At 35.4% G+C, this 71242-nt stretch overlaps 5 protein-coding genes, 1 non-coding gene and 1 pseudogene across 10 annotated transcripts in view; 2 read left to right on the top strand and 5 right to left on the bottom strand.

Annotated features, from left to right (window-relative positions):
- LOC142612552 (uncharacterized) overlaps positions 1-2070 on the bottom strand; it is a 3407-nt gene extending 1337 nt beyond the window's left edge. Inside the window, exons 1-3 of the mRNA XM_075784636.1 lie at positions 1359-2070; positions 952-1093; positions 1-107 (exon numbers count right to left, since the gene is read on the bottom strand). The exon at positions 1-107 is cut by the window's left edge and continues 50 nt beyond it. Of these exons, the coding sequence (XP_075640751.1) occupies positions 1-107; positions 952-1093; positions 1359-1905 (796 nt within the window). The 5' untranslated portion in view covers positions 1906-2070. The remainder of the gene's footprint in view (positions 108-951; positions 1094-1358) is intronic.
- Positions 2071-3723: 1653 nt separating this feature from the next.
- LOC142611679 (rRNA 2'-O-methyltransferase fibrillarin 1-like) lies at positions 3724-7945 on the bottom strand. The gene is made up of 6 exons (XM_075783780.1): positions 7619-7945; positions 6715-6810; positions 6487-6564; positions 6228-6404; positions 4270-4338; positions 3724-3900 (listed from the first exon to the last, which is right to left on the bottom strand). Exons 1-6 carry the CDS (start codon positions 7943-7945, stop codon positions 3724-3726), a joined length of 924 nt encoding a protein of 307 aa, XP_075639895.1.
- LOC142614335 (small nucleolar RNA snoR60) lies at positions 5772-5836 on the bottom strand. The gene has a single exon (XR_012840412.1). It is a non-coding gene; the product is annotated as a small nucleolar RNA snoR60 (small nucleolar RNA).
- A 12036-nt stretch (positions 7946-19981) lies between the features above and the next one.
- On the top strand, positions 19982-23644 carry LOC142612623 (uncharacterized). Its single transcript, XM_075784737.1, has 4 exons — positions 19982-20355; positions 22329-22434; positions 22671-22719; positions 23114-23644. Exons 1-3 carry the CDS (start codon positions 20156-20158, stop codon positions 22683-22685), a joined length of 321 nt encoding a protein of 106 aa, XP_075640852.1. The 5' UTR covers positions 19982-20155; the 3' UTR covers positions 22686-22719; positions 23114-23644.
- A 900-nt stretch (positions 23645-24544) lies between these two features.
- On the bottom strand, positions 24545-29453 carry LOC142611798 (protein NPGR1). Of its 3 annotated transcripts, XR_012840127.1 has the most exons (7): positions 29025-29453; positions 28345-28620; positions 27968-28226; positions 26388-27619; positions 25627-25774; positions 24983-25390; positions 24545-24912 (listed from the first exon to the last, which is right to left on the bottom strand). XR_012840127.1 is itself a non-coding variant. In XM_075783942.1 (6 exons), the coding sequence occupies exons 2-6, from the start codon at positions 28534-28536 to the stop codon at positions 25080-25082; spliced, it is 2142 nt and encodes a 713-aa protein (XP_075640057.1). In that variant the 5' UTR covers positions 28537-28620; positions 29025-29453; the 3' UTR covers positions 24545-25079. The 3 variants fall into 3 exon arrangements, 2 of the variants coding, with proteins under 2 accessions (XP_075640057.1, XP_075640058.1); XM_075783942.1 differs by having other exon boundaries at positions 24545-25390; XM_075783943.1 differs by lacking the exon at positions 29025-29453 and adding an exon at positions 28768-28799 and having other exon boundaries at positions 24545-25390.
- Positions 29454-48542: 19089 nt separating this feature from the next.
- LOC142614037 (WD repeat-containing protein ATCSA-1) lies at positions 48543-55912 on the top strand. 3 transcript variants are annotated; one of them, XM_075786561.1, is made up of 9 exons: positions 48543-48966; positions 49764-50024; positions 50138-50297; positions 51389-51567; positions 52424-52667; positions 54308-54462; positions 54565-54654; positions 55444-55512; positions 55627-55912. In XM_075786561.1, the coding sequence occupies exons 1-9, from the start codon at positions 48817-48819 to the stop codon at positions 55666-55668; spliced, it is 1350 nt and encodes a 449-aa protein (XP_075642676.1). In that variant the 5' UTR covers positions 48543-48816; the 3' UTR covers positions 55669-55912. The 3 variants fall into 3 exon arrangements, 2 of the variants coding, with proteins under 2 accessions (XP_075642676.1, XP_075642675.1); XM_075786560.1 differs by having other exon boundaries at positions 55444-55515; XR_012840348.1 differs by lacking the exon at positions 55627-55912 and having other exon boundaries at positions 54308-54481; positions 55444-55488.
- Positions 55913-56520: 608 nt separating this feature from the next.
- Positions 56521-56607, bottom strand: LOC142614320 (U2 spliceosomal RNA; annotated as a pseudogene).
- Between the last annotated feature and the right edge of the window lie 14635 nt (positions 56608-71242).

Genomic DNA, 71242 nt, shown 5'->3' with positions numbered 1-71242 from the left:
TGTGCTTCTCGAACTGAACTATAATCTTACAATTAAGACCCGAAACTATGCTTTTAGTTTCCTCTGCTTCCTTACCTAGATCATTGTCCTCTGAAACATTAAGATCCCTACATAAACCAAGTTAAAGTATAAACAAGAAGGAAGATGCATAATCATCTAATTCCATTACATTGCTGACACCAAAAAATATGTTTTATTGGCAATGACAATGAAAACTTACCACACAGAATGAAGTTATATAAAAGCCACATACAAATATAAGAACATAGATATACAAAAACAACAAAGTCATATTTACAACTTTTGGAACGTAACCCCCAACACAGGCACTTTAATCTTCTATATTTTCTTTAATCCCTTTTTTTTTTCTTATAAGCAAGAGAAATATTATTAGGAAGGGTCAAAGGTGTATTCAACATGAAACCCTTTTAGTTTTCAATGTCACCTTTTCCTTAATATGCCTAAAATTCCAACCTGAACTATATCATGTCCATTGTTCTTTTTCACTAACAAATCTTTCCCACCAAATTATGAAAATTTAAATTAAAGAAACTTGGAAGCATCACTTGGGTTTCCGCTAATACTTTGAAGTTCTAACCTTTCAGTAATCTTAGCAACATCACCAATTAATTTTACACAAATTAGTAAAATTTGAATGAAAAAAACTTGAAAAGCATCACTCGGGTCTCGGCTTATATTTTTAAGTTCTAACCTTTCAGTAATCTTACTAACATCTCCAACTAATTTTTACACAAATTAGGAAAATTCAAATGAAAGAAACTTGGAAAGCAACACTCGGGTCTCGGCTAATACTTTGAAGTTCTAACATTTCAGTAATTTTAGCACTATCACAAACTAATTTTATACGACTTCAAGAGGACAATAACAACATAACAAAAGGCTTATGAACTAGTACAAATAAGCATTTATAAGCCGCATAAACAATGATACCTTATATTTCCAAGTCTAGAAAAAATGGAATGTGTAACCAACATGGAAGGCTTCGACGAAACCAATGGCTCCGCAAACCACCGCGATGGAACACCTCTCATTATAATCGTATCCGGCTCTTGCTTCCCACCCCTTGAATACCCTGCCAACCAAAAAAAATACATATAAATATTTTTTTTACAAGTAAAGGGGTTTTTGCCAATTATGCTCTTTTTGCAAACATATTAGTTGTGTTGCCTCATTTGGAACTCGAGTCTACAATGTGAAGAACTCAAAAGTCTTTAAAACTCGAGTTCCATTGCTTTTCTCCATGGAATATGTATCGTTTTAGGCCACAAATATGCTTGCAAAAACAGCATAACGGTAAAAAAAAAAAAATCCAGTAAAGTAAAATTCTAAAGACAAACCGCGATTTCGAAAAGCGTAAAAATCCTCCCAAGCTTTCTTCATAGCTTCGAAATCATCAGAAGCCGGAACGGCGACGTTTAGCTTGTACTTAACACCTTCAAGGTTCAAGTCCAAGCCGTCCATTTTTTCCAGCAAGTATTTTCTCCAATCCAAGTACTTCTCCTCCAAAACTTTTACATCTTCTTCTTCTACTTCTTCTTCTTCGTTGTTTATTCTGGTCTTGCTGAGAAACCCTAGGTCTCGAATTGCGAGAGAACCTTGAGCAACTGGATCATCGCGCTTCCGCTTCTTGAGGTCTCCGAGCCGTTGGATCTGGAGGTCGTCTTCGGGAACGGTGATTGGGACGGTGAGAGAGGACTTGAAGAAGTCAAGTAGAGCTAGCTTTAGCTTCCACTCGTTGATTGGCTTGCTCATTGCCATGGCGGCTGTTGCTGGGTTTGGGTAGATTGTGAAGTTGAGCTTCACGCGCGGCACGAGAGTGAGCCCCTTCTCTAATTCTAGGGGTTTTGTTGGAGGAAAAGAATCTAAGGACTCTGTTTCGCTCATTGCTCTATTTTCTGTGTCTTTGCTACTTTCACACTCTCTTTTTTTGTCTCTGTAAATTAGGGTTTTTGCTTAGTGATGATATTGGGGTTTTGGAAATTGGAGCAGAAGGGAGAGATGGAGAAGAGGAAAGAAAAGACGCCGTGTTGTGGACTCGTGGTTTTACTCTAGAGGTAAAACGCCACGTCGTTCTGCATGCTTAGCTCCCAAATCCAATGTGGTTGATTTAAAAAAAAAAAAAATACACTCCATTTGTTTTGATATTTTATGTTTTTTTTTAAACAAGTCATTTTAAAAATATATATTTTTTGAAAAAATTTATCATTTTTCTATATTTGATAGTGAAACCTCAAAATGAAATAGAATTGTTTTTATTAATTTTTATATTGACTTTAAACTTCTTTTATTTAGTTTGGCCTAAAATAAATCTATTTTTCAAAAAAATTTAACAAAAAAAATCTATTAAAAAATAAGTTATATTTTCAATTGGATTTTTCATTGATCAAATATAATTTTCCTTTAACTTTGTTTTATACTATCAAATACAGGAAAAAAAAATGAAAGATTATATTAATTAGAGATTTTTTATCAACACAAACGAAGCATAATATGCTGCTACAGCTCAATCCCGATCTCATTAAACTAATATTTTAAGCATGGAGAGGTATTGTTCCACTTATAAGGGTGGGTGGTGGCTGATGCTTGATACTATTTGCCACACAAGAAGATATTTCATGCCACCGACACAACAAAGATTACCTTTTTAAAAATATAATTTTATAAAGAATTTTAATAGAATTTTAAACTTGATATTTTTCAAGAAAAGCAGTGTCTATTTTTCACATGAATTTTTAATATGAAGATTTTGCTTATATGAATTTCAGATGGGATAACTTTTACTGATATTTAAAAAAAAAAAACTATTTTGAATTAATCTAATTAATATAAAAGACTGGGAGCACAGGACATCATCAAATAAGTCCCCAAAATATCGTTTATGGTCACACTTCTTGTGAACCCTAACTATCCACAACTATTATCTTTTCCCATCCATGTGTTTTTCCCCTGATAAAGAATTATTACTCTAAGATAAACCATATACAGGCTACAATAAATCAATCATCATAAGGAGGCAATGGCCCTTTAGGGGCCATGACCAACCTAGGCCAAACAGAGAGATGGGACACAATGCATAATATAATATGACCCCATTTTTAGATGCTTACAGAAACTATAATAAACCCCCCTTCCTTTTCTATTTTCCATCCTAAAAGAGAGAATCTAAGTAGCCATGTTTTCAACGTTCTTTTTAACCAAATCAAACTACCATTCTATCAACCACTTCATATGCTACAACGTTTGGTTGGAATTAGCAAAAAGACAGGTGATGGATAATACTAATTTATAGACTATATACACTTATTGAGAAATGAAACCAACGCTAGAAAAATCCCATACTACAGAAGAGTAAGATACAGCTAAATCGACTTTTAGTTAGGAAAAAATAACTAGCAAATCTTGAAGATCTATATAGGCACATTTCAAAATCTAATCATCAAAGACCAATCCACACATTAAATTGTAAATTCTCCTTGAGATAAAGGATTAAAGCTCAAAACAATTAAAAGGGTTTAACATAAAACGAGTTCCAATTCAAAATAGTAACCGAGAAAGCAAATCCCAAAAATACTAGAGGCTTGTAAAACCTAACCAAAAAAAAAAAAAGGATTGAGTTATAACAAAAATCTAAACTGTATCTTTCATTGTAAGAATGGAAGACAATCAAGAACTTATAACAAGGCAATAGGAGGCACCACATCCTTAGGAAGTAGTTTTTGATCTTTTTGGGGCATGGTATTGACCAATAAAACAAGCATGGTAACGCTCATAAGGTTCAAGAGTAATGCTCTCAAATGGCTTGAGCTGATTCTCCTTTAGCTTATCCTTTTCCATAGCAAAAACGGTCTCAGCAGGTACTGTGGAATCTATGCAATTGGCCTGAAATATACAAGATCTTTTTAACATGAAAAATAGTAGCACATTAAAATTGAATATGCAAAGTATATGATTTTTGGCTATGCGAGTGGGGCTCCAGCTGATTAGGTTACCACAAGATTTGCAAAGTTTAGTGTAAGTAGATTTTCAATAACACCAAACACTAGGAAAATGAAAAACAACTTATCGAAAGATAGTTTAAGCTGAAACAAAGGGAGACTTCAAACAATAAAATTAGAGGGGGGGAAACTGTTATTGTTCCTGCTAATCATTACACAAGTAAGAACTTCAATAAAATTTTCAGTTCTAATGTTAGAGAATAATGATATATGTTTGGAAAGAAACATTAAGCAATTAAACATATGTACAAACCTTGATAGAAATAACGAACCAACCTCCAGCTTTCAAGAAATAAGAAGCATTCAGTGCTAAAATCCTTGTCTGCAAAATCATGGACAAAGCAAACAAAATTCAGATAAATCAAAGAATATTGTAGCCAAAACCCATTCCTACAAAGAAATTGGCCCATTTAAGCCCCCTTCCTGTCTCCTATAAGCGCGCGTCCCTCTTACAAATGGGCAGTCAAGAAGAGTCCAATCACATTTGATTTCTGAGAGCAAGGGTATATTCTTGTGTTCTTGTCACACCAATTCCTCACTTGCAAAACCTAACATCTCATGAATGGCATTGAAAAATTGACAAAACTGACCAAACAAAATGCACACCAATGACCAGGAATTTCAATAACTTGCCCATATGGGGCAGGTAAGAGCTTATGAGTTGAGTTTATAGGAAAAAAGAAAGCAAGAAAAAGGGGGGCGGGGGGGTAAGAATCAGGTCAAGAAACACAACCGATCAAAAGGTTTTACATTGGAATACCATGTACAGGAAGAAGCAACAAGTTTAATAAATTCCATTCTCAATAGCTGAGATCCTCCGTAAATCAAGGACCGAATGTTCCAGCCAATGACTGTACATGAACATTTGAGTAATGGCAGTGAGATGATCATGAGTCACGATGAAACAAACTTTATACCAACAAAAATTGAAGATATACCTAGGGCAACCCAAAATTTCAAAATTTTTAAGAGTGAGAAAAGAACTACAGAAGTAATATGTTAAAAAATAAATAAATAAAAAGAAAAAAGGTAACGCAATGTCACAACAGTAAATCCTAATAATTTGTCAAATGTCTACAGTTGCTTGATACAACATTGAAATTATATAATCTAACCAACTCAAAAAGCTACAATTAACCAGTAAAAACTCTGTAACACCATAATAACAGTGGTCATCAATGAATATACTCATTATTCATGTCTTAAAATGATTCACAAAATAAAAACAGCACTCACAAAAAGAGAAAAGAACAAACATATCACAACTAATTTCTAAACAATCCTCTCAGCTTTTCACCATGTCAAATGAGAAGAAAAGAATAAATTAACAATTTTTTAAGATCCTGGAAATCGACACCAAGAATGTGGAAAAAAAATACTCACTTTTATTTTTTCTTAATAATTACACAGGCAGTAGGTGGATTTTGAACTTATAATCTGATCCTCCACCTTGCTCTTATTAGAGAAGAAGGTAAGATTTAAGCTAGGAGTTTGTAGGCAAAGCAAGTTTACTTTAGATAAGACTTAGTGTAGTTCCTTAAGTGTATTACATTAATCCCAATTAAATTCAAATATATAGATTGATTAAATATAATTGTCACTAAAAAAGATAGCATTGTTTGTCTTTTATTGGTCAATGCAACCATATATTTGAATTTACTTAGAAAATTCATTGTACAGCACCTAAGTAATTGTACCAAGTAAAAAATGACTTTATAAGAGTAAGAACATTAAAGTGACAAATGGCTTTATAAGAGCATCAGAAAGTTGGGCTCCCGCATTATGTCTTGAAGGGGAACCCAATTATTCATCACATGCACCATGATCTAAACAAGATACAAATTTAGAAAAATTTAATGTACAGTCAGCTTAGATTTCTTGAATACTTATTTAATTTAACTGGGAATGAAGAAAATAAAGTATTACTAATATACCAGTTATGATTTGATCTTCAAAGCCTCATTCAAAAGTTAGTAGTATTGAGTAAAATCCTTCTTCAGAAACAAACTTATACAATTTTACAAATGATAAGGCATATTTTTCTCAAAAGACACCAAAAGGGCAGGATCAAATGAAGAAACTAAAGTAGTAGTCAATGATAGCAGTAAGGACCTGAGGCAGAAACAAGGAGAAAAACATTGACTACAAGAAAGACTCTTGTAACACTGCAAACCTTCTATAACACATTTAAGTTTGAAGTATGAAGAAGACCTGATCGGGCTGAGCAACATCAGAAAATATCACATCCACCATGCCAACCAGCATTCGGTACTTAGAAGGATGTCTAGCATCTTCAATGATTGGGATAACATTTGTGCGCTTCTTTGCCATGTTAACCAAATCTCTACCACTTCTATGAGAAAACTCGACTGCATAAACCACTCCAGTCTACAAGCAAAGAGCATAAATCTTTAAGTAACTCCAATTAAAACAAGCATGTAAAGGCTATGCTTTCATATAGACTACTCACAGGGCCAACAATGTCAGACACATGAGAGACACTGGTTCCAGAAGCAGCCCCAAGGTAGAGAACCTTAGCACTGGGTTTCTTCATTTTACATATTAGAATACAAACATAGAAAAGAGTTTGATTATGGACAGATTTTAAAATCTTAAATTATAATGTAAAAATAAATAAATAAATAAATGTATGAAGACAAAAATGAAATGAAATTAAGAAATTAAGGCCAAAACTCACCATCCCTATGTCATCAACACCACCAAGAATGGCGGCAGACAGCTTTGAACGGAATGGGTTCCAAACCCTGTATTCAACTTTTGTTCCATCTTCATTCTGGATATATTTATATTTAATAAAAAATTATCATCTTTGTACTCAGGGACGGAGGCATTCATTGACCAAGGGGGCAGTGGCCCCCCCTAATTTAAAAAAAAAAAATTTATATATATGTATATGCATTAATTTTAGCAATTTTGTTCTATAAAATTACATTTTACCCTATTAACAATATTATTGAATCTTTTTAGAGTAACGTTAAAAATACAAACTTATTTACAATATTTTTATAAACTGTTGAGGTACAAATTCTTATTAGTTCGCATCTAGGTTTATTACTTGCATAACTTTTTTACTTATCAATAATCATTCACTATATCATCAATATACTTCTAGCACTTTTCTCATTTTAAAGGCCATTAAAATTTTATAGATCTAAAATCTAAAACAACATATACTAGCCCAAAAACATTTGTGCAACAACAAAAATCACCAATAGCAAAGCTAAAAAAAATTAAGTCTAATTAACTAATTTTACTCAAATAAATAATTGCCCTTTAAAAAGTTTTAAATAGAATAATTTTGTCTTTACCTAGCAAATGCACACATTAAAAATTAAAAAAAAAAACCTCCACAACTAAAAAGCTGCCAAACTAGAGGTCAAAGTCGCCCCCTTAATTTAAAATCCTGGCTCCGTCCCTGTTTGTACTCAAAAAATAAATTAATGCTCGGCAAGAAATCATTGTGCTTCTTTGTATACAGAAAACACTTTCAATTAGCAAACAAAGCCTAGTAGTAACAACACCTAAATAGATAATTAGCAAAAGACTTAAGAAGAGTAAACAAAGAATAATAAAAAATAAACCTGCGAATTAACTCTTTTCTCGTTGTAGACAGATTGACCAGGAACCATGTTCTTAGTAAGAAGAACATCGTCTCCTTTAACCTTCATGTAAAAAACTCCTTCATGTCTATGAGCCAAAATCACAGCCTTATTTCCACCTTGAACTCCAGCTCTACGTCCGCCTCTTCCACCTCCTCTTCCACCACCCCCACGGCCTCTTCCTCCACCACCACCACCTCGGCCACCTCTTCCTCCACGACCTCCACCTCCACCTCTACCTCTTACTCCTCTCCCTCCATCACTCCGGCCCCTAAAACCACCACCACCACGACTAAGAGGAGGCCTCATCGCTAAGAAGCAGAGAGAGAAAGTGAAACACTTGCTCTGGCTGGCTAGGGTTTTTTTTTTTTTTTTTTTTGAGAAGATGGCTGGCTAGGGTTTATCCAGACTTGTAGAGCAAGTAGGTGGGGCACTGTTTTTTACGTTGGGTTAGGGGTCTATTGTATTAATATCATGGTTCCGGTTTGGTTTTTAACATTTTTCGTACTAAAAGTACCATTGTATAAATTTTTAACTTTTTTAAAATACCCATATTTTTTAATTAAATAATTTTAAATTAAAAAATACAAACCGATTAAAAAAATAATTTATTGTTCTTAAATTTTAAGTTTTTTCCTTTATTTTCTCTATTCAACCTAAAACTCAAGATACTATCTTTATTTTAATTTTAAAGTATTTAACGTTACCTTATCATTTTCTTTAAAAAAAAAATACACACACTTATTTATTTATTACTTTTAAATATTATAACACTAAACTAAAAAAATAAATAAATAAATAAAGTATTATTACACGTGTGAATGCTTGTAATGAGTTTAATATATACTAGAAGGTCCCTCTGCAGCCAAGCCATCCACAAAGATCTCTAGGGCCAAGACTGATAAAAGAAGCAAAGAGAGGGAAACGGGCATTATGATGGTATATTTTTCGAAAAATGGTATCACTTTTTGGAAAAAGAATTTTTTGAAAAAAAAAAATTTGAAGGATTTTTGAAAGGAAGGGTAGTTTTTTTCTTTTTTTTTTTTTTGAAAATGTGAAAAAAAAAAAAAAAAAAACCTTTCGAGAAGGATTTTTTTTTTTAAATGTACTATGACAGTACTTTTTTTTTAAAAGAGCATATTTTTTGGATACATAAGGAATTTTGAGAAAAGATTTTTGAAAGAAAATGGGCATTATAACAATATTTTTGAAAAATGGAGGATTTTTTTTAAAGGGATTTTTGAAAAAATGCCATACTTTTGGAAAACTGTAAGAGTTTTAGGATTTTTGAGAAGATTCTTTAAAAGAATTTGGAAATTATAATGGTATTTGAAAAATAGGAATTTTTTTGAAAAAGACTTTTGAGTTTTTTGAAAAGATTGGTTTTGAAACATGGACATTACCATTACAAATGTAAATAAAATAAAATTTAAAAAAAAAAAACGTTTTTGGTAACAGGTGCTGGGTAGCCCCTAATAATGAGTATCCACCTTTTTTTTTTTTTCTTTTTTTCTTTTTTCCCCCTTTATCTCTCATTTCACTCTCATTTCCCTAAACATTTTAGGGTTTTTTTTTTCTTGACTCTCTCATTTCATTCTTTGCCGTAATGAGTATTCTATTGAAGCTTTGTCAAGTGTGCCGGCTAGCGACGGCACCACTAGCGGTGTGCTAGCCAACACAGGTACCATTACTGGTGGTGCGCCAACCAACAACGGCACTGCTACATGTGCACCGCCCTCCACCACCTATATACTGAGTGGTACTTCCACCACCAGGTGACCCAATGGGATCTAAAACACCTCCCTTTGGTGATGGTAACTCCCATGGTACAGGATTTGAAGGTAGATTTTGGACACCAACACAAGTACAAATACTAGGATACGGCAATTTTTGAAAAATAAGGGCACGACACGTCTAAGGTACAGCAATTAATTAATTAATTTATATTGATATTTATATTTATGTATATTTAAATATTTTTAAACATAATTTATGTTAATTTTAGGCTTTAAATTAAATAAGAATAGCAAAAAACTAAAATAATACAATAATAATAATTATATGTATACTTCTATTTTATTTTATTTTTCCCTGAATAAGATACACTTAGATAGAAAATAAATAATTTTAAAAAAAAGATTAAGGCTAAAGCCTATAACACATGGCTTGTGTTGAAGGACAAAGTTTTGAAGAGTTCAAAACATTTGTTCAAAATTTTCAACTTTGTTATTCACTATTTCATAGCATAGGGCAAAAAAAAACAATGTATAAAAACTTATTACTTTCACTTTACTTCAAGTTTCATATCTCTCTTTCTCAAAATCTCTTCATTCTGATTTTTGTGTGGGTCATAGAGTAATACTACGAAGATCACTGAGTAATACAAAGAAGAAAAAGAAGTCTCTTATCTCTCTCTTTCTTAAACTGTTTTCATCCCGATTTTTGTGTGGGTCACAAAGTAATAGTGTTGACGAAAATTGTTAACAATAAGTGTTAGATTATGTTTAACAAACGTCGTCAAATTATGTTTAACAAACGTCATCGAATTATGTTTAACAATTCATCAAACATAATTTCACCCATAGGCCTTTTTAGCGTATGAATTTTATTGATGTGAGTAGTGTCCATTCAAGATAATGTATCTCTTAATTACAATACCTTGTTTCAAGGGAAGACCCTTTGATTCCAACCACGTCGTCTTTATATATAAGTTTATCTATTTTTATGTTTGAGAGGATATGTGTTTTTATTTATTTGTGGTTGCACCTAATAATTTGTTTAGGTTGCCTACGTACCCTTGGTGGGGTTGGCGGGGATCAAGCCACTTCATAATTCTTAATTTGAGGTTTTAGATTTAAAGTCCTCAAATTGATTTTGCCCAATTTAAATGATAGATATTTAAGTCAAATACTTTGCGTCAACTTAATTTTGCTCTGGGTGAGATAATTAATTTTAATCTCAAGGATAAGTCATGGACCATGTTTTTATGGAAATTGAACCAAGGATTCTATCTTTGAGAAGTTAAATGTCCAAGCAATTTCCCTTTCTTTCATTTGCTTCTTTGTAGGAATTTTAATGACATTTTGATTGAGGTTCCCAAATTTAATTAAGGGAAGGAAAACTCCTTTGAAGGAATTTTATTTTATATGAACATTGGGAATTAGAAAATTTCCTTAAATCAATTTGTATGGACATTTTATTTTAGGAATCATTAATTCCAATCTTGATTAAGGAATTACGAATCCCAAAGAATTGGTCATGTTGAAATTTGAAGGAATTAGAATTCTCATTTTATTTAAGAGAGTCAAGAACTCTATTAATTTAGATGAGTTAAGGACTCCATTAAAATATGGTAGAGTCAAGGACTCCATTAACTTGGTAGAATCAAGGGCTTCAATTAATTTGGTAGAGTCAAAGACTCCATTAGTGGGGTAGAGTCAAGGACTCTAATTAATTTGGTAGAGTCAAAGGACTCCATTAGTGAGGTAGAGTCAAGAACTCCATTGACGGGTTAGAGTCAATGACTCCATTAATTTAGTAGAGTTAAGGATTCCATTAATTTAGTAGATTCAAGGACTCCATTGATGGGGTAGAGTCAAGGACTCCAGTTGAGAAAACACTGAACCAAAGCTTGAAAGAATTTTTATTTGGTAATGTACAAATAGGATTTACGAGTCAGTGACTCGTATTTAAAGCTTCATGCATGGAATTAGGAACTCCCCATGAAACCCGATCTTATTTGCATTAGCAAACAAAAAATTCATATTTGAGAATAAGAGAGAGAATGAGAGAGAGAGAGATTTAGAGGAGAAAGGGATTGATGTGAAATCTCATATACAAACCTGTGCTGCGTATTCTTCCTCTGCTTGATATTGCTCTCTGTTTGTGCCTCTCTTTTTCCTTTTCTCAATGTCTTTGTCATGTGTAGTTGCTCTCTTTTTCGTGTATCTGCCTCTTTTTTCTTTTTTTTTTCTTTTCCTCCCCCTCCTCTTTTTTGTAACTTGTGCGTGCCTCTCTCTATTTATAAAGAGACTCCAAAGAAGCTGTTCCCTTATTTTTCTCTCAACTAATCAGATAATGGAGCAGTTTTCGTCCGTTTTTCCTCCACAACTCCAAATTTCATGTTGAGCCGTGACCCACTTTTCAGCCTTTTTTTCTCTTTTATTTGTTCCGTTGCTTTTTAAGCTCCTTCTGTTTAGTTTGTGACAGCCCACTTTCACCAAATCGTGTTCCTTACTTTTTGGTGGTGACACTTCCTTATTCACTTTTCAATTTTTTCATTATTATATTTACTTCTGCCGTGTCCATCTTTTCACACTTTATCTCTTTTTTTTTTTTTAGGGACAATGGAAGCGTTACTTTTTGTTAATGCTATGCCCACCTTCCCTTATTTTTCTCACTCTAGTCCTTTCTTATAGGTAATAGAAGACTAGTAGCTCTTCACTTCACGTCAACTCCTTCTTATTTATATATGGATTTTGCTAATGAATTAATCATTTTTGAAAATATTTTCTCGAGAATTGAAAAAGTATTGACAGATTTTTCAATTCCGAGAAAATATTTCCAATATATATATATCACCTTTTTGTAGACTACCACACGTTTGGTCTCATCCTATTATCTAGTCCACTAGCCGTGACATGGCACTTTAGTCCACAAGCCATGAACTGACATTTAATGACTCATTTTTTAGTTTCAACAAATTGGATGAAAAAGAAGGTTGCAGAGTAATACGACAAAGAAGACTCAAAATTCAGATTTTTTTTTTTAGCTATCCCATGTTCAGGATGTGCCTAGCGTGTTGCGACTGTGTTGCGATTGTGTTCGGGACGGACTCGAAATAAATTTTTTTTTATTTTTTATCTTTTGGTACATGCTGGGTACATTTTTTCGGGGTGTCTTACTAGGAGTCCAAATCTTCTGTCTCACTTTTCCTGCTCCATTCTATACTCCACCAATAAAAACTTGCCACGTGTTCACCTAAGTAATTAAATACTACTATTAATTAATAACGGTAGCATTAATAAGTCAATAATGATAGTATTTAATTACTTAGGTGAACACGTGGCAAGTTTTTATTGGTGGAGTATAGAGTGGAGCAGGAAAAGAAAGACAGAAGATTTGGACTCATCTTACCAGTGCTCGTGTTCGACATGTGTCATATACGGGTAACGGGTACGTGGCCAAAATAGCCATGTTCGTGCAACATAGCCTATAGCTTCCATTAACAATGAAGTTTGTGTACCTATATTCTCAATCTCGTCCCTCCAAAAGGCAAATCATCCAAAGAAGAATGAATGCTTGGTTGAGAGAGTCGATTTTATGTTAGAATTCTCTACAGAAAGTTTTGACGACTTAGTCTCCAACCTCTCACACACTTCAAGTATTTTTGTTGTACTCACATTCAACTTCTCTAAACTTTTAAGTACCTGAGTAGTCCTTTTATCTAGCCTTTCTGAACTTCTATACATCACAAATGCCATTATGATTGTATAAAATAAGCCAACGACTTTTGTTTCAAACTTTCTTTCATCGAATTTTTAGTAAAAAAAATATTCAAACTTGCAAAGAAACCAATACCAAATTACACATCTATAATATATTGGCGAAAATACACTTTTGATCCCTACATTTTGGGCCGATTCCCATTTTGGTCCCAATTTTGATTTTGCTACTATTCTAGTCCCTAAAATCGGAAAATCAATTCTATTTTGGTCCTTGTTGTTAACCAACTAACAGAAAATGCCTACGTGGCAGACGGAATGCTATGCTTGCTAACGTGGCGTCGACGTGGCAATTAAAATATTATTAAAAAAATTATTTGGCATTTTAAAATGCCACATCAGATTTAAATTAATAAAAAATTAAAAATAAAAGGCCAGATCAGAAAATTTAAAAAAAAAATAAAAAATAAACATTAATCCAATTAATTTTTCCTTTTTTTTTCGTAAGAACATTTCTTCTTTCCCAAAACATGATCTTCATGTTCTTCTAGAGAAAACAAACTAGCAATCCCAAAAATTTTCTTAGGAAACAAACACAAAAAATCCAAAAAATTCAACTAAAAAACAAAATCATAAATCTCAAAGCCACCATTTTCTCAACTCCAGCAAAACCATCAAATCCCAAAGCCCTTAAGTACCAAATCAATCCAAAAATACAACACAACCAACCCAAAAAAAAAAAATCTCAAACCCAGAAAAACCCAACAAACCCACCTCAGAACCCAGAAAGTTGAACCAAGAAACCCACCTCAGAACTCAGCAAACCCACCAAGTCAAACCAAGCAATCCAACAAGTCGAACTAAGAAACCCACCTCAGGGTTTTCCACAATCCCTAAATCGAAGAGAGAGCAAGAGAGAGAAGATGGTTATGACGCAGAAGCTTCACGAAGTGTTCAAAGGAACGGTGGAGAGAATCATAGGTCCTTGCACCTTCTCCGCCTTCAAAGAGAAAGGCGTTCTCAGCATCTCCTAGTTCGTCATCGCCGGTGATAACCTCGTCTCCAAATAACCCCTAATTGATATCCAGCAAACCCACTGAGAGAGAGCGCTTTAGACTAGAGAGATTCAATCTGAAACCCACATAAACAAATCAGACCACCAATCACCACCACTGCCGCTGATCAGTCACCACCACCCACCACCGGACCGACGAGAGAGAGCTTCAATCTAAAACCCACCCACCACAGGATCGACTACCACTTCACAACCACTACCACCGATCTCAGCCCATCTTTTACTTTAAACCCAGATCCCAAAAAGAAAGCCGAAAGAGAGAGACAGAGATTTCGATCCGAGAGAGAGAGCTTTAGACGAGAGCTTTGTTTAGAGAAATTGTGTAAATTTTTTGTTTATTTTATTTATTTTTCAATTAAAATTAAAATTGAACCCATAAAAAAAATTAATTTAGGAATCTGGCGTTAATAAAAAAATTAATTTTTTATTAATTTTGTTTTAATTTTTTATTAATTTAAATCTGATGTGGCATTTTAAAATGCCAAATAATTTTTTTAATAATATTTTAATTGCCACGTCGACGCCACGTCAGCAAGCATAGCATTCCGTCTGCCACGTAGGCATTTTCTGATAGTTGGTTAACGGCAAGGACCAAAATAGAATTGATTTTCCAATTTTAGGGACTAGAATAGTAGCAAAATCAAAATTGAGACCAAAATGGGAATCGGCCCAAAATGTAGGGACCAAAAGTGTATTTTCGCCTAATATATTTGGTACAATACATTCAAACATAGCCTATAGCTTCTATCAACAATGAAGTTTGTGTACCTATATATTCTCAGTCTTGCCCCTCCAAAAGGCAAATCATCCAAAAAAGGATGATTGCTTGGCTGAGAGAATCGATTTTATGTTAGAAATCTCTGGGGAAAGTTTTGACCACTTAGTCTCCAACCTCTCACACACTTCAAGTATTTTTGCTATCCTCACATCCAACCTCTCTGAACTTTCAAGTATCCGAGTAGTCCTTTTATCTAGCCTTTCTAAACTTCTATACGTCACAAATGCCACAATGATTGTATAAAATAAGCCAACGACTTTCGTTTCAAACTTTCTTTCATCGAATTTTTTTAAAAAAATATTCAAACCTGCAAAGAAACCAATACCAAATTACCAATCTATAATAATCTATAATATATTAGGTACAATATCAGTGTTCAAATGGAGAAATGGAACGTATAAGACAGTATCTTTACCTATGATTGTTAACATATATAGTGTTGTGGGCTTTAGGCCCAACTAGTTTACTTGTTTAACACTCTTACTTGTATAGCACTCTTACTTGTACTACACTCATATTTACTTGTACTGCACTCATATGCCTCCTATATAAAGGCACTCATGTATATTCTTTCAGTGAGAAATACAATACTATTCAATTCAGTATTTCTAAAAATGATGATGATTATTTGGATGGAAACAAGAAAATCAAAGAGATAACTTTGGATTTGATTCAGGAAATACTGACCTCAATAGATTACTCTGCTTAAATGATTTTCTGCTGCTATATTTCAAAATAGTACCAATTTTTAAATACAAAATAGAGCAATGTTCAAAAGCAAAAATAACGCAACTCCATTCTATAATGCAAGAATAACATACCCATCATGTACCAGAAATTTTTTTAAAAACAATTATTTGGGTATGTCCTGGACACGGACGCGACACGCTAGGTACGTCCTGGACACGAGATAGCTAAAATAATATGGATTTTGAGTCTTCTTCGTTGAATTACTTTGTGACCTTCTTCTTCTTCCTATTACTCTGTGACCCACATAAAAATCAGGATGAAAAGAGTTTGAAAAAGAGAGAGATAAGAGACTTCTTCTTCTTTGTATTACTCAATGATCTTCATAGTATTACTCTATGATCCACACAAAAATCAGAATGAAGAGATTTTGAAAAAGAGAGATATGAGAGTTTTGAGAAAGTGAAATAAAGAAGTTTTTAAACATTGTTTTGTTCGCCCCATGCTGTGAAGTTGTGTTGAAAATTTTGAACAAATGTTTTGACTCTTCAATACTTTGTCCTCCAACACAGGCCACGTATTATAGGCTTTAGCCTAATTTTTTTTTTCTATAGCCTTAATCTTTTTCTTTTTTTTTTATTTTATTTATTTTCCATCTAACATTAACTATAGGTGTATCTAATTCAGGAAAAAAAAATAATATTAACAAAAATATATGTATAATTATTACTACTCACTAGGTTTGTCCACGGGTCGGGTTTGTGCCCAACCCGGAACCGACCCGTCGGAATCGGGTGGAGAAAAAACGCACCCGCCGCCGACCCGCCGGAGTAATCGGGTCGGGCGGTTCAGATCATCAACGGGTGGCGGGCGGGTCGGTCGGAATCATAGATCTGAGAAGACGACGAGTAATCGGTGAAAAAACACACAGATCCGGCAAAGAAACCCAGATTCCGGTGAAATTTTCCAGATACCGGCGATATTTGTCTTAGATCTGGTGAGATTTCGCAAGATCCGGCGAAAATCTCACCGGATTTGATGAGATTTCGCCAGATCCAGTCAAAATCTCACTAGATCTAAGGAAATATATCGCCGGAATCTGGGTTTTTCGCCGGATTCTGGAAAAAATTCGCCGGATTCTGGAAAAAACCTGTCGGATTCTGGAAATTTCGCCGGGATCTGGAAATCTCTCGGTCGGTTCGGTTTTTTTGGGTTTTAGGGGAGGAAAACCGAAACCGACCCGCCGGAAATCGGTTTCTGGTGGTGAAGACCCGCCGCCGACCCGCCGGAGCAGTCGGGTCGGCCGGATTCGGGTCGGATCTGGTCGGTTCTTCGAGTGGATCGGGTTACCGGATCCTTTTGGACAGCCCTACTAGTCACTAACCCGTGCAATGCACGAGATAGTTAAATAAAAATAAAAAGTATTTATTTTGCTTAAAGGTTTATGACTTAACTAAAAAAAAATGCATAACTTGAAAATGAATAAAAATAAGTAATTTTTTGTTCAATATAATGGTTTAGAAAAAAAAAATTTCTTTCATATCATTGGTTCCACATAACACATCCCGGCGTGAGATATTCTATAGTGATGATTTCATATAATACTCAACTCCAATTAAATCTACTATTCACCACCAATATAATCTATGTTATCTTGATAGTAGATCTACAAATTGCATTCTCATATCCTTAGAGTTTGCCACATCATTATTATTATCTATATATAATATAAAACCGAAATTTTTGACTTTTTGAGAGACTTACGTTAGAATTAGGATTAAAAAAATAATTATAATTTTTTTAATTAGACCTCACATTAGAATTTTTGTTAAAGGAGTCACTTTAGGTTTCAAAAAAAGAAATGCTCACGTGAAAAAAAAAAAAAAAAAAAACTTTAGGATTAAGAAAAATAGAGAGAGAAACTCCCATTAGGACTCTCTTACTATTTAGTTTAAAAAATTAATTTTTTTTTTATGAATTAAAATAATAATGTGAAAAATTGTGAGAATTTCAAAATTTTTGATATATATATTAAAGCAACAATTCAAGGGTTTAAGGGTTTTTATTTCGGCTTTTTAATAAGCCCATTACCAAGCCTATCGGAATCCACATCGGTTGAAAAGGCCTACTACAAACCCAACCCTTATAATTCCTAAACTCTCCTTTAGCATTCAGATTTTTTTTTTTGACAGTGAAGATAGAAATATATTGATTAAGAAAACAAAACAAAGAGAAAATCTGAGCAGATACAAACACAACCGCCACACGGTCCAAAACACCGAGAAAAAATAAACTAAGTATAACTTCTGTAACGTGTTAAACAGGAAAATAAATACAGAACGAGCACACTCAGAATGCTCAAACCCGTGGGGGAGTTTTATGTATTTATCTCCTTCTTATTATTTTGGGGTCTAGAATTAATTTTTAAATGCTCATAATTATTGCTTTTTAATGCATTTTTTATATATGTCAAACGGTTCGAACTTCATTTAAAAATAATAATAAAAAATGGAGCTTACAAATTCCTAGTAAAGTGAAAAACTTTGTTTGCCGTGCTTGTAAAAATATTTTACCAACTCTCTCTAATCTAAAGAAGCATGGTATTGTGGGGATGACACGTGTGAGGAATGTACATATGATTTTGAATCCTCTGGTCACGTTCTATGGGGCTGTAGGTGTGCTAAGGAAATTTGGAAATTGACTCCTTTTTCCGGTGATGAAAGCAGCCTTATTTTCTTGGAATTCATGAACTTCTTGTGGTTTTTAATTCTTTCCAGAGAAATAGATGATGAAACCACAGTTTTAAAAACCGGACCGGTCCGGCTGGTCCGGCCGGTTCAACCGGAAAAACCGGTGTAGTCCGGTCCGGTTAAAAGCATCAAGCCCAGTCAAAAACTAGAAAATCAGTCAAAAACCGAAATTTTTTAAAAAAGCGGTTTGATGGCCGGTTTGGTTTTTAAAACCATGGATGAAACTCTTACTTTAAAGGTGACAATTGCTTCGATGATGTAGTCAAATCAAAATAATAAGAGGCATGTGGTAAGGTGAAGTCCAACCAAGTAGTGATAATGTAGATTACATTCTTGAGTATCAAATAGCTAATAAGATTCCTGTTATTGCTGAAGACGTTAGCTGTCAATCTTGTTTTCCACCTGCAAATCCTGTATACAAAATAAATGTGGATGGAGCTATATGAAAGACTCAACACCAAGCTGGGATTGGGGTTATAGTTCAAGACAGTCAAGGCATGGTGATAGGTGCAATGGTTATAGTTCAAGACAGTCAAGACAGTCAATCTTGTTTTTACTGCCTTTTGGACCCATGGAGGTTGAAGCCAAAGCTATTGAAAAAGGTTTGTTGTTTGCTCGTGACATTGGTGTTCGAGAAATTATCCTTGCGGTTGTAAAATGTAGTATATAAACCTACTTTAAAATCTTGAAGTCTCACAACTTTATCATTGATATTATTTTATTGAGTAAAATATCGATCAACACCCTTAAGATAAGGCTAATACTAGTCAGGTCTAAAGTATTATAAAACTGACCAACTTAATCTATAAACCGTTACTTACTAATCATTTTTCCCCTTTCTCTCATCATAATTAAAAACCAAGTTGGTAAGTTTTGAAATGTCTTAGATCTAACTAGCATTAGTCCAAACCTCAAAAGGTGTAAATTTTATTTTACCTTATTTTATTATATATTTTCTAATTTGATTTAATTATATTATAAAACTTTTATTAGAAATTGTACTCTATATTTAAACCCTACATTGAAATTTTGGCACATCATATCTTCTTTATATATTACAATATTTTGTTTCATATAGAAATATACAAACACAATCCTAACAAATGTCTATTATTAACTATTACCATTATTATCAATTTTATATTTAGACAAAAAAAAATCATATTACATTAAACTTTCTATTGTATTTGCATGAGACACCAACCAGTGATATAAATTTGGTATTTGGTAGAGAAGAATCTACCTTACACCCAACATCCAGATTCTTGAAAATATAATACCCGACAATTTGAATACCTAGAAGGTAAATATTTATATATTTATTTTGACTTGGAATAAAATCACTAAAAACAACCCCTTTAAAGATTAATTATTATTATATTTTACTCTAAAAAAATGCAATCATGATTTTTATTTTTTTTTCAAATTCACTTTACTTTTTTTTTTTAAATCTCTTTAGAACCGCGTCATTTGAGATACCGCTAAAGACATTATAATGTAGCCTGTAGAAAGACGAGATTAGCCCTCAGTTATAACGTGGCTGGCAGTGATTTGCACTTCAATCAACAAACAAGCCTATAATATAAAGTTTTATTACGACCAAACCAAACCGTGTGTCTTTTTTTTTTTATGAAACAAACCGTGTGTCGTAAAATAGAAGAGAATTATCAACAACAGAAAAAAAATTAGCGAAGTCAAAAGACTCGAAAACAAATTGCATAACAAAACTGGTGAAATAGTGGTAATTGGGTTGGAGGAGAAAGAAAGAGAAAAGACATTAGAGACATGGGTTGCTTTGCTTGCTTCGATGGAGGCAATAAGAAGCAACCGAGAAGTGAAGGCTTCGTCGGAGTCAACAACAATCAACAACAGAGAAAGGAAGGCTTCACCGGAGGAGGCAGCAACAAGAAACAACAGAGAAAGGAAGCTGAAAGATTGGCCTCTGAAGAAGCTCGAGCTAAAGCCGCCCAAGCTGCCCAGAAAAGGTAATCAATTTCTTCTTCGTGCTTTTGATGAAACAATCAAGAAAAAAAAAAAAAAAAATTGTACCCTTTTGCTTCTTTATTTGATTTGTTTAATTATTTTATCTCATCATGGTCATCACCATTCAATTACTATCTACGGTTTCAGAAATTAATTACACATGTTTGTTCCTCTTTTCTTCGACGCAAAGTTATTTATGATGAGACACGCGTGTTGCATCCTAACGTGTCGGGGGCACTGATGCACTGGACACAAGCTAAACTTGTAATAAAATGTGTGAGAGTGGTTAGGCAATAAGTGTAGGGACTCAAAGTTTTTTATGATTAGACACGCGTGTCTGCATCCTAATGTGTTGTGTGCACTGATGCCTGGACGCAAGCTAAACCTGTAATAAAATGTGTGAGAGTGGTGTCACGACTTGACACCTTAGCAAGTTATGAAAAATATTGTGCAAGTTTCATTTTTGTTTGCTAGTTACCCCATTATATAGAAATCGTCACATAGGATGACAAAATGAAAACAAAGAAATACAGAGTAATGGTTGTTTTCTTTTGGTTTTTGGATTAGTAAGTTACAAATGTGTTGAATGAGTCTCAAAACCATTGATAACCCCAAAGATAAAATATAAATTACAGTTTTATGGGGTGAGGCAAATTATACAATTTAATATCTGATTACTGTTATTTATATATTTATTATCATTCCCCAAATATAGCCCCAACCAAATCTAGTTTATGAATTCATAGCTATTTACTTATCAGCATAATCAAACAGGAACTCTATATGACACATATCCTAAATGTATACTGTAGCAAATATTGAGAGACTCTTAACTGTAATCACTGCAATAAAATTTATATTTTCTGGCAAAATTACATGAATTTGAATGCATATATGTTATTTCTTAAAGGACCCAAATATTTTGAAAATCTTGGCATTGTTTGTCGTACGACTTATACCCACTAGCCTTGGTGATGGTCAAATGGTGTCGATGTATTCAATTTTACATCACCCTGAAGCACATTTGAAAGCCACCAAGTAGATAAGTTTATTTGTTTATTAGTATAATCACAGCTTCATTGTATATCTAAACTCTAAATGGTGGTTAGACTTCAATAGGTGTATGTTTTAGGAAATTAAATCTTGAAATTATATGACTCACAATTTTCAAAGTTCACAAATTTGATGCAACTAGCAAGAGTCATGTGAAATCTCAAACCTGGTCAATGATCTGCTTCTGCTACATGGTTGATGTTCACCCTTGAAATATCAATATCTAGCCCCATAACCTTTGGCATCTTTACTGCCTTCTTCCTTTTGACTAACTAGGGTTTGGAGAGTTCTACAGCCATTGATTGATAAGTCTTTATGGTATCTAATTGATACTTCATAAATGAAAATATTTTATCTTATTTAATACTTGAACATTTGGTATATGTCATATGTGATGTAGTGCACAACCTTCCACAACAGACCATGTTACGAGAATGTACATTCTACATGTGAAAAGGCTAAGATGATCAAAGTATTCCAATTCGACTAATCCATTCTCTTCACTTTTTTCAAACACATTCATTCAATTATAATTATTGGTATAAGCAATTCTTTAGAATCACAGAATACATACCAGCAGGGTTCTGAGTACTTGGAACTAAGATTATAACATTATGCTCCTTGTTATTATTGTAATTATAAATTTTCGTATTAATGAGTGCTAGAATTATTGTTAACATGTGGAAAGGACATGCGTACAAATTGAACTAAATACATGCATGTCTGTACAAGGTGAGGCATATTATATCAGGTAGCATTTGGTAGGGCCTAGCACTTAGATAGGTAGCTTTTGGCTTATATATCTTACTCAGAAAGTAGCATGGCAAACAAATTCAGGTTCTCTTTTAAGTGAATTCAGATTGTTATTGAATGTTTTCTTTAATATATCAATTAAAATTTTATGTGGTGGTCGTATTTTCAGGCAAGAGCAATTTGAAAAGTCTGCAGCAGGAAGAGCTGCACGCGCACAGATGCAGGGAATGGCAAAGCAATCTGCAAATTCTAACAAAGGCGAACCAGTTCTAAAGGTTTTACTTTTTAAGATGCTGATTTTTCCTGCTTGTTTGTTCTAACATATGTTGCTCATCTAATACCTTCCCGTTATGGGGTTCCAGTCCATTTGATGAGAATATCCAGGCCTTTTTATATTGCTATTGTTCTGTACTGAACCTTTGTTGATTCTTTAGATCAGTGTGCAGTTTATTTGAAATCACAAATAATATACAAGTTTGACCTTCTGTTGGTTTGTTGTTGTTGGATGCAGTGGCAAATGACTTGAGGTGAAGCTTTTTGTCTTCAAGTAAACTGTCCATGTAAGTTGGTGAATATGCTGTCTAGTAAATCTAGTTAACCTTTCATTTCAAATTATTCCAAGATGACATGGACCTCTCATGAAGTTCAATGAAGTTTCGTTTTCTTGTACATGCATTGTTCCTGTTGAATAAAGTTGCTTTTTGTGACATGTTATTATACTGAGCTAACGCATATCAGATACTATTTCTTTTTAGTATACAGGTGCAAGCAGCTTTCTGAAATTTCATTGAGCTTTGCGATAATCGCATGGAAATTAATAATTTCAATTACCTATAAAAAAAAAAATTTTAATCAATCAGTTTCTTGTATGCACAGTGGGAAGAGATTAAATTTTGCTTTCTAGTTCAAGACATTAGTTCCCTTCAATTACAGCATTTGTTTTCTCCTTTGCAGTGTTTATGATCAGATTCAACTGTATCCTATCTATTGCCAGTTTCTTTCTTGGGGAGCTGACAGTGACACTCAATGACTCCAGAGCAAATGATTATTGGGAAAGTTTACATTTGTTTTAATAATGATGTAAAAAGCACCATAATAAGCTTAATGCAATTTTATGTTTGTGTTTTCTCTGTAAGATTTCACCTAGGTTTTTATGGTCCGTTTGGATTGAGGGAGAAAGAGGGGGAGTAGTATAGAGTAGAGTAGATTTAGCACAAAATTAGCTTATTTTTAGCCAACTCTACTCTACTCTACTCCCCTCCACTCCCCCTCCTTCCTCCCTCCATCCAAACAAGCTATTAGTGTTTTTATCCCCCTTCATGTTATCTTTGTGCAGGAAGTTCTTAGCCAATTTAGTTTGTGTACTTCCTTCAGCTGTATGTTATTGAAAATTGCTGAAGTAGAAGAGTCGTGGTGTGCTTGGTGACATGGTCCATTATATATATGGTTGAAGTAATTTTTTATTTCAAATAATTTTATGTTCAAGGAGAGTTTTGTACATAATTATGTCAATTTGCAGTAAGGTACACTATTTGCTTAACAAGGTTGTATTTCAAACTACATAATATAGTTAGGCTCCGGAATGATTGAAAGGAGTTAGCCTTTTAATGTCCAGAACAGTAGAGTCAATTTTACAATTAAGATTTTATTTTTTAGATTTGACAATATATAAAGAATCACGTCATTTAATTGTGTTTGTAACATTTATTAATCTATACCAGAAATGCTTCTTATCTTTACTCTTTTTAGGTGGCAATACCAGTTTGATGGCTCCATCAAATCGCTATACAGCTTTTATATTCTAAGATTTGCGAATTTCAACTTCTCAAAAAAGTTTTTTTTTATTTTTAAATAATGATCTAATGGGCGGCTAATATTGTTCCCCTTCTATAAATAAAAAATATCACATAAGATTTATAAATTAAATTTTAGGAGCATAATGAATTAATGATGATATTACAAAAAAGTAATAGATTATTACTATTAAAAATTTATAAACTAAAGAACAATACTTTACTTTAGTAACATTTATTATGCTAAATAGTTTTGAAATACAATACACTTTTATCTCTCTGTCCCCTTTTTTTTTCTTTCATTTGTCACGTTTACATACTCTGCTTTTAATTCTTTTTACAGCTGCTTGGACTAGGAAGCAACACAAAGCTATCTATTTGGAATACCATAGTTCCAGAGTGCTTAACCCATAGCCCCAACACTGAAGCTCTCTTCTTCATGGATTAAAGAAAAAAAATTCAAAACTTTTGATTGATCATTTCAACGGCCAAACACCTAAACCAATACTTTCACCCTTATTTTGGGAGAATAATAAGTTGCTACTTGATCTTTTGTAATTAAGTAGAAGTGGAAGATGGAATGAGAGAGATAAGCAAGAATTCAGCTAAATATTCCACTACTTAGTTTACCATGTGTGAATTGCTAGATTAGTAATACAGAGACAAATAGGCATTGGCCCTGAAGAATATAAGCCCCCCCTCCACCCTAAAATAAACCATCAATCCATGATTCCATAGGAAACCCTGCCCTAAATACACTTTGATTACAATTAGCCTGAGTTTCTATGCATTTTGATCAAGGAAATCGATTACTAAACAATGGTGAGTGGAACAAGCAATAACCATTGAGATGCACTCCATTTTTTGGCTAATCAATCCAGCCGAACTTACTGGTCATTGAATACGGGCAATTAGGGTGTTTGGCAGTGCATATTTGTTTAATGGTAAGATAAAAATTGACTTTAAGCAAATAAGTTGAATTTAATTGTTTAAAGTTAACTTATTTACTTAAAGTCACTTTTTGTTTCACCTTTAATCAAATAAACTAGTAATGAATAAATTAGCCATAACGTAACATAACAGACCTATTCTAAGGGTCTTCTGCCTAAAATATTGGAAAACCAATCTCAGGCAAAGCTTTGAACGGGAGCTGAAAGCTTTAGCTCATAAGCAGCTTGAAAATAGTCTGCTGCTTGTTGTAAAGAGCCTTCCATTTTCGAGACCAATCCAAGGTTCAACCATGCTTGGTGGTTGGTGGGTTCTAATCGTACAGCATTCATTAATAAGCTTCTTGCAATTGGGAGTTGTTGGCTTCCAAGTTTCATCAATACTTCCGCTATAGAAACAATACTAGGAACATGATCCGGTTCTATTGACAGTGAGACAGAGAAGGAAACTAATGCTTCCTTGTACAATGATTGAGCTTCACACAACATGCCTGCAAAATTTTGGAGGAGAATATTTTAATTTTATAAATATGCACTTCTGAAGATTCACTATAGAACTAGGACCCTACATTCTTACGACTACATACCTAAGAATATTCATCATATCAAATAAGTATGCATTGTTTGTGTGTATGTGTGTACATTTGGATGAATAGAAGCAAACATGTAACATAATCAGTTAGTGCACAAAGCCACAAATTACTGCACGAAGAGACTTGATTCCTACCTGTTGTATGCCAACACCTGGGGGAATAAAATTCAATTGACTTGGCTTTGTCCACACAAATTTCTGCATCAGGCCATGAACCAAGTTTGGTATAAACAGAAGCCAAATCCTGCCAGGCTGTCATTTCCAATTTTCTTTCTGCTAATTCCTGCAAAGGGCAATAAATTCTTCAGGAAGAACACTTTTTTTTTTCACTCAAGACATGAAGGGTTGAATTAATTATAATTGGAACATGCATATATCTTATAACATTTATTTAAATCGCTTAGATATATGAGGTTCAGTTGCATGCCTTGAAGACAGGTTCATAAAAGAGAGTTTGGAGCAGTTTCAGGGAATATGTCATCCAATGGCCCATTATATTCAAGTGTTTGTGTCTGTGTACGTGCAATGGATCCACAAGCGTGCGTGTGTGTGTGTATTAAATCCACAAGTGAGATGGAAACTCAAGGACTTCAGATAGAGCTTTCTATTTGATCTAAAGAGCAGATGCTACCTGCCTACCCGCAAGAGGGGTGGGTGGAGGGGGGGGGGGAATCAAAATTGAAATTATTTGAGATCATAAGATTGAAAATAAATAAACAATAATAATAAAAAGAAAATTACATAGCTGTTTCACAAACACAGCTCAGTATAAAGTATAAACATCCCTAGTTGTAATCATATCATTGGAAGCCATTCTTCTTGAAGCTACTCCAAACAAACGCATCCTATATTTACTTGATTTGATTAAATGTAGCAGTATAAGGTTTAACACATACCTTGGAAACCACGTACTTTGCTTGATCAAAGTTCTTAGCTTGAAGCTCTCTTTGACCTTGAATCATAGCTAGCAAGATTCTGAAGGTTTCTATTGCTTGCTTGGGCTGTTCCTGAGCAATCTGAAGTACAGCTTTCAATCTAAGAAGTTCTAACTGATCCATCGTCCCAGCCTCATCCAAAGCAAAATCAACCATGGTTTCAGCATCATTGAACCGTTGCTCTGCAGAAAGCACAAGAGCTAAAAGCTTCCAACCTTTTCCTGAGCTGCCAGCCACCATATCAGAGTACATCATTGTGTTGTCAAAAGCTCTATCCAGATTTCTTTGCAATGCATTTTCTAGCCCAAGGCTAAACATCACTTCTGGATCCTCCTTCCCATTAAGAGCAGCATGGTTTAGAGAGCTCAGAGAATCTTGCTGATAGAGAATTCGATCAGAATCTAAGGCAGAAACTCTCGCAGCATTCCCATAGCAAGCACCAAGGAATTTATGGGCTTGACTTATGAAATGCTCATTCTGATCAGCAGCCAAATCAATAACTTTACGAGCAAAGTTTATGCCTCGGTGAGCATGGTTTGGATCTTGGGAACACAATTTTGCTCCCAGCAGAAAAGAAGGAAAATGGGGTTTTTTATTTTCTTCAGAACAACCTGCAATCTTCCTTAAAAGGTTCAAAGCTGTTTCATTTTGTCCCACAGCACTATAACAAAGAGCAAGAAAGTACCACCTCTCAGCTCGATTATAGATGCCTGGCAGGACCTGCTCCACATGATCAGCTAATAACTCCATCTGGCCAGTAATTGAGAGTGCATAGGTTAGATGGTCCATAATTTCTGGATCCCATTTTATTTCCCGAAATGCTACTTTTCTCATGAGTATTAACAACAAAAGGATTGCTTCTTCTGTGTTATTTTTAGGGGTTGTTGGACCCCATACTTGTAACTGAGGGGGAAGGCTTGCTTCAACCCCACTGTAAAGTAAAGTGGCAGCTAAGTTCTTTTGTACACCAGCCAACCTCTGGGGGTCCAAGTTCCATGGCTTAATTAGAGCCCGGCGATATGCATTGATAGCTTCATCAAGAAAACCTGCCTTGGTCCACAGGTAGGGGAGCAACTCCAATGCTTTGTGAAACATGTCTTGCAACTTGCAGTCTTCAGCAATGCCCTCGGACATTCCATTAGGTAGTGCTGATTCAACTGTATCTAGAATTATTTTGCACTCCTTTGCAGCCTCTGATGAATGAGATAGTATCAGAACCACAAGAACATTAATCATAAATTCCCAAAAAAAAAAAAAAAAAAATCCATACTCAAGTCAGGCAATTCCGTTTATTGGACGATTGATGCTCTAGCAAAAATTGGATTTTACATTAAAATCCATACCATCTGATAAACCAATCACATTATCACCCTAGTCATATTATTTAAACAACATACTCAACAGAAGTACTAATGCATTGTTAACATTATATGAAACCTTAATATTCCTCAAAATTGAATACTACTTTATTAGAAAACTTCTAGCCAATTATCATATGAATAGATAAATTAAGCTGTTACAAGAAAGAAAAAGATGCATACCTACATATAGCCCAAGCTCCTCCATTGATTTTGCTTTAAGCAAGATTGCTTCAAGAAGTAAGCTCACGGAATGCATTGACATCATGCCCGGAGCTGCATTATCAGCTTTAGTGCGTGTTCGCCGTGGCCGAGTTCTTCCAACAATAGCCCTGGTCATCCTTGGGGTTAAACCTCTTATGTCAATGCCTTGAAATACCTGAAGGGCAGCATCATAATTCCCTCTTTGGTACTCAAGCCTCCCTAACAAAGCTCTAGCTTCCTGATCAAACCCATTCATTCAATGAAAATCTCAATATTACTACAGCTAAAAGAGCAATAAAACTCAATAAGCCAAGTTTAATTAGTATCAAAGAGAGAAAAAGTTAAGCTAAGCCCACCTCATAGTTTAAGGAGAGAGCTTCTTTTAGTGTGGATTCAACTTCATCCACTTGGGCATCTTCAAATTTCGAGTCCCAGTCAACAGTCCTAGAAGAAAGGCCACTCGCCGAGAAATCCCTTGTCGCCAGTGACTCCGGCGACTGTGGTGGCTCTTCGAACTTGAATTGTTCACCTGAGCAAGCACACAACATCTTCTCCAGCAAAAAGAAACAAAACGTTGATCTTTCTTTGTGAAAAATGATCACTTCTCAGTGAATTCTTTCATCTGGGCACACCTAAAAAAAGTAGATTACAAATGACTTTGTCAAAACCCAGTTCAATATTATGTGCAAAAAACATGTCACAATCAAGTAATCAACTACTACTACAAACCCAACAACCCAAAAAATATAAATAAATAAAAAAGGTTCTTTTTTACATACCATTTGAAAAAAAGTGATACAAGTTACAACTTTGTTATCAAACAGTGGAGCAAAGTAGCATATAGCAATCCGAAAAACAAAAAGAGCCCAAAAATCAAAGCATTACAACAAAAACCATTAAACATCTGAAAGAACAAAAATAAAAAGAGAGAGTTTTTGGAAGAAAAAAACAAGAACGAGAAGAAGACTAAACAATGACATTGAACAAGGGGCGAGAGAAACGAAGAGAAGCAAGACTTTTTGGTTTTGTTATTTACCCAAAAACAGTAATCCTCGTCCTCGAAGCCATGAAAGCTACTTCTCTGCACAAAATTTTGTTTTCTCTCTGGTTTTTTGGGCTTTTATGTTAACATTACAGCATTTTAATCTTTCTTTCTTTCTTTCTTTTTTGGTTCAAAAACGAATCTAGTGGTGGGAAAGCAAAATCTCAAAGGGTCTCTCTCATTTTGAAATGGGGTTTTGTTGTTTTCCGATTCTCTCTCTCTCTCTTTTTTTAATTTTTTCTGATGTGTTGTGAGTTGTGACTTTATTTGTACACAAAGTTAGGCTTTTGCAATGTGGGTATGGGCCTCTGAAAGTGGGGGCAAAGCGCAAAGGTGGTTACAGAATCCAGAGTCAGTGACGCCTTGAGATTCTCTGAGCCTCTTTGCGCTGTTTTGGTTCAAATTTTGTTGGGTGTGTACTTCTTTTTATTAAGCAGCCTGGAAGTGATTTGGAAACACACTTTTATAACTTGATAAGTCATAATTTGTTATTACCAATTACAGCAGCTAGTACTAAGTAATACAAAAAAAATAAAAGTAATAACTGCCAACAACCCTTTCATTGGGGATATTGAAAAGCCAAACTGTTCACTATGAAAATTATAGATGGGCTAAGCTGTTTATAAAGTACAAACAACTCATATGCATTTCTTTTAACAAACAAGGCAATCTAGTAAAATAATTAGTTAGCTGCAATAGTAAAGGAGTGCAGATTTCTTCTTTTTCTTTTTTAAGTGGGATTTGAACTATGGTTTCTTTTATAAAATAAGAGAACCTTATGTCATTGAATTAAAAGAATTTTGACGTTAGAAAATAAGAGCACTTCATGTCATCAAATTAAAAGAATCTTGATGTTTAAGTTCAATTGATCAAACACAAATATAGTATTTATTTGTAATTTAAGAACAATCTCATGAGTCATGAGTATCAGATACTTTCAAGGTTCAAATATTCCCAATTTAGTCTCTTCTCTTTTTTTTCAGGGGCTATTGATTAAAGTAATTTGTCATTGTTTTCCCCTTTAATTAATCATAATTCCAAGAATATAATGTCATCCATTCTGGAAGCAAGTGCTATTTGTTGACAGTCCTCAAAATGCTAATTATTGGTGGATAGTCAGGGACATAATAAATATAAGTAATACTTTGGCCATTCGAATTCTATAATAGGGTTAGGAACATCTAATCAAGTTGAATAACGAGCCAAAGGTCTCCATCTACTGAATAGGATCCTGTAATCATACTACACTCTAGTCTGAAATCAAAGTAGAATTATTATCTTGGAATCTAGATTCTAATGAAAACAATGAAGATGAAGCCGAAATAATCCACATTATTCATTCTAATTTTCAAACTTGGGGCACCACCTGGCTCGAACAAGACGATCCCACTAAACAAGAAAAAAGTATGTACAGAACTTTAGATAATGAGCCAGCACATGCTGGTCCAACAGAATGGAATTTAAAATCGCGTTAGATTCCATGAATTAGTTTTACGCAAGCCCGAAAGAACAAAGATACAGGTGGGAGGAACTTACGCAGCAAATTATGATAAAACAGTGCATCATGGTAACATCATTATTTTTCATTACGGATAAACCCTTTTTGACACACTTCGTAGACTTTTTCCACGTACTTTTTTGTCCACTCCTGCATCATGCACGCACAGCGCTCAAAAATTGACTAAATGGGAAAAAATGCAAATAGGAGGAGAATGACAACGAGATTAGCGGATTATTACTCTTAACTCGGAATCAATTTTCTCACGTTCAGATAAGGGTGCTCTTTTTTCTTATATTTATGATGAGGTTTACATACTAAATTCATGATAGACAGATGAGATTCATCATGATTATGAAAATATGAGTATTATTTCTTCATAATTTAGGGGTGGGTTTAGATAGAGAGGTTGGCGTCTGCGTTTGAGATTTTCACGTTTCAGACCTTTTTATTTTTTTTTCTGCGCAGATTTCAACCAGAGACATGATGCACTGTTCACCACTGTGCATAAACAGTAATTGCACAGTGGTGTACTGTTCATGCACTTTTCATTTTTTTTTATTATTAAAAATGGGACACGTGACACTATTAACACATTTAAAAATTATTTTGCTACAGTATTTTCAGTTGTATCCAAACGGACCCTAGAACTACTTATAAATTTTTTCAACATTTACTATTAATTCTATCATGAATTCATCAAACTCTGAGAGCACATAATGTATCCTTAAAATATAAGTGTTGTAAGTGCACAATTGCACCTGGACCCAAGAACAGTTATGGGCTCAGGCCCAATGAGCCTTAAACAATACGATTTGTAGAGTGTGGGCTTGAAACCTAGGTTAGAAATGGATGGGGCTTAAATGACAAACCAAAGACTGCCAGTACTTGGAAACAACAAGGAATATTGTAAATAGGCTTCCTCAGACGTAAGCCGAGAGCTGTTCTTATATTATATCTCTCTCTTTGTCTTTTTTCTTTTTAGGTTACAAAAAGTTCTGTCCCCTTTTCTGTCTTAAATTGCTCTTTAAATACTACTCTTTTGAATGCTCTGTACACGTGTTGCCTCATCTCCCCCTTAAACTAGATATTTCTTTTCTCAGTGCCTTTGAATAGTGACCAGAAGTTTCTCTTCCACTGTTCAGGTGTCACTTCTCCATAAATGCGGCAAGGGTAGTAGGTGCAGGGTCTTTAATGTGGAGGCAGCAGCCTTTATCTTTGACATTTCTTCAACACCGGTGCTTCTGGGACGTTCTAGGGTTCACCCCTTTTATCCATTGGCCTTAACTGTGTCATCCCCTAACCTTTATTATGAAATCCCGAGTTCTTAGGTGCTCGTCCGAGGGTAAGTTCACCCTCGGCTGGATCCTCGTATCCTCGGCGTATGGGCCGACCCATAGCACTAACAACTTCAAAACCGATGAGGTCGGCCTCACCTAACACGGCCCAAAAGGCCCACGTTCCCATCAGGATCTTTTTGCCCCCCACAATAGCCCCTCAAAACTCTAATTTTCAACGTCCGAGGAGAAAAATAGGGTTTTGATCCGACGAGAACCTACTCCAATCATTTTGTGAGTAATGGCACGTGTGGAAATCGTTTCACGTCCCAGAAGATGCCATTTGGCGGTTTTATTTTGAACAACGCGCGTATTCAATACTGACAGTTACACTTTGTCCCTCACGTTCAACGGTGAGATGGACATCCAACGGCCCACATCACCCCCACGAAATTTTAGGCGGGACAAACATAATTTCAAGGCCGCCTTTTCGCACGTCGTGACGCTTCGGGAACCTGCGCCTTCATTTAAGTCTTCAGGGATCAATCCCATCAAAACAACAACAATTATCTTTACCGCAAAACCGTGGAAACTCTACCTTCAACTTTGTAAGTTCTTGCTCTCTCTCTATTCTTAACCCTTTCTCCTCGGATACGGTCCTCGCGTCTTCGTAAACACCCTCCCCTTTAGAGTTTAACCTTTCGTTCTTTTCTAATGGGTAAGTTTAAGTGTCTAGTTGATTCCGCCGCTGGGATGGAAGGCTTTAGAGCCAAATACCATATTCCCAGCGACGTAGGATTAGAATATTGCCCGGCAACAGCTGTGGCCGGTTCTAAGAAGGAGGGAGAGGTTATCATTCCTATGATAGCCTTCATAGAGGGTGGGATGACCCTTCCAATGAAACCCGTAATGAGGGAGTACCTTCGCAACCACCGGTTGTGTCCCGATCAATGCCTCCCAAACGTTTTTAGAGTTCTAGGTAGCGTAGATGCTCTAAACGAGCAAATGGGTTTAAACCTCACATGGCACGATGTCGTGTTTCTATATGAGTCCCATAAACTTTCTAAGGTAGGTTATTATATTAAATTTCGGTCCAGCACCGTTAGACTAATCTCCTGTCTGCCCAAGTCAAACAAAGGCATGAAGGACGACTACTTGATCGTGTCGAATCTGACAACGGCCTCCACTGCACCCGTATGGGGAGATCCAGGTGCGATGCCGTAGGATTAATCTTCCCACAATACAACTTCTCACACACACAGAAAAGCGTATTCATACTTGCTTAAATTTGTTAAACATCTATGTAAATCTGACCAAGTTTGTTTGTATTGATGTCTTTTTTGCAGATAAGCAACACGTGCGTCCTCGTCTGAGTCACTGTAACGTCGCAGATCTAAACCGGGTACTTCGCTCCGAGGTGTTCGTTAGTGAAGACCTACAACTCCGGGCTGCTCACCTTATTCTTGGGTACACCCCCCTTTCCAAAGACTTCCAGGAGATAGAGAACGCCATAATTGCGGGCGACCGAAGACGAAAGAGGATAAACGTAGCTCGGCCCCACTTTTTGGACGACCGTGACCTCCCGTACGCTCCTAACACCATTTTGTACAACCGGCCGATAACAGCGGGTCCCTCGCCGTGCACCTTCAAGGAGCAAGCTGTTCGTTCCAGAAGAGCGGGTGTCTTCTTCACACACACTTGACGACGAGATAGACCAATTCCATCTCGAAGACACCGAGAGACCTCGCGGAAACCGGTTGTGGTACTTTCCAACGAGGAGGAAGAAGCCACCGAGGCTTCCGGAATCGCAGTGGTTTGTAGTTGCCCTTCCCGAGTTCGAATTTGAAGAAGACTTTGGAAGAATGGAGGGCCTCCTCACCAATGGCGTGCTAAGGTTCCAAAAGAAGAAAACGGGGACGTCCCAAGTTCCCCCTTTACCTCCTCCTCCTCCTCCGCTAGAGCCAAACTCAGCCACCGAGGATCCCAAGAAGAAGAGGAAGGGGGATAATGAGGGGACAATTAATAAAGACCCCAAGAAACCACGCCAACAACTCTGGCCCAAGCCAGAAGCCTGGACAAGGGCAAGGGTAGAGCCCGGTCACTGAACCCGGGAAATCGGGATGGTCAGAAGGCGCCGAGCACCGACCACCTGGTCCCCCGATCTAAGACTGGACGGCGCTCCCATCTCCTGCCAGTCCAGTATAAGGGCAGTTCAACAAGGCCATGCCCACCACCTGGCCGAGGTCTTGGAACGCCCTCTTCTGCTGCCCAAAGACATGGAGACTTTGGAAAAGATGGGCCAGCCACAACTATTTCTCTCACTGAAAAGAGACTTAGCGCTGGTAAGTTTTTCTCCTTTTTAGGTAGATTCCACTTCTGATAACATTTATAGATAAGTTTATTTTTGATTATTCCTAACTCCATCATACTTTGTTACAGGCTATTCAGGAGGTCTTTGTAGCTGAAAAGTTTATTGAAGACGCTCGGAAAGTAGCCAGAACTGAGCTCGAAATTAGGATGGAGACTGAGAAGTCCTTGGGTACAGCCCTTGCCGAGAACGAGAAGCTGACCTCGGAGGTAGCAGATCTGAGGAGAGAGAAAAATGGGGTCGAGTCAAACTTGAAGACCATGAAGACCCAGATAGAAGGACAGCGCAAGCTCCTTCATGAAAGAGATGAAGAACTCTCCCAAGCCCAAAAGGAGTGCTCGGATCTGAAGAAGCAACTGGCTCTGATGAAGGAAGAAGCCAGCTCCTTCAAACTCTCTTTAAGCGGTGCAGGCAAGTTTTGATGAAGGGGTAGCAGGCCACGAGGAGCAACTCGCAGGAGGAGTTCGCGGCTCGTGCCGTGAATACCTGTCAAAAAGTATGGGGGAAGCTTTAAACGTAGCGGGTGAGTTCCCCAATCTTCGGATTTGAGGAAGTCCGAGAACGTTTGGCTTCCCTAGAAATACAAGAGATTGAAGAGGCTCCTCCGTTACTCCCACCCCCGAGTTAACTCTTCCCCGCCGTACCTCCAATGGTCCCACGGCAAATTCCTCGATCCTACGTAACCTTCGGGTTCCAATAAAGAAAGGAAGGAGGAGTGGATGCGAGAAGGACTTGAACCGGACAGTGGAACCCAACGTCCTTCCAACGAGACAGCGGATAAAGGAAAGCAAGGGTTATGACTCCTTTTGAGCCGGAGTCGAGAAAGACCGAGGGTACTAGTACTCCTCTCAGAAGATCCTCCTCCAACAGCCTTAGGACTTAGCTTAGGGCTTCTCTTTTTCCATTCTTTTTTTGTTTTTGAATTATATATTGTAATGCATATTCAACTGATTAATGAAGAACGATTTCGTTTTACTTTTCACTTGGATTGTGTCTCCGTTTACTTTATTCTTTTTGTACTTATTATAAAAGTTTCCCATTAAGTCATATCAAAAGTTTCTTCAGTATAGAAATCTAACTCCAAGGATTGCACAATCATAACTTCCACATAATCATGCGTATATTATTAAAGATTTAATACAAGGTGACATGGTTAATTCATTTGAATAATGCCTCGATTAAGAAGAAGAGAGGGCCTCATAAGAAGAAGAGAGGGCCTCATATAACGATTAAACCCTTGTAATGCATAGCTCTGTTTCTAGTAAGATGTAAGAGCCGAGGACCATTCCTTACACAATCAGAAGTTAACTTTACGATTTGAGTTAATAAACAGTAACGTATTAACATCCAGACACAATCAGAAGTTAACTTTAATCAAAGCTGTAGTCCGAAGATAAATATTAAGCAATCTTTCGTTTAATTCTTAAAGATTGTAACTGTAAATGTTAATTTTCCCAAAGTAGGAGGTCCGAGGACCCGACATAACTAAGGTTCTGTTTAACAAATGATAAGACATCAATTTCCACAAGGTTTGTGGTCCGAGGACTGCACTTAACCAAGTTTCTGTTTGATTCTTTAGAAATTATCACCTCAAATGTTAATTTTCCCAAAGTAGGAGGTCCGAAGACCCGGCATAACTAAGGTTCTGTTTAACAAATGACAAGACATCAATTTCCACAAGGTTTGTGATCCGAGGACTGCACTTAACCAAGTTTCTGTTTGATTCTTTAGAAATTATCACTTCAAATGTTAATTTTCCCAAAGTAGGAGGTCCGAAGACCCGGCATAACTAAGGTTCTGTTTAACAAATGACAAGACATCAATTTTCACAAGGTTTGTGATCCGAGAACTGCACTTAACCAAGTTTCTGTTTGATTCTTAAAAATTATCACTTCAAATGTTAATTTTCCCAAAGTAGGAGGTCCAAGACAGGCATAACTAAGGTTCTGCTTTTAACAAATGACAAGACATCAATTTCCACAAGGTTTGTGATCCGAGGATCACTTAACCAAGTTTGTTTGATTCTTAAAAATTATCACTTCAAATGTTAATTTTCCCAAAGTAGGAGGTCCGAAGACAGGCCGGATAACTAAGGTTCTGTTTAACAAATGACAAGACATCAATTTCCACAAGGTTTGTGATCCGAGGAATCACTTAACCAAGTTTCGTTCGATTCTTAAAAATTATCACTTGCGAGCATCGAGCTACTCATAACTTTGAAAAACAACCGAGAAAAGCTCATTTTATTAATAATAATACCTTCTAAGATTATTTACATTCCATGGCCGTGGTACAATCCGTTCGTCTAGATCGGCTAGCCTATATGACCCTATGCCTGCGATCTGAAACAATGCGATAGGGCCCTCCCGCTAGGTCTCTCACTTACCCCAAGCCGGGTTCTTAGAAGTGCCTACAACTTTCCTTAACACAAGATCACCAATGCAAGTGGTCTTATCTTCGCATGGGCATCATATCCTCATTTTAGCTTCTGCCGATAATCAGCCATGGACCATAGCCGCTCACGCCGTTCCTCAAGTAAATCAAGATCTTTCTCTAGAAGTCCCTCGTTATTCTCTCGGGCTAAAAGAACTTGTCTTTAGAGTAGGAAAACCAGATTCCAAAGGTATCACCGCCTCGGCTCCATAAGTCATGCAAGAATGGCGTTTCTCCAGTGAATCTGCGCGGTGTGGTCCGATACGTCCACAGGACATGAGGGAGCTCCTCTACCCATCTACCTTTCGCATCGTCCAACCTCTTCTTGAGCCCATTAACTATGACCTTGTTAGCGGCCTCGGCCTGTCCATTTCCCTGAGGATAAACAGGGGTGGAATATCTCTGTTTATGATACCCATGTCACCACAATACTTCCTAAAAGCCTTACTATCGAACTGGACACCATTGTCAGAGATGAGTGTGTGTGGTACACCAAATCTAGTAACGATGTTTTTCCATATGAATTTCTTCGAATCGACATCTCGGATATTGGCTAAGGGCTCAGCTTCAACCCATTTAGTGAAGTAGTCTGTTCCCACCAGCAGCCATCTTTTGTTGCCAATGCCTTCGGAAATGGCCCTACAATGTCCAAGCCCCACCGTGCGAAAGACCAAGGGCCATGAGAGGGTTAAGAACCCCTCCGTGTTGGTGGATATTAGGGGCGAACCTCGACATTGATCGCATTTTCTAGCATAGTCTGAGCTTCCTCTCGCATATTAGGCCACCAATAACCCCGCGTCAGGCTCTATGGGCTAAAGACCTTCCCCCGTGTGGCTCCCACAAATTCCTCATGCAATTCCTCCAGATGTCTCTATTCGGGTGCACACATAACAAATACGGTCCCGAGAAGGATCGTTTGTACAGCTTCGGTCTCTGACAAACCGAAACGCGGCGCCTTTCGACGTATCTTTCTGCTTCAACCTTGGCCTCGGGGAGAATGTCATTTTTAAGAAAAGATATGATCGAATCCATCCAACTAGGACAGGCCTTATTAGATGGATGCGAGGTGCGTTAGCGTTACAAGGGAAGGTTCTACCAAATCCTCGAACGAGGATAACCCTTGGTAACCCTTCAGCAGGACGTTGCCAAAGTGGCCAAGGAGCCGCATGAGTGTTTCCACTCCTAGAAACGTGAGCTAAGGAAAAGGAGTCGAATTCAACCGCCTGGCGTTTGACCCTGGGCCAAATATTCTTGCATTCTCGGGGTCTCTAGCCTCCATGGTTCCCATGACTCCTGGCCGACCACTAACTGAGAGTCCGAGAACACGTGGATTTCCTTGCCACCCATCTTATGTACCATTTGCATGCCTACCAAGACTGCTTCATACTCGGCCTCGTTATTAGTAGCCGAGAAGGCCAATCTCAAAGATTTTTCGAAGACAATTCCTTTAGGGGACATTAGAACAAGTCCAACACCAGACCCTCTTTGATTAGCAGCCCCATCCACATGAACTCTCCAAACCGAGGGCGATACGTCTGTGATCACACCAACTGATTTCTCACCCATGTGTGCTTCTTTTGAAGTTTCTTCTATCAATGGTTCAGTAAACTCTGCCACCAAATCTGCGAGGACCTGTCCCTTTACCGATGTGCGAGGCCTGTATTTAACATCAAAGGCTCCCAAAATGGTTCCCCATTTTGCCACCCTGCCAGAGTAATCAACACTACGCAACACAGCCTTGAGAGGCAACTGGGTCAAAACAACCACAGTATGAGACTGGAAATAGTGAGGAAGTTTGCGCGTGGCGTGGACTACTGCCAGAAGCGCTTTTTCCAAGGGTAAATAGCGCACCTCGGCCTCATTCAAGGACTTACTAACGTAGTAAATTGGTCTCTGCACTCCATTTTCATTCCTTATAAGGACTAAACTCACCGCATGAATAGCCACGGCCAAATAAGCGAATAAAACCTCGTCCACCTCAGGGCGAGATAAAATGGGTGGCCGAGAAAGATATTGCTTAAGCTGTTGGAAGGCTAACTCGCAATCCTCAGTCCATTGAAACCCTTTCCACTTGTTCAACAACTGAAAGAAAGGACGGCACCGATCAGCTGACCGAGAAATGAATCTATTCAACGCAGCAATCATTCCGGTTAATTCTTCGACTCTTTTTGGGTTCCGAGGCGGTGCAAATTCGAATAGCCTTAACCTGCATTGGGTTTACCTCTATGCCCCTATGAGTGATCATATATCCCAAGAACTTTCCAGATCCCACGCCAAAAGAACACTTTGAGGCGTTAAGGCGCAACTTATACTTCCTTAGCATCTGGAAGGTGTCGGCCAAATCTGTCATGTGTGCAGGTACTCTCTTCACCCACCATATCATCCACATATACTTCTATGGTTTTCCCCAAGTAGTTGTTCAAACATTCGGGTCATCATTCTTTGGTAAGTAGCCCCAGCATTTTTTAACCCAAATGGCATGACCTTATAATGATAGTTCCCGGTTGGAGTAATGAACGCAGTTTTCTCCTGATCCTCTAACGCCAAGGGAATTTGATGGTAACCCTGGAAGGCGTCCAAGAAACTCATCCGAGGATGTCCAACGGTAGCATCTACCAGTCTGATCAATCCTCATTGGGAACGAATCTTTAGGACAGGCCTTGTTCGAATCAGGAAGTCCACACATACTCTCCACTTGCCGTTCTTCTTTCTTCTTAACAACAACGGTATGGGCCAACCATTCGTGGTAGAAAACCTCTTTGATAGCCCCCGCCCTTTGAGTTTAAGAACCTCTTCCTTCACAGCCTCGAATGTTCTCGGGAAGATCGCCGAGGTGGCTGCCTCCTCGGAACAATGGCAGGATTGACGCGAAACAATGACAAATAAAGTTCGGATCTACGCCCGGAGCCTCATAGGGGTCCCACGCAAAGACATCTAAATTATCTTTCAGAAATTCCAACAACTCCATCTTCTCTTGGTGTGGCAAAAGTATGCCAATTTGGAAAAACCTCTCCTCCGATCATCTCGTTATTATAAACTTCTCTAACTCCTCACAAATAGCCTCGTCTCCCGCCATCGCCCTGTGCCTCCGGGCTGTTAATTGCTATGACTCCGGATGGGCAAGGTTGATGACTCAATTTCGACCGACGAAGCACCGCAATGGATATGCACCGCCCAGCCACTACCTCGGCCGCCGAGGATTTCCTCAACGTGCTCCCCCGAGGGAATTTCACCTTAACATGTAAGGTAGAGGAGAGAGCTTCCTAAGGCGTGTAACCATGGCCTGGCGAGGATGGCTGTATATGGAGAGTACGCGCGTCAACCACAATGAAATCTACCTCAACCGTTTCAATGCCAGGATTGAACGGTAAACGGATTTGTCCCTTTGGCATAACGGCCCTTCCTTCGAAGCTTATAAGTGGGGAGTCATAAGGGGTTAAATCTTCCAACTCCAATCTTAGCCCTTTAAATAGATCGGGGTACATGATACCCGCACCGCCGCCCGGTCTATCATCACCCTCCTCACATCATAGTTCCCTATTCCTGAGGGTAACCAGCAAGAGCATCGTCATCGGGGCCTGGATAGTCCCTACCCATCCTCCTGAGAAACCCAAGACGGGTAAAGTGCTCTTTAATCTCTTCGGCTTTGCTACCCACGTCCCTCGGCCTGCGGATGGGAAACCGCCATAACCCTAGTGGGACCCGAGCCGGTCCTACAAAGGTGCGAAGATAACATTAATTGTTCCCGCTGGCCGAGATGAACCGTTCCTCTGATTGTTTGAACCAACTTGATTCCGACTGCCTGGCCGACACAAGTGCTGCTTAACTTTCCCTCACCGACGAGCTGCCTAGATGGTTCCACAGTGGTCCGACGTTCTCGGTAGTGTGGCCCACATCCCGATGGTACCGACGAAAAGGTTTTGATTTCTTCTAGCAGGTCCCCTGCCATCTCCGGCCATCTGAAGAAGGGTTCTTTACGAACTTTTTCTAATAACCGATGCACCGGTTCTCGAACACACGTATTTATAGCCCTGGGTGCCTTCAGCCGGATTGTCCGAAGTAATCCCTCCTCGGCTTGTTGTGATATCCGTCCGACCCGAAATCCCTTCTCTCCGGGATAACCTTCTCCTTTCCTTTCCCCTCGCCGGTCTTCCTCTACCCTCTTATATTCATCGATACGATCCATAAGACGGCGTCAGCTGCAGTACGGGCTTTTCGTCAAAGACTTTCTCGGGTCGTGATCAGGTAGGGAGGCCCACCCTTAAAGGTATTAAGCGCCACCTCATCAAAGTCGCCGTCTATTTCATTGAACATCTCCCAAGATTTCGGTCGGAGTATGCTTTCAGTTGTCTCCCCTTCCTTCATGGCCATGGATAGCAACGAGTCCAATGGCCGAGGACTCGCTACACGTAATGAACCGCGAAGCAAATGCCCTAGTTAGCTCCCCAAATGAGCCTACGGATCCTGATTTGAGACCGTTAAACCATCTCATAGCCACAGGTCCCAAGCTAGAGGGGAAGACTTTACACATCAAAGTCTCGTTGTGAGAGTGCACTGCCATCCTCTGGTTAAAGTGACTCACGTGCTCCACCGGGTCAGTCCGGCCATTATAGATGGTAAACGTGGGCTGGGTGAACCTTCTAGGAAGCCTCCCCCTCTCAATCCTCCGTGAAAACGGAGATTTAGAGAGTTGGTGCAACGCCGTACTCATGGTATCGTTACCTAAGCCCCTAGAACGAAACTTCTTACGTCTGCGTGTTGGTTGATCGTCTTCTTCACCGGAGGATGTTGCGCTGGTGGGGGAACACGACCTTGAACTGTACCCAACTCCCCTATCCTTCTCTGAGGAAGAACTAGATGAGGAGGGGGAAACTTTACGTTTAGCACGGCGTAACTTCCTCTTCAAACGATTGATTTCCTTCTGCATGGATTTAGAATCCTCATCGTGGGTAGTGCTACCCCCTCCATGAGTATGGCTAGCCCCTGGGTATTCTGTATGGACGCTTCCCTCACGATCCCTACGTTGTTCAAGACGTTCGAAATGATCTTCCGGTTGTGATCCTTGTGACTCTGCATGGTGAGAGCCTAAGCCTGCCATAATATCCCTACCCCTTCTAGACTAGATCCCCACAGACGGCGCCAATTGTAAGTGCACATACCGCACACGGACCCAAGACAGGCTTATGGGCTCGTGCCCACCGAGTCTTAAACAATACGATTTGTAGAGTGTGGGCTTGAAACCTAGGTTAGAAATGGATGGGGCTTAAATGACAAACCAAAGACCGCGCACTTGGAAACAACAAGGAATATTGTAAATAGGCTTCCTCGGACGTAAGCGAGAGGTTCTTATATTATATCTCTCTCTTTGTCTTTTTTCTTTTTAGGTTACAAAAAGTTCTGTCCCCTTTTCTGTCTTAAATTGCTCTTTAAATACTACTCTTTTGAATGCTCTGTACAAGTGTTGCCTCATCTCCCCCTTAAACTAGATATTTCTTTTCTCAGTGCCTTTGAATAGTGACCAGAAGTTTCTCTTCCACTGTTCAGGTGTCACTTCTCCATAAATGCGGCCAGGGTGGTAGGTGCAGGGTCTTTAATGTGGAGGTAGCAGCCTTTATCTTTGACATTTCTTCAACACCGGTGCTTCTGGGACGTTCTAGGGTTCACCCCTTTTATCCATTGGCCTTAACTGTGTCATCCCCTAACCTTTATTATGAAATCCCGAGTTCTTAGGTGCTCGTCCGAGGGTAAGTTCACCCTCGGCTGGATCCTCGTATCCTCGGCGTATGGGCCGACCCATAGCACTAACAACTTCCAAACCAGGGTCAGGTCGGCCTCCCTTAACACGGCCCAAAAGGCCCACGTTCCCATCAGGATCTTTTTGCCCCCCACAAGTGTCAAACATCAAATAAATATCACTAAAGTAGGTAATTTGACTTTCATTTTAAACAATTAATGCTTTACACTATATGTTAGTGCAAATTAAACCTTCAATTTTCTCACATTGGTGAGGGGAATGGGAAGGTCCCCTAACTTTTGAATATCAATATTCTAAATCTCATCCTGTTTCGATTAGAACTACTAGAATTTTCCTTTATGATACCTAAACCAGTGCAAAGAAGAGACTATTGTCATTTTTGTGCTTAAGAGGTAGAGCTCATTATTGCATTTACCATCTACAAAAAAACAAAGTTTTCCTTTAATTTTATAGACAATATTTGACTACAAACTTAATTGTAATCCGAGGCTACAACTTCCATTAATTAAATTAACATGATGACATATTTTAAAAATGTAATCGCTGAACTGAATGTTCTTTACGTTCTTAACACACATGTCAAATTTCATATCAATGAAATATTATTTACTATTCATTCTAACTTATTTTTTATACATAATTTTAGACTACAAAAACTTGAAATTTTGATTGATGCACATAGCAATTAATTTTTGATTTTCAGGAAATTTTGCAAGCATGCAGATATAAAAAATGTAATTTAATGGTGAATTTTTCAAAATTTACATCCAATTAATAAAAAGATGTTGGGTGGAGTTGTAGCATTATGCTATAACCAAGTTTGTTGCCCAACTTTATCATAATTTTATTGCTTATATTGATTTTTATATTTTAAGCATGTAAAAAAAATTATTATTTAAATTATTTATGCTTAATTAGATTTTATATGTTTTCTAACTTTTTAAAACTATCACTGTATTCTAATCATTTAATCTCTAATTTATTTAACAAAAAATCTTAATCCGAAATATTTGAAGGATCTCAATTATGTTTTAAAAGATTGTTCACAGTTTATAAAATTGACTTGATGAAAAAAATAATGTTTTGAGCTATGTAAAGACAAACTTGATAATATTTTTAATATGTATGCTAAAATTTTTTACAGATCATTTAACTTGGCCCCTAAGGAAAAAACAAACGACTTCATTAGGTTAGAGGTGGCAGGATAATATGCACGTAACGTTATTAAATCCACTAACAAAAGGCTTGATTTGTCACAAACCAAAGTTTAATAAGCTAATCATTCAATTGAAACTGTCAACCAAAATGACACTCATTTCATAATTCAAGGGTTGTATTTGTAAAGGCCCAACAAAACCCTCTTAGTGGATCTGTTTTTTTTTTTAATAATCTTCTTAGAGTTCTTGTACTAGACATGTTAGAGGTTTCTTAGTGTGGATAGAAGATATTCCTCTACACCTTCACTCTACACTTTCAGGCTTTCAGCCGATTACGGCTAAAATTTTCTTTAATGAAATTTCATGATGTTCTTTCTCAACAAAAAAAAAAAAAAATTGTTGTTAGTGCTTAATAGTCTTGTATGAAAATGGAGTTATTGGGGGACCAGGCACAAGATATTGGAGGTGAAAAGTTTGATTTTTAATTAGGAGAGAATCCTTTTTAATTTTTTTAAAGAAAAAAGTTTGAGAAGGGAATTAGTCTTGTTAGTTATGTTTGGTGTGATCTTAATAACTCTTCAACTTGGTGAAACATCAATGCCTAACAGATCTTAGTCATATCATAACCTTTGGGGGAAAGGGGAAGAGGAAAAAAAAAATTTCAATACATGTATGCGCTAGACATAAGTGTCTATTGTTGCAACTTAATCTATAAGCTAAGCTAGTTTATTATCATAATTTTTTTTTATAGAGTTTCAACTTAAGGCATCCGCTTCTGATAAATATGCTCTGAAATTAAACTTTAGATATCTTATTTAATCATCAGAGACTTTATCAGTTAAGCTAACTGGAATCCATAAATTTTAAAATATATATATATATTTATCATAATTATATTATTTAAAATCTTTTTTTTTTTTTTGGTTCCTTGAATACAACTTTGTCAAATCCAATTTATATTAAAAAGTTAAACTGTTGCTATTGACTTGTATTTATTCCAGAGCAGGGATGTTGAAGCCTTTAAATTAAGGAGTTGGTGAGCTGCCCAGAACGACCATAACTAGAAATATTATAGATTTGTCTCACAATTTAATTTATTTTTATCTAATTTGTTATCTTCTTCTTCCTCTTCTTCTTCACGACTCACGTGATGAATGAATTATTCCTCTTTCTTTCTCTAGTATTTCAATAGGATCTAGTTTACTAGACTGAGAAGCAGCACGAGCTGTGAATTGCGATGGTTAATTGGTTTGCAGCTCTTCTGTTGTCCTTATATGCATACCATATTATTATTTCCTCCAATAACTCTGACACATTAGTTTTTCCCTGACTCCTCTCTTTACTTTACAGCTTTGAAGGAGTCCCACATTCACAAATATGAAATCCCTTCTTCTTTTTTTCTTCTTCTTTTTTAGAATTTTAATTTTTGAAGTTCAAATTATTTTATTTTTTATCATTAAATCAAAATATATAGTCGAGAATTGAACCTTAAATCTCTTATTCAATCATTACAATTTTATAGAATCTCCTTTCTCTCTTTTTTTAATTTATTTTATTTGTTAGTAAGAAAGTAAGAACCTATCCCACTTTTGTCACCTTGAATATTTATTATTCTCCATTCATGTATTAACCAGTACCTTGATATGTTTAATCACTTTAATGTTTACCTGTATTGGTACTATATATAGTTGAGCTTCTCCAACTTCCACCTTGCTTTAAAAAGCCTTCAGGAGTTACCTTGAAGATTCTTCATTGCACTCAACCATCTTCTAGAGAAATAAAAGCTATTGCTATTTGCTTGGCTATGTCTTCAACGCTGTTATGGCCATCATCAAGTTGGCATTGACATTTTCTGTAAAGCAGTAAAGAGACTCAATTAAAAATCACAACCTTCTTTTTTTTATATATAATAAAAAATCACACAACCTGTCCTGTCTCATTGTCAATCCGATAACACTTGTTTTTGTCAAATCTATGTGCCTCTGTGTCGCGGGGCTTAGCGTGTGGGCTTGGATGGTTTTGCCTTTTTGAGGGGTCAGCCTCTACGGATGAAGTTAAAAACTTAGAACTCCTAGCTAAACCTGAAATTTGGTAACGTATAAAAAATATGATAAAGTTTGATTATAGCTTAAAGCCATAACTTTCACTTAAAAAATTAACATAATTACATATTTTATCTAACTATTGTATTCGTGGGGGTGTCTGAGGATCAATAGGGACGAGGAGCGTAATATCCCTCACCAAACTATTTGTAAAGTGCCTTAGGTCCGAGAAGGTGACCCACGCAAGTAAATGATGAGAAGAGGCATGATGTCTTGTGAGCATCTGAGGAGAAAAAGTAACACTCAGAGGGCTTCAGGGGGTTGTAAGAAATTAAATGTAGAGGCATACTTACTACCTCCGCATTAAATGTCCTGTAGCAAATTTATCCGCTGCATTAATGGAGATGTGACCTTTAAACAGTGTTTTCACAGCTACCAATACCTTCTACTACCTTCAGCAGAACTTTGATGGGACAAGTATCCGAAGGGGAGTTCTGAGGCGTATACGTGGAAGGCTATGATGCAAAATAACAAGATATATAAGTAGAAAGAAATTCTAAAAAAAAAAAAAAAGGAGTATAGTGTATCAGCGGGGAAAACCTAAAAAGTATTTATATAAGAACACATCCTCGGGGAAGACTGAGGATAGCTTTTACAATTAATTGACTCTCTTTTCCTTGACTGAAACTTGTTTCCTTAGCCAGACACTTAGCATATATCTGTATTGTGATTGCTTTCCCATCTCTTCATAAAAACAAATCTATTGTTGGGCTTGAATTGAAGTGTAATTCTGGTTCTTACAATATTGCATGTTCTTTATATTTTTAACGCACATGTAAAATTTTCGTGCAAATCAAATTTTATATATTATTCGATTTAATTATTCGATTTATGAACTTAATTTTTTATAAATTATTTACTGCAAAAATTTGAAATTTAAACTTTTGATTGATGACATAGTTATTGATCTTTAATCTTTTAGACATTTTGCAAATATGGAGGATATAAGAAGAAAATGTAATCCAACGATAAATTTGTCAAAATTTACATTTAATAAAAAGATATTAAGTGGAGATTTAACCTTGGACTATAACCAAGTTTGTTACTAAACTTTGTCCTAGAAAAATCTCTTTAATATATTATTCATACTTACCTTTCTTCCCCATGATACAACCTCTCCAGGCTCTCCATAAGGTGTTGAAACCCAAAGGTCCACCAGATAAGTCTACTTATAGGTTTAATGAGTCTCACATAATTGCTTACCCAAATTTGGAATGAATTTGTGTGAGTTCATTTATAGGCTCAATGGGCCTCACATAATTGATTACCAAAATCAATCTGATTGAATAGGTCTTTGAATGGGTATGAGTGAGTCTATTTATAGGCTCAATGGGCCTCACAAAATTGATTACTTAAATTAATCTAATTGAATAGGTCTTGAAGCTCAAAGCTCCACCACAAAGAACACTCTTAATGCTTGTAATTGTTAGGTCTTGAAGCCCAACTCTCCACTAGAAAGAACACTAATTGTTATAACTTAGAAAGTGTATGAGTGAGTCTATTTATAGGCTAGAACACTAATTGTTGTAGCTTGGAGTGAGTCTATGTATAGACTACAAGGATAGTTGTAATCTTTGTAACTTGGAACGGGTCTGAGTAAGTCTATTTATAGATTCAATGGGCCTCATAGAATTAATTATCCAAATTAATCTAATCTAATTGAATAGGTTCATTATTTTGATGTAGTGGGAGTCTCAAAATTAATCGCTAAATGAAACCTCCTCCTCTTCCTCCTAGGCATGTATCTAGCCCAATGTTTGTTCCAATGCATTTCAACCCATTAATTACCACACTTTTAAATAATAAAAGAATCTCTATCATTTTCAATGTGGAATTAAACATTGGATCGACTCCTTATCTTCCATATTAATTCACATATTTATGTTATCATATTTATTCATTTTAATTATCTAATATTAAAATGATACAACAAATACCAAAATAGGTGCATGTATTAAACCAAATGAGGCCTTATAGACTTACAATTCAATTAACTCAATTTGGTGTGGTGGTCACTTCACAAGTATAAGTGGTTGTGGTTGTGGTTGTGAAGTGTGGGATGTGGGGGGCAAAGGTCGAGGTTCAAGTTTCTAGGAGGGAGCTTTACACACATATACACTTAAATTAAGCTAGAATATAAATTCTATCTTGTATGAAAAAAAAAACTCAATTTGGTGTTTCTAATGGAGATATCTAGGATTCAAATTCCATCTCCTTTAATTATTGACTTATAAAAGTAAATAAAAAAACTAGGAAATATGTTTACCCTTCTTTTAAGTTTGTAATGCTTAATTTCTCCACCAGTTTGCATGAACCTTGCTTTTTCTTATTAATTTGGGATAAATGCCATGTCTGTCAAATGAAAAAGGGACTAAAAGGAATATATTAAAATTGTCTCAATGTATCTAAACTAAGTGATGTGATGCCATACTCAAGGAAAAAGTATTTTTGTATTAATTACATGCAGCATCTCTCTCATATTACGCAAGTCCAATCATACAATACGAAAAAGATGTTTTATACAGTGGATGCATAAAATAACACCTTGCTCCACTCGAAAGTAGTAGTTCAACGTAAGAAAAATAGTCGCTCAAGCTTTTTATGCTGAATCTTAGATTGAATTGAAAACCAAATCTATCATTTTTCAATTAAAACACATGGGAAAAAGGAAAAAAGGAAAAGCAAATTCAAACTCAAAACTCTAAAGGGACCAAACCCTTTTTGATCACAACAAAAACAATGGTTTTTTATTACTTTTCCTTTCCTAAAAGGCAAAAGGGTTAGTTTGTTCCGACCCAAGAACAAAAAAAAAAGGCCCATCTTGTGCAACCCCTGATTGAGCCCAAAGAAGCAAAAAAATTGAAAATATAGGGCCCCAGCCCAGTACATAGTCTTTAATCCTCATCCACTAGTCCCCACGACCAAAAAAAAAAAAATTTGAAGCAAGAAATGGACGAGCTTGAATCAGATACATTTGTTAATTAATTAATTAATTATTACATAACTTTTGTTTCTTTCTTTATTTATCCGATTCGAGATAATAGAAAATAGGAATCAGATACTAATAACAACAGGTAAGAAACGTTGAATTTTCAAAAGAAGAGAGAAAAGAGAATTAGAATAGAAAAAGAGAAAAATTGCATAGAAGAAGAAAAAAAAAAAAAGAGTGAAGAAGAAGAAGAAGGATGCTTGGAGAATGTGGAAGGAGATCGGAGACAGAGAAAGGGGCATACTTCGCCCAAAATCCTTCACTACTCGCATTAAGTCCAATCGAATTCGCACTCTCCAAATTTCTAATCACAAAGATATCGTCTCTCCTCACCGAGCCTCCATCAACTCTCTTCAGGTACCACCGCCACCACCACTACTACTACTACTACTACTACTTACTACAACAACTTTGCTCACTCCTTTTTTTTATTTATCAAATTCAGCTGAAAATTTTGTGTTGTTGGGAAGATATGTGGTTAATTTTTCTGTTGATTTGAGTTAGGATGATAATTTCGTGTTTAGAGGAAATTGATTTCACGAATTATTTCATCTGATAATATATGTGATATGTGTTAGCCTTTTTGAGGACGAGTATAGAATATATGTAGTTCCGGTTGTGATTTTAATCAAACTAGTTCAACTCGTTGTGTCAATTGTTCATGGAATTTGAATTTTATTCAAGGAATCAATTGAATGTTGATGTTATTAGAGTTGTGCTCGTCTTTGTTGTAGTGATCGAGGATGGAAAAAGTAAGGAGAGTAGAGAGTACCTGCTTTTGATGCTGTTTATATTATCGAACCCTAGATTATGCGTTAGATTGGTTATCGGATAAGATAGTCACACACCTGTGTGCGTTTGTTTATTTATAAGTAATATGAAGAACAATTAATAAGGGAAAAGCTGAGTATACATGTACTAGTTTATAAAGTAACACTCTAAAGAATTAGAATCAAATATGGTCAATAAAATCTATAAAACAAAGGAAGGAAGCATTGCCAAAAACATTGGAGCACTCATGCAAAGTTCATAGATATTAGAATTTTAGCTCAACAATAGATAACATATTTTTTGCAACAAGAAGAAAAAGCCTTTTTTTTTTTTGTTTTGCTGAAGGAGCTTTAGAGGCCCACGTGTTTTAATGATGAATTCAGGTTGATTTGACAGAGGGACGATATTTGTTATCCGGAGCAGCAGATGCTTCAGCGGCTGTTTATGATGTTCAACGAGCCACGGAATACGAGGGTGGGGGTCTCATAGCAAAGCACAAGTGCCTATTTGTTGTTGACAAGCAACATGAACACGGGCATAAATATGCCATATCCTCGGCCATATGGTATCCTGTTGACACTGGCCTATTCATCACAGGTTCGCATGATCATCACATAAATGTCTGGGACACAAATACCACACAGGTAGGCATCCTCTTTGATCTTTCTTCTTATGCTCATTGGCCCTGCACGCATGTTTGATGCTTGGTTTGTGAACTCTTTTTTGATTTATATAATTCCTTTATGTTATTTTATAGGTGGTGATGAATTTTAAAATGCCTGGAAAGGTTTATAGGACTGCCATGTCCTCATTGGCAACATCTCACATGCTAATTGCTGCTGGAACTGAAGATGTTCAAGTTCGCCTTTGTGATATTGCTTCAGGGGCATTCTCTCATACACTATCTGGTCACCGTGGTATGTCAGTGGTTCATAAGTATATTTGTAATGCTTTTTTATTCATGTGTGTGTTCCATGAGGTTCTCATTTGCAAATACCTGTCACTTAAGGCATATTGCATTTTCTTTTTTGATAGGTATTAAGAAATTTATTAAGAACAACCAAAGTTACAGGATGCTCTCCATGTACACAGGAAGTGTACCGAGGGAGACTAGGAATTTTTTTAAAAAGTACATAAATGTAAAAATTCCACATATGAGGAAACCGAAAGACCATTCATCCCAGCCATCCATTCATATAAGGTGAGCTCTCAAAACTGTTTTAGATCCAGTAGAGAATGTTGTTCCCCCTCAAAACATTTGAAAAATCCTCAAATAGTCCACAACTAGCACAGAGGGATGCCCTTCTCCCCCCCCCCCCCCCTCCCCCCAATTATAACCACTGCCTGATGATGACCAAAACTCCTTTCCAACACGCCAACAGCTCTGCCACATGCTTGGGCAGCACCCAAGAGGCACCAAACAAACAAAACACAAAGGTCCTTAAATTGTAAGCATATGTGGAATAAATAAGCAAATGATCCGCAGATTCCCAACAATATTCACATTGGACGAGTCCTGACCTCTTCCTAGAACAACATTGGGCTGGTAGGGTGGCAGAGATACAGATGGCATAGATAATTGACTCTTAAATGGGACCTAGAATGCCACTTGTCAAGAGAGGGTCATATGCTCAAGAAGTATCTCTCAGTCCAATAAAATTAACATTTAGGTTACATGCACTTCTGAAATTAGAATGTGGAGGGTTACATTGTGCTCACCCACCCAAAAAAGAGAGTAATCGCTATATCTTATGTACAATTTTTCTTACTCTACTGCAGTGCAAATTTTGCTACCGTTTTGTATGATATTTTCACTTAGGATTAGACTCCTGTTCTGTAGCTTGAGTTCACTGTTTTTGGTATTCTATTTAGAAAATATATTTACTTTTATGGGAATACATTTGTTGTATAATCTGTTACAATTGTATTATTCTGTATTTGGCTTCCAGTTATAACATAGAAGAAAGCTGCCTTGCATTTAAGTATAACATAGCATTTTTTATGGTAGACGGTGTGATGACGGTGGAGTGGTCAACTTCTAGTGAGTGGGTTTTGGTTACTGGGGGATGTGATGGTGCAATACGGTTTTGGGACATCAGACGTGCTGGATGTTTTCTTGTTTTAGACCAGTCCCATTCTCAGCTTGGGAGACGCCCAACTATCCCCGAACACTCTGCCACTAATAAGGTTTTCTTGATGTCCTTTCTCTTCTAACAACAATCCTTGCTTTATTATTCTTTCTTTGCAAACTCCTGTCCACTTTAAAATGACATTTTAGTTTCATCATATCTGTGTTTCCAATTATCACGTAAAGTTTATAATATATTCATTTTGTATTTTTTGTCCACTTTATTGAATCTTATGATGTACTTTCTTAGAACCCTTTTTAAGATGATATTGGGAAATTTTTTAAAAATAAATTATGTATTTATATATGTATAGTTGTAAATCACACGTGTGTGTGTGTGTGTGTGTGATAATGAAATAGTTGTGAATAACTTTATTATATCAAAACCCATCTCCCAAAGAGTGAACAAAATTTCTTACATGCTTATCATTAGGTTAAGTTAGATGTGCCAAGGGCAGCATAACAACTCAATGCTGCTTGATAATTTTATAGCTTTCCATTTTTCTATCCCTTGCCTTTTTAATCAGTTCTGATATGTGGAACTAGTTACAAAAGCACACAGCTATATCCCTGTTGGTGATGAAATTGATCTGAGGCTTCAAATAGGCTGAGGTTCTAACTAAAATGTGATATGAACACAGAAGAAAAGTGGGGTGGGGGAGTAACTACAGAGTATAGAGAGAGCCAAAAAATGCAGATATCAGATTTTCTTTCTCGCATTGCTGGTATGCAGGCATAAGGGTTTGCTTATTTTAATGGTTTACATATTTACAGTTATTCTTCATAACTGGAATTGGATCAATGGGTCTAGTATGTGAATAATCGTGCATGTTGTGGCCTTGAATTGCAATAATCTTATTAAATCAAAAGCTGCTTAATAAGCTATAACTCAAATTATTTTATAATATCATTCAGGCTTTAACATCTAAGTCCCTATCATCTGGCCAAAATTTGAATGCAAAACCGCGGGCACAGCAAAGGAAGCTTGCAAATGGGAATGGTACAAAACAGTCACCTGTTGGTAGAATGCCAGCCAAAGGATCTTTGAGACAGAGATTGCATCCAGGGATGTTGTCTAGTCTGGATCGTGCCACTGCTCATTATGGTGCTGTTACTGGGTTAAAAGCAACTGAAGATGGCATGTATCTTCTAAGTGCAGGTTGGTTTTGTTTAAATAACACTTGTGTACCAAGTATTCATGTGTAAAATAAGCTTAATATGAAGAGTCCTTATAAGTTGTCCAGGATAATTTTTGTGGTAGTTGATTAAAGTTTGTGGAGATGCAACCATGCAGCATGGTCAAAACTGCATGCATATGTCAGTGTCAGTGTGTGTTTACAAACACACCTAACCTGCTCGCCCACTCACACACAAAGCATGCAGACAGTCAAAAAATTGGCTCTAAAGTGTGCGCTGTATCTGATGTTGCACCTAAGAGATCTATTTGGCTGTCAACTTTCAGATAGTTTTATGGATGATATTCCCTGGGTCTAAATCAAGAAGCTTGATACGCAACCAAAGACAGCATGCATCTTCTAGATCCAGAAGCTGCAGGTTGATTTTTTTTCCCCATCTATATATATATATATAGAGAGAGAGAGAGAGAGAGAGAGAGAGAGAGAAGCAAAGCATGTTGAAGGTATAAAAAATTGGTTACGGAGTTCATTGCATGCATGCAATGTGTGTAATGATCAACTGCAAGATCCTTTTTTATTTTTTTATTATATTTTTTTTATAATTATAATAACTAGGATAAATTATTAGTATACTGTTGTTGTTGCCTGTTAGTGGGTTGTCCCATACCAGGTTCTGCAAACCTCAGAATGATGGACACCTCAGCTCACCCCTTCCCCAACTTTTTATCAATTAGCAATATATATTTATATAGAGTTAGATTCAAGTTACACTTAGTGTAACTCTAAGTAATATTACATCACTCAATATTTTTTCATTGGATACAAATTTTGACAAATCCACCGTAGAATTATATTTTCTTCTAATGTCATTTTTGCTTGCAAAATTTCAAGATGATAAAAAATCAATAGCTATGTCATCAATCAAATGTTTAAATTTCAAGTTTTTGTAGTTTAAAATTATGCATAAAAAATGAGGTTATGGATTGAGCTGTAAATAAAATCTGATTGACACGAAATTTGACGTACATGTTAAAAACATATAGACGTATAATCTAACGGTGAGATTTTCAATATATGAATCGAGTAAAAAGTTATTAGATGGTGTAACATTGCTTAGAGTTACACCTTCTATAACTTGAACTCAACACACACACACACACACATGTTTCATTTTGAAAGGAATAAACTTTATATTTTTTTATGAATATTGCTTTAAATATTATTTGCTTTTTGTTTATTGGGTAGATAAAAAATGTGCTTACTGTGAATCTGTGAGCAAGAGTTGCATCCATTTTCTTGAAAAATCACCATTAACAGTAAAAAGATACTTGTATAATGGCTTTGTGATGAGAATCCAAAGCAGTTCTTATTGTTATTCACCTTCAGCAGTTTCTCTGATCCCTTTTTTTTTTTTGGATAAGTAATAATAGTTTCCCTTAATATGTATTTTATTGCTATACAAAATGGACCTGCCTGAGGCTCTGAGCTTAGCCTCTTTTTCTTCATTGTCAGTGTCATCATTGAAGAAACTAATCAAGGCTTCTTGTTTCCTCTGCTAAACATTTCTTTATCTTTATATCTGACCCCTTCTTATTTAGTATATATCTCAAACCAACCACACTGAAATGGAATTGTAATCTCTCTCTCTGCATTTGGATTTCAGGTTCTGACTCAAGATTAAGGTTGTGGGATGTTGCATCTGGTTGCAATACACTTGTGAACTTTGAAACTGTGCGCCTGCAAGGAAGCAAGCCAATACAGTTGGCGACATCTCAGGATTCTGCCCTTGTTTTTGTTCCATGCATGACAGCTGTGAAAGTAATCATCCTCTATATAGGTTTTAATCTGTTTTACTTAATTTGAATGGAAGATATTAGTACAGTTTTATGCAAACCTGAAGTTGACTAATTGATTTTACAGGCATTTGATGTATGGTCAGGCAATACATCCCAGACATTTCGTGGACACTATGAATATGTGAACTCGTGCTGGTTTAGTTCACAGGAACAGGTACAATCATGATCCTTTTCTTAGGTTCTTGTTATCAGTGCCTTGCTAACCAGACTAGGCAGTGAACTTGTCATTTAGTCAATTTGTCATCCAATTTGAGCTGTGAAACATATATCTTTTATGAAATCCACATTGTGGAACAAAACTAATCACCTGTGTTCATTGTGTTATCTGCCTTGGAGTTATATATTGCTTCTCCCATAATTTAAGCTATAGTTATACTAGGGCATGTAAAAGTCAGGCCCTACCAAATTATTTTCAGAGTTTCTTGGAGTGGAAAAGGCAAAAGGGTGAAATTGGATAAAACTTTTGTTTCAGGTAATAATGCAATCTTGTAAAATTTTATTCTCACAGAGAGAGAGAGAGAGAGAGAGAGGGTGCTTGGATACCGTTTATTTTGCTGAAAACTAAAGTAGCAAAATATTTTTTAAATATGTGAATAATGTCGTGAGACTCATTTTTAATGAAAGTTTTGTTGAAAAAGAGGTTTATGGGTCCCGTGAACAGTGAACGGGACCCACTGGAAAAGCATGAAGTTGCTGAAACATGCTTCTAAAAAAATAAAAAAATAAAGTGAAATGCAGACTCTCTCATTTTCAGCACTATCCAAACGAAGGCTAAACTTCCAGCTGGAGAATGGAGAAGCTACAAGGAAAAATATTGATTCTTATGCCAAGGATCTTGTAGAAATAAAATTAACCATCACGCAACATTTTATATGGAAGGTTGATATTTTTCTGCCTAATATAATCTGCAATAAGTGTTTGACTGATTTGTCCAATTTTGCAGGAATTATACACAGGTGGAAATGATAAACAAATTCTTGTATGGTCACCATCCAGGTTGATTGCTGATGAGGTGGTATACCCTTAATTCATATATTCACTCCTTTTATTGAATTTATCTTGCATATGTGCAGTAACCATAATAGGCATGTGCCTGATATCTCATGTGGATTGAATGGACATGCAGGATGAAGGACCTGCTCAGGATCGGGATAACTGGAGTGATTGACATTTGCAGCTGATGCATTTCTGGCTTTTGATCTTGACTTTTTGAATCTCTCTTTCTAATATATAGCATGACCTCTTAAGAGCCACTGTTGTCTGTTCCATGTGTATATACTCAAATTGTTAATTTTCATATTATCTTTTGTTATCATATAAGTTTTTAGGTTTATCAGTATGATTTGCCACTGTTGTAACATAGATTTCTGTGCTTATTTTATAATGAATTTAAGATTTTTTTTTTAATGAAATCTTTCTATTAGAGGCTGTTGATCCTATTTTCTAATTTTGCTGGGTGTCTGGACCTGCATGTTATGTTTACAGCTAACAGCCTTTTGGGGATAGGTTGCAGTAATGAGCTCTAGGTCTATTCTATCATACAATTCCAGGACTTGTCAACCAAGCACTGAAATCCAATTTACCTTGATGTTTTAATTGAAAAGATTGGGTGTCACTTTGGAAGAATATACAATAGGAAAAAAAAAAAAAAAAAAAAAATAAAACTGCTGTTGAATGTTAATTTCAGGTGTCTGATCTCAAAAGATATCATTTTAGGTTGTGTTTGGAATTTGAGAAAAAGTTAGTTTATTTCATTTTTTAGCTTATTTTTGCTCCTAAAGTAGGTCCCATTGCACTTTTAAGTGGGTCTCATTGCTCCAAAAATCAGCTCTTAGTTTTTTCACTACATGCTTTTAATAATAAGTTTTCAATTTTAGCAAAATAAGTAGTATCTACACATGCCCTTAGTTTTACCCAACTAATAGGTATGTACTTCCAAGTTCCATCTCATATTTTAGAGTACAATTTTCTAGCTTAGCTTTACTAATATGTACTTTTTCTTTGTATAAGTTTAAATTATATAAAGTAATATTGAAAACTTATAATTTTTTTTTTTTGAGCAAACAGATACTACACTTGATCTTAGCCAAAAGGCCGAGAAAGGTATAAAACTTATAATTTTTTATTTGATAGCCAAAAGTATTAGATGATGACTCCTTAAAAATTTATTGTGGACAAACAAAATGTAAAAGGGAGTGATAAATGGACATCAAAGTCTCTTAAGTCTTTCTCTTTCTTTTCTTTTTTTGCTGAGTTCTCTAAGTCTTTCTCATTCATTGAGATAAACAAAATTTACATATCTCATTAAAATATATTCAAGATGCTAGAACAATACTAAATTACGGGCACAAGATATCTACTGAGTGCATCATTGAATGGAACTCGGGCCTCAAAGACTCAAATCTTTCTTCTCCTGTATCAATTGAATAACCACTGCTTTGGCTCTCACAGGCTGATAGCTTCCTCCTCTTATAGAACTTGGAATAATCTCTGCTGTTGCTACTGCTCGCCTTCTGAAAATTGGCTTCTTCAACCAAACACCCTGAATTGGATTTGCCATGGCTTGCAGCATTATCGACAAGTCCTTGGTCCACAATTTCTGCTCCAGGGTTCTTCATTAAGAATTTCTGACACATGATGGTATCTTGGAAATCCAGGAAAGTATAATCAAGTAACTGTGATCTCTCAAAATCTGTCATCTCTGAGAACCTAAATGAAGTTGTCCATGTCTTCAGCACACCCTGAGCAGCTGGCAAAATTAGCTTCTCCACTCCTAGAACCATTAGCTTCTTTTCAAGCTCATTCATCAGAGTTTGGCACATTCCACACCTGCGATATTGATACCTGGTGCCAACAAGAGGTACTTCTGCCACCTTCTCTCCATGAATCCTTACAGTAGCCACAGTTATTAGTTCTTCATTTCTCTCTAATAGCACTGTGTAGAATCCTCTGAAGTTCATTCGTTTAAGCTCTGACCCCCTACTGAAAATTAAATCTTCAACAAGGTCTCTGTTGGTAAAAGGGTCTTTGACAGGATCAAAACACTCATGCATCACACTTAGAGCAACACTGAGCTTGCTGTAGGTCTCTGTTGAGGCCTCAATATCAGGAGCATCACTTTCAGAATTAGACTTAAATAGTGTCCAAGTCAAATTATCAACACCCACTGGAATTGGTTTTCCTAAAAGCTTGCTGAGGCCTAAAAATATGTCTTCACACTTTCTGCCACAAAACCAATGATCTTTATCATAACTTTCCAAGTTCACCACCCCTTTACTCCTTAGGCACCCAATGTGAAATTTATGCATGCATTGCTTGCAAGTCATGGAACAATTATCCATGGGATTTCCATTGTCTTCCTGAAATTTTCCGTGACTACAAATTCCACAACAACATGAAGGGCAAAACCAATCACCACTTGGAACATCCTGCAAACCAAGGCAGTCCTTGTGGAATGAGGATGGACACTGATCACATAGTATTAAGTCACCCCCATAGTGGCAAACAGAGCATATATCATCATTCGCTTGTAAATTTTTTGTGAAGCATTTGTTCTCATTACTATTTTTGGCATGATTTTGGCAATCCATAAGAGACCTCCCATCTTCTAGTAGAATATTGGCAGCCGGTCTGTGATTTGTACTACCAGCATGAGCTTCAAAAGCAGTGAGTTGAAACAACTTAGAGCAACAATCACACTCAATCCCATCACGAGTAATGTACCCGTGTTTCAATGGAGGACCACCATTTTTACCACGGTAATATACTCTTGCCCTGGGCAACACCACATTCTTGTCTATAAACCAAGATAACACTGTTCGAGGATTGCGGTTTGAGGAATTGGGAATTACTGCATTCCTTACTATTCTGTTTGCTTTGGTCACACGACTCAACTTAGCAACTCTTGAATGATCTCTTTTTCTCTCCAAATCTGCCAATACCTTTCCCCCTTTGCTTTTGTGGTTGCTGGCGGCTAAATCACGTTCAACTTCGTCACCCACGCGAATAAATTTCATAGGTTTACAAAAAGAAGCAACCCTTTTTCTTTTGTGGTTTCCGGTCGCAAACTCACCCTGAACTTCACCACCCACATTAATAGATTGCACAGGTTTACAACTATCAGAAGCATCCTTTTCACAAACCAAATCACAAGCTACAGTGTCAGTTATTGAGAGAGGATCAGAAACAACTCTTTTGCAAGAAGAACTAGAAGCAAGATTCTCAATTATGGAAAAAGAATTAGAAGCAACCCTTTCAGAAACAGAACGAGAAGTAAAAGTCTCAGTTTTTGACAGAGAATCAGAAACAACCATTTGGCAAGAAGTAGAAGCAAGACTATCAGTAGTTGTGGCAAGAGAATTAGAAGAAACACAACGATCAGTCTTCTTTGACCCAACTATAGTACTCTGAGAAACTCCTCCTTGTTGATCAATATAGCCTTTACATGCCATTCGAAGCGAGTAAAAACACTTGCCATTGGGTGAAGTATACCGTAACTCACGCCTTGATCCTTTCTGACCATACCAAAACTTCCAACCCATTGCCAAAAGATGCTTCTTTGCCTTTTCTTTCACATCTGACTTCTTGTAAGTACTCCTGTAACAGTTGTTACCCTCTGCTTCACCAAACATATACCAATCCAAAACAGCCCGGGAGCCTAATTCGGGTTCATCAGCAAGAAAATCAGATGGAGAATGGCAAGTCCCAGAAACAGTTTTCTCCATTGCAAAAAGTCTTTCTTTGGTTCCTTGAGCCGCAAGAAAGATCACAAACAAAAAGAAAGATTTCAGCGGCAGGGATAAGACTCTCACTCTCTCTCTAAGGTTTCAGTGGCAGGGATGAGACTCACTCTCTCTAGGGCTCTCTACATTGTAAAAAGCCTTTAGAGTCTTTCAGCAAGACGAAAGAACACCAAAAGGAAAATAAGGGTTTTCCTTGGCAGTGTTGGACTCTCTCTCTCTCTCTCTCAGTAGGGTTTTAAAGTTTTAATGTTTTTTTTTTTTTTGATAATCTTTAAAGTTTTATAGAGAGTCTGCTTGTAACACAAAATCGCAGGGAAAAACAAAAAAAAGGCCTTTATATGCGTGATACGAATGGTTCTGCGTGGAAACATCAAGCAATTGACCCGTTAAAAGTTAAAACTTAAGTGTTAAAAAAAAAAAAGTTAAAATCTAAAAGTTAAAAATTAAAAGTCAAGAAGTTCTTATTCTCGACCTAATTGGCTAATTCTAATTTATTTTTCTCTCAAAAATTATTTATTTATTTCTTTCTAAAAAAATTATTTATTTTGATTTGAATTTGTGTTTGGTTTTTCAGTATTTTTTTTTTAAGAAACAAACACGCACACACAAAGGAGAGGGAAATGGGTTCTAACACAAAGGCACATCACAACTCCACTCCATGGTCTTTCAGTTTATTGATATAAAAATGAAAAAAAAAAACATTTGTACCCTCCCCCTCTTCTCTCTTTTTTTAAGAATATGATTATAAAATTCAGTTATAGCTATTTTAAAATAGTAATTATACTTTATTTTAAAATTGTAATTATTCTTTATTGTTTAGACCTACTCGCTGTTTGCCATCAGCAAACAGTGAGGAGTAGAGTATCTTTAAAATAGTACCAGTAATGTTTATCACAATATCCTTATCCTTATAAAAGTATATATATCTCTTGAAAACGAAAACATATCTTTTAACTAATTTTTCCTAATAGGCCATTTATGTCTTAGTATTTTCACAATATTTTTACAATAAATTCTAGAGGAAGGTTTTTATTAAAAAAAATTGAAAAGTTGTTATTTACTTATATAAGTGGGCAAAAAGTAAATTTAATAGCGAGTTCAAATAAGAAAAAAAAAATTATTTGTTTGATCACGACATTTTTATTATTAAGTATTTTGTATAATATTAGTAGAAGTAATAAAAAAAAACAAAAAAACATGATAATTAAGGACATAAAATAGAGTATAATTTTAAATAAAATAGAATGAAGAAAAACAATACATATAACTGATTATAAATAATTTATTATTTATTTATTTTAGATACTCTTTAATGAGTATTTATAAATTTATAATAGTAAAATCTTAGATTAACAATACTTAAATTATATATAGAATTTATTTACTTGCACTTCAAGTCTTCAAGTGATGTTAACCTTCTCAAAAAAAAAAGTGAGGATAAGATTTACAGTACTTAGATTACTTGCACTTGTTTAGATACAAAGAACCCCATCGGAAACAACAAACAAATGATATAGGAATTTTTAAAACATTTTTTTATACGAATTTTTAACACATTTATTTAATGTGCAATACCAGCCAAGTAAAAGAGTTTCACTTATTAAAGACTAAAGTATGATGATAGTATTTTATGAGCGCTATTGTCGATGTTTAGTGGGCACGGTTTTTAATTAGTCCACTGAGATTGGATTAATTGGGGCAAATGCAATCCCACACGGCCACGTGAATATATGTCATGGCGGGGATTTAGTAAGCTTCTTTTTTCTCTCCCTAGGGTTCTCTACATTATTGTATTCCATAAAATAATAATAATAAAAAAAGGAACAACGACATGTTTTCAATAGTAAAATAATATGAATTTAACGGTAGAAGTGGAGTTTTCTAATTAGATTAGAGTAAATATGAGTGTGATAAGTGAAAGTATAATCAAAAGTCTATGACTTGATGCAATAGCCTAATGGATGGGATTAAAAAAAGAAGAAGTAACTTTTAGCCTTAATCATTAAATTTTTAAAAAAGTAAGAAAAAGTTTGGCTATTGTTCTAGGCGCAATTACCTCTATTGATCTCTCCGAAATTTTTTACTACTCTCACTTTTTAACATTAACTTTATCCAAATTCCTGTGTAAGCATACAATGGGATTCAGTTGTAATACAGTATCTCTTTGACCATTAATGTAGCCGAAAAAAAAAATCACTTGACAAATAGGATTTGTTCGTCTTTAGTTTTCAATCATCCTCACATTTTTGAAGTCATCTGAAAGGAGGTAGTGTAGTGTAGGACAATAGGTTGTAGGCAAGGAGAGTTGAGCCCTTTTTTTACTTCTTTATTCTTTAATTATTCTGTTTTTTTTCTTGTTTAAAAAAAAAAAAGTGAAGAAGACCTTTTAAAAAGAGGAAGAAAGAGAGGGAAACGTTAATTGACTAATGTGTAAAGAGACAAGAGTTTAGGCTTTTGGTAATGGTCCCAAAAAGAGTGCCAAAAAAAAAAAAAAAACTATCCTGCTACTAAATTGAGGATTTGAGATTTGAAAGTGACATTTTAATGTCAATTAAACAAAATGAAATCGTGAGATCCAACTTCAATGAGATCATCTCATGATTGAAAGTGTTAAATTAATGGGAATTTCTACTTTGCACCTACCCTCTCAGGAGCTCATATGATCAACAAAGGTATGTCGAGCTCATACATGTGTGTTGTGACACTTCAATAAGTTCACTGATGAACTGATGAACTGCTGAACATGCTTTGTACTAACTTAATCTGTAAAAATTCATGATCTTTGTGGGGGTAAGAAACTCAAACACATATTAACGAACTAAAATGTCTAAGTAACTAACTTGTACAATTTATTCATCATAAATATAAGGTAGAAATTCTACAGCGGGATGCCCAAATAACTGATTAAGAAAGCAGCAGTAAAGATGAACTATTCTAAGATACATAAATTGCTTTCCCGAGGTATAGGGAGTAAGCAAGAAAGCAAAAATATAACGTGGCTCTACTCACCTTATCCAGTTTTTTTGTTTTGTTTTTTTCTTCATGGTTTTCTCTTAATATCTCCCAACCCCCTCTCTATTAATTGCAGCCTACTCCCCTTTCATAGGCATTTTTCATCCATAATCTCCTTAGTTGGCCTACTTCCAGCCAAATTTTTGGGATACTTGTCACATCACCCCTTGGTTCTATCCCCCTTTCATTATGAAATAGGACTTTTGTGAATGTTTGCACTGTTCAAGTTGTCCTATATGATTTAATGTGGAGGAGATTAGATAGAGAACCTCTCATTAATGCAGAGGTGACTACCTCTGTGATTCTTATCCTTTTTGGGTGTTTTTCTAAGCGAATTTGCTGGAAGTGACATCTCTGATTAAAAAGAGAATCGGTTGCTCATGGTCCTTCTCTTGTCCGCCAAAGGACACCCATGCTTATTACCTCGAATAAGAGTTTCAATATTGGTGGCTAACTCAGATTTCCGAGAGAACTATTATGGGGAGTTACCCCTTACTCTTCAAACACCCTTGCTTCTATCCACATTGATAGGCTTTACCCATCTCTTTAAGTATGACCTTCTGGGCCTTTTGGCCTCGGCCCAGAATAAGTTCACCCTCCCCCCCCCCCCCCCACAATCTTGGTTTATTACTTTGAGTTTGAAGAAACAAATTAATCATGTTTCTTTGCCTCGAGTGATAAATGTTATTGAAGAATCAATTTTAATTCTGTGTTTACGCTATGGTGCTCTATGCTTTGACCGCGCAAAGCTCTCTTTAGTTTTTTTAGAATCTCGTTAGTATTTATAATAGTTAAATCTTAGATTGACAATACTTAAATTCTATATAGAATTTCTTTACTTGCACTTCAAGCGAGATTAAGAAATTACTTGTAATTCAAATATGATTAGATATAGCAGCAAACGATATATATATATATATATATATATATATCGTTTTCTGTTGAGGTGACCAAGTAAAAGAGTTTCACTTATTAGAGACTAAAGTATGATGATAGTATTTTATGGGCACTATTGTCGATGTTTTGTGGGCACGTTTTTTTTCTTTTTTTTTGGATTTGGAATAGAGGAAGGGGATTTAGCAACTGCAAATGCAATCCCACATGTACATGTGAATTAACATACGCCACTGCGGGGATTTAGCAAGCTTCTTTTTATTCTTTTCTTTTTTCGCTCTCTCTAGTCTAGGGTTCTCTACATTAGTAATCCAAATAATGATAATACTAATAAAGGAACAGCGTGTGTACAATAGTACTAAAATAATATGAATTCAATGGTAAATGTGGAGATTTCTAATTAGATGAGAGTAACTACGAGGGTGAGAAGTGAAAGTATAATTACGCTCTGTTTGTTTCATTGGAAAACTTTCTGTAAAGATAGTTTTCCACATTTTTCAATATTTTGTAGCATAAAAAAAATTGGTCAAGGGAAAACTATCTTTAATCAAAAGAAAACTCTAACAAAAATAAAGTTTATTTTCTATAGGTTGTTTTCCAAAAAAAATATTGGAAAACAATTACTCTCTTATGCCATGCATAACTCTTATAGCTCTTTCACTTCTTCTCTTCCCTTTACTTTTTCTCTCTCTTCTCACACTGTCACTGTCACTTTGTCTGGTCTCTTCTTTTTCCACAAATTTCTCCCTATTTGTCTCTCTTCTCTCTTTTCTCTCGGTTTCCCTTCCCCTCTACAACACAGTTCTCTGAATTTTGAGCTATATTTTCTTTTTTCTATAAACAACTTTTGGCTTGATGGATACCCATATGAACAACTGCAGAAGTTCATTCTTTTTCGCACATAAAAGTGTAACAAAAAAGAAAAGAAAAAACAGAAAAAATTGAACAAAGTAAAAGACGAAAATTTGCCAACATAGAGCTATATGGCTAATTTCTTTTACATAGGGAAATCCATACAATAAATTAATAATGTTACAAATAACAGTATAATAAATGATAATTTTTTAGGGGAATTGCATTTTGTTGCTTATCATATTGATATTATAAAGTGGATTGCAATGTTTTCCTCAAACTTCAACGTTAAGTCATTGATTTCTTTAAACTACTGTATCAATTGTAATCTATACCCTTGTCCTGTGTATAGGCTAGCATTGTAGATATATTATGCAGAATTTTTTATGAGTAATTTGTAATTGTTTTTTGTCCTACAAAGTGATCAATTTATATTTCTTATGTACGTTATCTGTCCTAATACACACACACACACACACACACACACACACACACACACACACAAGCAAAATAAATGGTAGAAATCATGAAAATTAGACACCTAATTTTAATTGTATTTAATTTTGATTATATCTATTGTCAAAATTTTAGTTTAAAAACCAAATTCATTCTTGGTTTTTTTTTTTAATTTTTTTTTATTGATTACATTAGTTAGGTTTACTCAAATCACTTGTAATACATGTTTTAAATTATACAAGAAATGTTATAAAAAATTTGTGCTTATCAAACACCGGAAAATGCTTTCAAGTTCATTTTCAAAGTTGTTTCTGAACACCGGAAAAATAGATAGGTTTCCAGAAAATGCTTTTTAGAAAATAAACAATTTTCTAGAAAACGTTAATGGTGTATTATATTATGCAATAGTTTTGGATGGTTGAGATTGAAAGTTGAAAAAAGTAACTTTTAATCTCAACCATTAAATAAAAAATGTAAAAAAAGATAAAGTTAAAAAATGAGAATTGTGAATGTGATGTGGTTGTAATACAGTATCACCTAGACAATTAATGTAGCTGGAAAAAAAAGCACTTGACAAATAGGATTTGCTCGTCTTTAGCTTTCAATCATGGCAAAAATAATCAAATAGCACCTTTTTGAAACTATGTTGCAATCTACCACTATTTTAAAAATATGTAGGGATTTACCACTTTTTGGATACTCGAGTGTAGTGAAATTGAGTTTTCCATGGTATTCAAGTTTATGGAACATAAAAATTTTCAAAATTTTTCTTAGTACATTTTTTCAAAGAACTCGAGCTTTTATAGCAAACTTCAGTTTCACAAACTCGAGTTTAAAAAAAAAGGTAGATTCCTATATATTTCTGAAACAGTGGTATATTGCTAATTTTTTCGGGAAACAGTGATGTGGGCCATTTTTGCCATTCAATCGTTCTCACAGTTTTGAAGTTGTCTAAAAGGAGGTATTGTGGTGTAGCAGGACAATAGGTTGTAGGCAAGGAGAGGTGAGCTCTCTTTTTTTACTTCTTTGTTCTTTATTTATTTTTTTTTACTTGTTTTATAAAAAGGTGAAGAAGACCTTTTAAAAAGAGGAAGAAAGAGGAGATAATATATCGTGTACCCGGCATATATGACAGGTCTCTCACACAAAGGTGGGCCCCACATGTGCAGGTGTAGCAGGCATATATGTTAGGTCTCTCACACACAGGCGGATCCCACGGCATGTGGGGCCTACCTCTGTGTGAGAGATCTGACATATATGCCGGGTACAAGATATAATTTTTCAAGAAAGAGGAGGTAATATATGTTGGGTTCTAAGACTTTAGGTTTAAATGTATTAGAACTTCAATTTGTAATATTGGCAAACCATGATCAAAACGTTTAGTCTTGTTTTAAACTTGCTCAAAGTATGTATAAGTTGTAAAGTTGGAATTGAGTGTTTTGCAAGATTTACTGTGTAAATTTGCCTGGCTGGATCGATCAAAAATTAGACTCGATCGATCGAAGCTCGTGCAGATTTTTTTTTTTGCAGAATTTTTCAACTCAACCCAAACCCGTTTTACGTGTAGGGTATTATGTTTTACCCTAGGTATAAAAGGGAAAACCCTAGCCATGTTTTAAGGATGCTCTTTATGCTGTGTGTGTGAATCTTTTGTGAGATCTAGAGGTGTTTGCCTTTACATACACTTCGGCTTATCAAGATCTAGATTGATGTCAAGAGCTGCTTATCAAGATCTAGATTGACGTCAAGAGCTTGGTGATCAATTCAGTTGCAGATTCAAAAGCTTAAAGATATACAAGCGAGAGTACTTGTGCTTGCTGGGAATCCAAGAAGGAAGTAGTCCATGGACTCAGAGTTGTCACGTGGTCGTGGTAGTAAGTTTTCTACTCGAAGTAGCAATAGGACGTTAGTGGTCTAAGTCACTATTGTGTAAACTTCAATTCTTTCATAGTGGATTCAGTTTACCTTGAGAATAGCTAGGTTAAATCTTCTTCAGGTTTTTTACCGGTTTGATTTTCCTGAGTTATCATACTGTTGTGTTCTTTATTTTTCGCACTTTACAATGATATGATTTATGTGTTAACCTAGATATGCATAATTTACCTAAATTAATCACTTGGCTAAATAACTAGGTTAAACTGATTGTGTTTAAGGGGTCTAAGAATGTACAATATATCATGTACCCGGCATATATTTCGGATCTCTCACACAATTAACGTGTAAACAAAGAAGAGTTTACACTTTTGGTAGTGGTTCCAAAAAGAAAGCAAACAAACTATTTTTTTTTACTAAATTGAGGGTTTGAGATTTTAAAGTGACATTTTAATGTCAATTAAACAAGATGGCATAGTGAGATTCAACTTCAATGAGATCATCTCATGATTGAAATTGTTATATCAATGAGAATCTTTTGTTTTCACGCTCATATAATCAACAAAGGTATGTCAAGCTCATACATGTGAATTGTGACACTTTAATAAGCTCACTGATGAGTTGCTGAATCATGCTTTGTCCCAGCTTAATTTATAAAAATTCATAATCTTAGTTATTTTGAGTTTAAAGAAATAAATTAATCATGTTTCTTTGCTTTGGGTGATAAGTTTTCTAGAGGAATCAACTTAAATTATATGTGTTTACACTATGGTGTTCAATGCTTTGACCGCAAGAAGCTCTCGTTAGTTTTGTTTGATTCCTCAACCAAGAAGATGATGAGTTGACTGTAGACAAAAAAAATGATGATGGGTTGAGCTTTGAAGCTCTTATCTACCCATTAGCTTGTTTGTAAATGCAATGGACTTTGAACGTTTACTTCACCCAATATTAGATCCATTTAACTTGCACAAGATATGTGGCTTTTAAATATTCAATAACCAATTAGCCCGTCAAGAATGAAAAGAGAAGACACTCAATTTTGCTTAGTGAATTTTTATTTTATTATTATTTCAATAGATAGATATTTTGGGGAGAGATTTGATCCCTTAAACATCTTGTTGAAAACACTAAAAAACACCAAATAATAAAATAATTATGAGTTTCAGTTAACTCAAATAATAAATTTTTTTGTCATCGAATAAGAGATTTGAGATTTATCATCTGCATACATCAAACAATAATTGATATCTTAGTCTAATAAAAAAAAGTAATTATTATGAGACAGACGTCATAAGTTTAAAATACTGCTCTATCTTTCAAATGTCAAAACAATTAGTAGGATCTTCCACTTTATGTTTTTAAGTTGAGAACACATTTTCTAAATTAAGTTTCCGAATTTGGCTATTGTCTCCATTGATTGGTTTTTCTCTAGGAAAATGACATGAAATATATAGTCTTCTTGTTCCATTACCTCGCTCCCATACCACCTACCAAAATTTGATGTTGTTTTGTATAGTAAATTACATTGATTCGAGAAAACACTCCCAAATCAAATGTACCTTGCAACACTACATTCCCAGTTTCCCACACCGCGTGAGTGGTAGTTTCAACCTTGTCCCTTGCTCGGAAAATTTAACTGATTATTTTTTTAGGTAATAATTAAAAGATTATTATTATTTTTTATCAGAATAATTAACGGATTATTGTTACTTATATTATCGGGATATTAAATTTGAATATCATTTAACAATGATCGAGACGCATGCATTATTCGTACTCTTTTTTCCTTTTCTTTTTCATTTAACTGATTTTTTTAGATAATAATTAACTTATTATGTTACTTATGTTATCGGGATATTAAATTTGAATATCATTTAACAAAGATCAGGACACATGCATAATTCGTACTTTTTTCCCCTTCCTAAGGCTTTGTCCTTACTACTTTACTAGTATATTAGTTGAATTTCCATGCGTTGCACGGTTTAAAATGAAACCTATAAACTATTCTATTAAAAGAAATGTTTTTTTAGATATATTCTATTGTAAATTTCTTTTTCTTTTTTTAAATTTCTCCCCTCTCCTCATGGGTGTGTTAAAAATATTTAGTATTCTAAAAAAAAATTTCTATTAAATAAAAAATAAAAAATATATTAAAGTTAAAATCATTTGTGTATGTCTCACAACTAAAGTTTTTTTTTTTTTTGCTCTCACACACATTAACCGTACTCATTGAGATTTCTTCTTCTTTTTCTTTTAAGGGCTGCTCTCTTTTTCTTTTCATGCAACTCTCTTTGGATGCATTTTCTCTTCTTTTTTTCTTCACCTTTCAAGATCAAACAAAGTCTCATAAATTCTCATTGAGATATATATATATATATATATATATATATATATCTGTGTGTGTGTTCAAATTTTCTTATATAACATCTGTATTGTGGAATCTAATTTGTGAGATCTAACTGATTTGAAATATAATTAGTAGGGTAAGTGAAATACGGTTTTTTTTTTTACAATAATATATATAAATGAAAGAATGTATTCAAAGTAGTATTTATTAATTATATGTATATAAATAAAAATATTTTATTAATACTCTTGATATTATATTAGTAGTTAGCAAATTACTTTGAAAATTTTAGCAGAGTTTAAACTTTAAATCTTTACTGCCAATTAAATCCAGCATTTTTCCTTTTCAGAGTCCTAGTCCCTTAAGTTTCTATAAAATCTATTTTCTCGTTTTCTTATGTTAATGGCTTCATTTTTTGAATCATGACATGTTTTGAAAAAGTTGAACCTACACTTTCAGAGGAAATGAATATTTGGATTATATACATAAAATTAGTTATAATTTAGTCTTGTAAGTCTAAAAATTTATTTGGTGCACAAACGCTTGCAAGCCTCAATTTTTTTTGCTAAAGTAAAGAAAGCCCACCTTTTTAGTACTTTTTTTATGTGGATATGTTCATAAAATAGTGCATTTTTTATTAGGCATGTTTGTAGGCTGATTGTAATTAGTCAATCTCAACAATGATATAGGTTCTCTTGAGCAGATAGCAAAAATATATATTACGATTATTTGAGAATGTAAATAAAGTATAAAAGAATGTGAAAAAAAAGAGATAAAATTTTTTATTTATAATCTAAACATGGAAAAAAAAACTTATTTCATTAATTTAAATCTTTTATATGGTCTCGAAGAGCAAAACATCAATTTTCAATCTAACATAATTAATTTCCTTTAATTTGACAAATAAAATATTTTTACCATTTTTACCTCTTCTTCTATATTTTTACCATTTAATTTCACTTACTCTACTAGCGTTGTGCAATGTGCATCAGGTACTTGATTTAACTCATTTGTTTTTTTTGTCAAACACTACACAATTTGCAATTTTTATTGTCTCACCAGCTTGCATTTCAAGCTTGTATTTGAAATATTGTTGATTCCACGCTTACATCAATTAGTATTTTTTTTAGTAACATTTAAACTTGAGAAATATTAAATATATAGTTTTATTTACTTAATTAAATCATTATATATAATGAGATATAGTGTGCGTTTGGATACCTCTTCTTTTGCTGAAAACTGAAAACAATAAAAAAAATAATAAAAAGTACTGTTTGAGTTTTGGTTACTGTTCATATGCCTAATTGCACTGTTCATGTCCCATGAACAGTGCAAGAGGCACTGGACTTAAAAAAAAAAAAAAAAAAAAGGCCAAAAACGCAGAAGTACAGTCCACAAACGCAAACCAAACGGAGGTATAGTCTAAGGGAATTATATAAATTCATATTTTAAGATCACTATCACATTTATATTTTAAAAGAAAATGGTAATGATTAATACCTTGATGCAACCATTTAGAGCCCCATCTTTCTCAATTGAGATTGAGCAATTAATATGGCTGAAAGCCCTTGAAATATTCAATATGAAGAACCCATCGAAACCCTTAAAATATATAAAAGATAATAATTATATACTATACTATATAATAAAATTTTGGCTTAGAAGTCATGATTGAGCCAAGTGACTTCACAAAATTGTAGAAATTTTTTCTAAAGCTATGGTTACACCAAGTAGTTTCACCAAATTACATTAATATTTTGAATAAAATATTTTCTTAGATAAAGACAACAACTTGTTTGTTCTTATCAATTTTTTTAGAGAAAATAATAATAAATATTTTAACAAAACATGTAACATGCATCTAAGTTTCAGTTGATAGAAATAACAACTTATTTACTCTTATAAATTTCTTTAGATAAATTAAAAGGGCTTAAACAAAAAAATGCTTAGTATCTTGGTCTGATTATAAAAAGTTATCATCACAACTTATTGTAGAAATTTTTTCTAAAGCTATGGTTACACCAAGTAGTTTCACCAAATTACATTAATATTTTGAATAAAATATTTTTTAGATAAAGACAACAACTTGTTTGTTCTTATCAATTTTTGTAGAGAAAATAATAATAAATATTTTAACAAAACATGTAACATGTATCCAAGTTTCAGTCGATAGAAATAACAACTTATTTACTCTTATAAATTTCTTTAGATAAAGTAAAAGGGGTTATGCAAAAAACTGTTTGGTGTCTTGATCTGATTATTAAAAGTTATCATCATAAGCGAACACTATAGGTTGAAACTTTCTCAAAAAAAAATAAAAAAGATAAAGTAAAAGGGAAATGTTAATGAATGCCCTAAGGGTATTAGTTTAGGAATTATTTCAAGAAATGTTTTTATGGGAAAATGATAAATCAATTAATGTTGCTAACAACTTTTTATATTTCCCAACAAAATTGTGTTAAAACTTTCATAATATGGTTTATTAACAATTGTCTTAAAGACATCATTAACATAACCCAAAGTAAAAAAATAAGTGTTTTAACAAAACATGCAACATACATTTTAAA

This window comes from Castanea sativa, chromosome 10 (assembly GCF_040712315.1).
Source record: "Castanea sativa cultivar Marrone di Chiusa Pesio chromosome 10, ASM4071231v1".
NCBI lineage: Eukaryota > Viridiplantae > Streptophyta > Magnoliopsida > Fagales > Fagaceae > Castanea > Castanea sativa.
The sequence above is the reverse complement of the archived record's forward strand: the minus strand, read 5'-3'. Positions and strand labels throughout refer to the sequence as shown.

Excerpts from the sequence above, each read along its gene's own strand:
- LOC142611679 (XM_075783780.1), bottom strand. The coding sequence starts at position 7,945 with ATGAGGCCTCCTCTTAGTCGTGGTGGTGGTGGTTTTAGGGGCCGGAGT. Across the intron at positions 6,565-6,714 it reads GTGTTGATGACATAGGGATG|AAACCCAGTGCTAAGGTTCT; the intron begins GTGAGTTTTGGC and ends TGTAAAATGAAG. Across the intron at positions 6,405-6,486 it reads TGTCTGACATTGTTGGCCCT|ACTGGAGTGGTTTATGCAGT; the intron begins GTGAGTAGTCTA and ends CTTTGCTTGTAG.
- LOC142612623 (XM_075784737.1), top strand. The coding sequence starts at position 20,156 with ATGGGTTGCTTTGCTTGCTTCGATGGAGGCAATAAGAAGCAACCGAGA. Across the intron at positions 20,356-22,328 it reads GCCCAAGCTGCCCAGAAAAG|GCAAGAGCAATTTGAAAAGT; the intron begins GTAATCAATTTC and ends TCGTATTTTCAG.
- LOC142611798 (XM_075783942.1), bottom strand. The coding sequence starts at position 28,536 with ATGTTGTGTGCTTGCTCAGGTGAACAATTCAAGTTCGAAGAGCCACCA. Across the intron at positions 27,620-27,967 it reads GGAGCTTGGGCTATATGTAG|AGGCTGCAAAGGAGTGCAAA; the intron begins GTATGCATCTTT and ends CTCATTCATCAG. Across the intron at positions 25,391-25,626 it reads CAGGTGTTGGCATACAACAG|GCATGTTGTGTGAAGCTCAA; the intron begins GTAGGAATCAAG and ends AAAATTTTGCAG.
- LOC142614037 (XM_075786560.1), top strand. The coding sequence starts at position 48,817 with ATGTGGAAGGAGATCGGAGACAGAGAAAGGGGCATACTTCGCCCAAAA. Across the intron at positions 48,967-49,763 it reads CCTCCATCAACTCTCTTCAG|GTTGATTTGACAGAGGGACG; the intron begins GTACCACCGCCA and ends TGATGAATTCAG. Across the intron at positions 50,298-51,388 it reads TACACTATCTGGTCACCGTG|ACGGTGTGATGACGGTGGAG; the intron begins GTATGTCAGTGG and ends TTTTTATGGTAG.